The following is a 72,089-nucleotide window of genomic DNA, read 5'->3' as shown; positions in this document are numbered from 1 at the left end:
AGTAGTAAATACATAATATGACAATTATGACAGACATTCATACTGTCTGAGAGCGGCATAGATATGGCTACTTCTCCGCCTTTAAATTTAGTTACTGTTTTGCTAATTTTTAATCATACAGGTCAGGTTTACGCATAAATACATTTTGACCTGAAAGTAACCCACTGGTTTATGGAGTTTGATATTCAACAATCTGGAAGTTATTCAAGAGATGTTTGAATCTTCCATATATCATGTATTTTATTTGCATTGCTCAGGTGGCATTAAAACATGCAGCCCATAAATAGGATCAAGCAAATCATGTAAGTTAGAGTAACAAATGTAGTTGTTCAATAAAGTTTATAACTCCAGTTCCAGTTATTTGTACATATGAAATGATTAATTATTTAGTAGAAATTTCCATACGAAGTAGTCGACAGTATGAGCAAAATTATGACGAAACGACAAAATCAGACATAGAGGATATGGAAAACAACCTCTCGTAAGTAGGTATTAAGTCAAGTAGCCTATAGCGTTCATCTGCTTAAAATAAATTACAGAAGTTATAATTATATTTACAGAAATAAAAAAAATAGAAAATCTATACCACATTTATCAGTCTATAATTAGAGCTCTCAACATGTTTTGGATTTTGATACATGAGTAATATTATTTTTATTTAATAGCCATTAGGCTGCGATTTTAACTGGAACTTGTTGCCATATAACAAAATATTGTTCTTCAATCACTGTAAAATATTGTATAAAAATAGGAATTTTTGTAATATAATCCACAAAATACTACTTCCCACATTTTTTACAATTTAAAGACGTGTTAAATTTAAGAAAGATTTTTTCTGTTATATTTTACAATAGTATTTTACATGCATTAGCAAAGGTAAACCAATACCATAAAGCCATTTATGATAGTAAAAGTAAATTATGCTTCCCTTTTACTCTTATGTACAAAGTCTTAATAGTAAATATAATGTTTATCTTCCGTTTGTATTTCACATATTATTGTACAATCGAACTAATTGTAAGTTGAATACTTGATCTCTAAACCACTACAACCACTCCCTCTCCAGACGCTACATTGCCAGGACACAGTAGCAATTATCGGTAATGGGATTCCGACGTTCTACAGTCTTTGATCTTATTAAAACTTACCTTACCTGTTATGTTTCCTGTATAAGATATATTGTACGTGGTCACTAAAACATTACAACTCCCTCCCCTCTAGCCGCTACATGGTCAGGACACCATAGCAATTATCTTTAATGCGATTCCGACATTCTTTGATGTTATAAATATTTACCTTGCCTGATATGTTTCCTGTATATCATATTTTGTACGTGGTCTCTAAACCAACCCATCCCTCTCTAACCGTTTCATGGCCGGTACACCACCGCAATTATCGCTAATGCGATTCCGATGTTCTACCGTTTTTTATGTAATTAAAAATGACCTTATCCAATATTTTTTCTCCATAGTATTGTGTACCTTGTCCATAGTATTGTGTACCTTGTCTCTAAACCAGTACAACTCCTCCCTCAATAACCGCTTTATGGCAAGGACACCATAGAAATTGTCGGTAATGCGATTCCAGCGTTTTTTGATGTTATAAATATTTACCTTGCCTGATATGTTTCCTGTATATATTATTGTGTACGTGGTCTCTAAACTAATCCATCCCTCTCTAACTGGTTCATGGGCGGGACACCAAAGCAATTGTCATTAATGCGATTCCGAAGTTCTTTGATGTTATACATTTTTACCTTCCCCGTTATATTTCCTGTATACCATATTGTGTACGTGGTCTCTAAACCAACCCATCCCTCTCTAACCGCTTCATAGCCGGAACACCAAATCAATTGTCATTAATGCGATTCCGACGTTCTTTGATGTTATAAATTTTTACCTTCCCCGTTATCGTTCCTGTATATCATATTGTGTACGTGGCCTTTAAACCAACCCATCCCTCTCTAACTGCTTCATGGCCGGGACACCAAAGCTGTTGTTATTAAGACGATTCCGACGTTCTTTGATGTTATAAATATTTACCTTGCATAATATGTTTCCTGTATATCATATTGTGTACGTGGTCTCTAAACCAACCCATCCCTCTCTAACCGCTTCATGGCCGGTACACCACCGCAATTATCGCTACTAATGGAATTCCGATGTTCTATAGTTTTTATTTCATTAAAAATGACCTTATCTAATATTTTTCTGTATACTATTGTGTACGTTGTCTCGAAACCACTACAACTCCTCCCTCTCTAACCGCTTTATGGCAAGGACATCATAGCAATTGTCGCTAATGCGATTCCGATATTCTACAGTTTTTTATCTTATTAAAACTTCATTTATCCGATATATTTCGTATGTAGTTGATATTGTGTACGTGGTCTCTAAACCACTACAACCCCTTCCTCTCTAACCGCTACATGGCCACGACACCATTGCAATATTATCTCTAATGGGATTCCGACGTTCTAGTCTTTGATCTTATTTAAATTTACTTAGCCGATATATTTTATGTATACGATATAAAGTACAGAACAGTCAGTAATATTTCTATAATCTAGTTATGTAAAGCAGTTTTAAATAAACTTATAAAATATTATAGTTAATCCCATTGTGTACACTTCTATAACCGACAGATAGTTTCCAGGCAAGATAATGACGTATAACTAACTTATTCACTTGAAATCATTTTATCGTAATTGAAAACTTACAGATAAATGTTAAAACTGTCAAAGTATGCACTAATTATACTATAGATACTCATCATAATAGTATATGAGAGCCAAAGGATAGGTAATATAAACAATGTAAGTTTTATATCCTATTATGTTGATATTTTCCAAATAATTAATAGATTTATAGAATTTTGCAGACGATATTGTCATAATGCACTGTTGTTATGTTTTTAATTTGCTAAATCTGTCAGAATTATATGCACACTGACAAAAGTCGGGGTTTCTGTAGAGAAATAAGGACTCCTAGAAAATTTCAATTCCATAACCGCTCATTCTCATAATATGGCAGATATAGTACGGACAATGATATTCTTCGAGTGCCTCGAATAATAGGGGTTATTGAAGCTAAGCCAGTAAAGATCTTCCGTAACAAATAAAACTTAAAACTCAGATAAGTTGGTTTCTTTTATTTGTGATATTACATCAGGTATTATTCTTTTGCAATAGCTGCTACGGAGGATTTAAAATAAAGTGTTAAATAGTAGGTATTAAAATCGTTTAATTATTCAATATAATTATATTAATATCATGTACTTATAAACAATTACAAAATATATATATTTGATAAGTTTAAATAATAAAATTGATAATTGCTTTCTTCTCACTTAGAAAACGTATCCCACTATTTCAAAAATTTACGAGAATCGTTTTGTGAATTTATAATTACTTTTCAACAAAATAAATATAACTGTTTAACATAAGAATCTTAAAATTTCAACACAATAACAGTTATTTATGGTAGCAACGTTTTAATTAAAAATAAGAATACAATTTTAATAATATTCCTGAACATTGTATACATTTCATTACATTGTATTGTTGTGTTACTCAATTCTAATGCCAACTCTGTGCTACCCTCCCCGTACACTCTTCTATTCCTCGAAAAATGAAAATAGTTAGTAAATTATTCAATTTATTACTTATATTTAAACTTGCATATAATATTATTTATTCAAACTACTTTAGTGTAGGTTTCAATCATTTTTTCAAAATCAACATAAAATAAATGTGAATATAGTTTTTCATTCTTTTAAATTCTTTGTAACTAATACAGTGATACACTATATTTTATTTTTTCTTATGCGTCAAAAGTGCCTATTGTAATGAAAACAAACACATATTTATAAAAGTTTATTCGTTCATTCATCATTATTCGTTTCTCAGTACTAGAATGTTTCATAACTAAGACTATTACTTCATTAGTATAAAGTGTGAAAGCAAACTTCCTTCTTAAAATACAAACACCGAAAGTCCTGTCACGTTTTCTCAGAATTTAAATTTCTCATATTGATGAAAATTTTGGTTCATTACGGGAGAACTTCTTGGGAAACTGTCGTCTTAACTCAAATGTTTGTATAAGAAAATACGATTCCTAATAAAAGCAAAATAGTTGTTGACAGGTTTTATTATTTTGTTTGTTTAAAATATTTCAAGTCATTCCAATGTTCAAATTATTTACACTCAATAGGTATTAAAAACTAATCTTGGAAAATTTGAATTGTCCAAAAAGTTTATACTTTCGGCTTTCATAAACCGGTGATTGTTACGTTATATCATATTCTAAATAGTAGCTTCTAAAAATTGCTACTTATGATGGAGATTTAGATTATCTGTATTTTGAGAGAATCCTACTTAAATTACTGGCAAAAGACACGAAATTCCATTATCACTCTTACAAAACTACTGCCAGTAGCTTTTATTAATTAACATTTCAACTCACAATATAATTTCACAACAAATAATTCTAAAAATCCATCAATAACAGACAGTTGCTGCATATCATCGTTTAATGAAGCATTGGACAACCACGGTGATACATTGTTGACCTCAAGTTGCAGGGTTTTAATAAGTATATATATGTATATATATATATATATATATATATATATATATATATTTAAACATTATACATGTATATATATATATATATATATATATATGTATAATATTATTATTAAGAATTATTAAGACCGCCTACAAAATATTGGAACAATCTCCAGAAACAAAGGGTATTTTTAACTGACCTCCTAGAATTATTTTAAAAAGACCACCAAATTTGAAAAATCTATTAGTTTATCCAAAATATATTAAATATAAAGACAACAGTCAAAATTTCAAACACAAATGCCATCCATGCAATAAACCACGGTGTGGAATATGCAGTATGATGCAATCTACAAACTGTTACAAAAGCTGTGTTACGCACAAAAAATATTCTATAGCAGAAGAAATCACATGTAACAGTGAAAATGTATTATATAAATTATCCTGTCAACATTGCCCTAAAGACTACATCACTGGGCATCACTGGAGAAACGTCTACGTCACTTAGGCTGAGGATGAACAATCATCGTGCCCGATGTTCGACATCAAAATTTACTTAGACCCGTATCTGCACATGCTGTCCAACACAATAAAACCTTTGAAAATTGTTTCTCTCTAATTGGCATCAAGAAGTTATTACATAAAAATTATGACAATAAAGACTACTCCAATTTATTACTAAGAAGATATGAACAAGCTAACATAATGGCTCTTCAATCAAAATCACCAGTTGGATTAAATTTGAGACACAGTTAATTTAAATTTAAATTTAAATTTATTATTCAAACATTTTATCTATCTCTGTGTTTAGGAAAGGTTACATGTTTTGATATTTACTTGTTTTGATACCATATGTTTTTGTTGTTTGAAATGTTTTTATAACCTTCATTCTTTTGTTTGTTTATATTTTATTATATACATGCTTTTGATAATATTACTGAAAAGTAACGAAATATTAAGCATTTCGATTTGAAGAAACTTGTTTTGTTTTCTTTTATACCTATATATATATATATATATATATATATATATATACATAAAACAATTATTAGACTTCTTGGTATAAATTTCCTTTAATACTTCGGCTTTGCCGTTTTCAAAAAGGTAAAATGTATAATAAAAAAATAAGACAGCAAACAAAATTTACATAAGTAAATAAATAAAATATCCAACATAATCCATTGCACAATTTTTATGTTAAAAATTGTGTTGGATTGACAACAAATCTATTGCACATAAGAATGAATAATCATCGTTGTTCGTCTAAAAAGCAGGATGAAAAATTGGTTTCACAACACGCATTAGGCCACCAACAAAATTTAGAACAATGTTATTCACTGAAAGGTATTTGCAAAGTACCCGAAGATGGAAAGAAAATTTACTTAGAAAATTTAGAACAGGCACATCAGTTAATATTAAAATCAAAAGTACCCTTTGGTCTGAATATGAGATGAAATGATCAATTGTTTTTGTTAATATAATTTTGTCTAAATTTTTTCTCTGCTCCTGATATTTCTCATTGGTGTTAATTACATGTTCCAAAATTCCTGTTTATTTATTTATGCAAATTTTTATTTATTGACTTATGTAAATTTTGTTTGCTGTGTTACTTTTTATGATACATTTTACCTTTTTGAAAACGGCAAAGCCGAAATATTAAAGGAAATACATATACCAAGAAGTCTAATAATTGTTATAATAGAGCAATTTTGCATTTATACTCCCGAAGTGAATATATATATATATATATATATATATATATATATATTCCTTAAATTTGTATAAGTGGCTATAGCCTAATTTAATTTCAATAAATATTGAATCGCAAAAAGGACTTGCTCCGCCGGGACTCGAACCCGGATCTCTCACTTGCCGGGTGAATGTGCTACCATAACACTACAGAGCCCTCACTTTTTACGATTCAATTATTTTGTATTTGGCAGTTTCTTTCACATATGTGTTTAAATAACCAAACTAACATATAATCGGAAGACCAAATACCTGTAAAATGACTTATGTTTACATTCATTAAATTTGTATAAGTGGCAATAGCCTAATTTAATTTCAATAAATATTGAATCGCAAAAAGAACTTGCTCCACCGGGACTCGAACCCGGATCTCTCACTTGCCGGGTGAATGTGCTACAATTACACTACAGAGCCCTCACTATTTACGATTTTACGCCAGTCCATTCTCTGAGGTTCTATGAGCCCTTTAGCATATGATTTCAGTATATGATTTCCATTTATAGTATTTATTTTTTTTTTATGTAATCCTTTTTCAGCCGACCACTCTCCACTTTTTACTGAATTAACTACTTGACAAGTTGTACGTCTCAGGTACGAGACATTCATTCAGTGATACGAAATGTTTTTTCCATCTCATTATATATTTTCCTTTCCAGACAACTGATTCCTCTTATATTAGTCAATTCACTTTATTGAACCCTCTAATTTGCATAGTAGTACCCACAGAACACCATCAATTGTCCTACCATCTTCTTTGTAAATATAAAAGCTGTTATGTTCATTCACAAGAAGACCCTAACAGGATGAAGTATTCCAGTTATTACCATTATTATGATATCCATAGAGTTTCCGATTTTTCCTGAACCAGGTTTTAAGACCAATTACCCCACCTTTCTCATAAAATTCATCCATTACGCACGATTCCTGTATGACTTCTAAATACATATACATACACATACATATACATTTTCCCCCCACTTCGTTATCAATCTGATATTTATTCCTCCAGACTTTATGTCTGTAACAAGTTTGCCTCATAAAGCACATTACTCCGTTGGTATAAAAGGAAGAAAATAGAAAAACACAGGTCTGGGAATGAATTGTAACCAAAAGATTTAACAACGAAAAATGTCTTTGTTATTATAATTTTAAAATTTGATTTATTACTTATTTCAATTGGCAGATTAAATATGAAAATAAAAATAATTTGAAAGATATCAGATATAATAAGTTTGGAAAGTTTATTTTTACAAAGCTGATGATTATATGACGACTCTAGTAGTAGCATGTTAAAATGTACTTTATAATTTTCTTACAAAATACTTCTTTATTATTGACGTTGAAAATGAAATCCATGTGATCATACAAACTTGTTTCTAAAATTTTACTGATTTCCAATTAGTGATAAATTGTGTATAAAAGCACATTCACTTAAATTAAAAAATTGTTTAAGTGACAAGGATTATAACAGTTTTTTCGTTTTGCATCTCTGAAATTCTTGAAGGATTCATAGTATAAAGTTTGTTTAATAGTATAATAGTCAGTAATGAAAATCATTGGCAGTCTTTGGCTGGAGAAATGTATGTATACAGAATTATATATGATAAAATATACCTAAAATATTGCGGTAGTTTTTATTATACATTGTATAGAAGTGTTTTTAATGCTATTTGCATTAATTGCAAAAGTCCTGGCAGTAAAACAGTATTTTTCATTCATACACTTAAATATAAATCTACATCAATTAAGTATAAAAACTATTAATTATTAAATAGATCTCGTTTTAATCACTCAGATTGTTTTTTCGTAATAAACATATTTTATTATTAAATTTTCATAACTTTTTCTTTTGTATTATGGTCAAATTTTAGTAAGCTTTAATTAATTAGTCTGTTAATGTGTAAATGAAATGAATACAAAGTTATGTACACATCTATTCTATAACACACTGTTTGCAAACATCAATACTCAGTCATAGTTTTAATTTGTTTTAAGAATAGTAAAGAGCAGCAAAATCGCCGGAATGGTATCTGGTGGCGTCATATCTAATCTATTATTCAGCAGCTGACCTGGTACATGTACCCGAGCCTCTCCGCTGCTAAAGTAGCAGCTGGCAGCAGTGAGAGTAGCAGTTACAGTTGCCCCTCAAGATAACCTCAGACATAACCTTATACATTATTCAGTATAAGCCACGTCATATGACTCCTATACAGGTGCAAGACAACTTGTCACTAAAGTGTTATATCCTAAATTACATTGGATATTGCTAGCAAGATGAGTATATATTTTGTCTCCAATCTAATTATGTTAATTAGTAATACTTATACTATTTTATTCTTTTTAACTATACATTATTTTTAAAACATTGATTATTCCACTCATCTAAAAATGCAATATTATAAAATTTTACAAAATATTAAAATAATAGGCAACGTATAATAAGAAAACTTAATTACACATACTTAGCACCTAAAGTATAAGAAATATCCTATATTTACGTCAAATTTAACTAAAACTCCCTTACTATAATTGAGTTCATGAAACATAATCTTTAAGTTATATTTTAAAAACTAAACTTGAGTAAATTTAACTATTCTAATCCTTTGTATGAAAGTATCATATTTTATTGTAATGTAATGTATATAATGTTCTAGTATCTTATAAAACAGCTATACGCCTACAAGTATAAATTAATATAGCGTATACGAAGTTTATTTCTACACCATTATTTTATCCAAAAGGCATAAGCCTATATTGATAATCCTTATTGTATTTATATTTTTGTTCAAGTAATATCAAAAAGCAAATATTTCTATGTATTAAGATCTTATGGTAAAATAGATTATAGTACTTGTATATTTATTATTTGTAGTACTTTTCAAGAAAGCCTGCAATCCCGTTACCTTTTAAAACTATCTGTGGTAAACACCAAACTTCCAATTAACGTTATTGAACGTTTTTCCATGATCTAGTCATATAATGCTGAATATGCTCATAGTACTTTCATAAATGACATCAAAGCAATGTTCTAATGATAAAAGTAGACCCGATTACTTCTAAATATATGTTAATAATTTCTTAATGATTATATCATGAAGAATCTTGGAGCATTAGAAAAAGTTTGATTTAATATCACTGGTAAATAAAATACACGTTGTAATATTAAATTTATTATTGAAAAATGTGTATTTATTCAGCAGTTACATTGATTATATCATATTTAATTATTATAAATAAAAGTAAATAATACAATGCTGTATAAATGTACAACCTTGTTGTGTAGCAAGTGCGTGGATCAACAGAGTTGCATATACAGGCTGTTTTCATGGAAAACAAAACTTTCCGGAAAGTTGCCTTGCGACTGTACGAAGGATTCAAATCGTTAAACAACGAAGCAGTACTTAGGAAGTTAGCTTCTTGTAAACACTACTTATTTTCCAATTCAACAAAAAACCGAATAAGGATCTATAGAATTTGTTAATGTATTATGCAGTTTTGATAGTTGTAGCCTAATATGTCTAAAATCAGGTTTTATTACAGTTTTTATTTTAGTCTTTTAGGTAGTCCAAAAATGTTAATACGTAGGCCTACTTAGAACTAAGTACCAAGTACGTACTTAGTACCAGAATTTGTCATATAAATATGCCGGCCTAATTTATAAGCCAACATTTCGTTAAAATGTAGTGAATTTTGAAAATTTAAAATAATAAAAAATTTCGTAATTTATAAACATGGAGAAAACCCAAAACTCTTTTGGAATTCCTTTAAAAATTCCTAAAAAAATTTTTTGCAGCAATTTGGTTGTATCTGTAACGGCTTTTGAGATGTTGAGACGTAAATCCCATGGGAATAAAATAATAATATTTCAGCTATTACAAAATCTATATACTTCTTGCAATACATCCTGAATTTAAAATCAGGTATATGCATTAATATTATTAAATCCTTATTTTCATGGTAGTATGACCAGTAAACGGAAAATTGTGCAAAATGAAACCAAAGACTGTTATACCAATAATAACACTAGATTATTTACATCCATTTTTTTCTGTATTTTCATAAAATAAAATATAAATGTATAATATTTTGATTTATTTAATCATGATATAAAAACTATATTGATGTGGCACATTTATTATTCTTTACAATAATCCGTCACAATTATTTACTTACATTTTGAAATAAATGATTAATAAGGGTTTGTAATTACCGAACTCTTACTGTAGTCTTATATACTCCTTTTAAGGGAAAAATAACTGCATTATGTTAATGTCATGAAATTTTATTCTTATCTAAATACATTTAACCTTTTGTACCCGAATTCTATTAGCATGTATATTTAGTTTGTCGGAAACTTCTCCTCATAAATATATATTTTACTAACAATCTTTATTTTCTATAATTGTGTTACTAAATATGTGACAAATATGATTAATTTACTTTAGTTCGTTCATAACGTGCCGTGCATTAGATGAGTAGAACGTGCAATTCTCTTTTTTGAAGTAGGCATATCTTTCCAAGATGATATATCCGTCTTCGTTTTTAGTTTTATTTTATCACTTTATGTTACATAACTAAATAATTTTACATACAATTTCTGTTTTTTACAGATACATACTATTGTATGTAGCTAGTTATGTAAGTAACATTATTATTTCAAACATTTGTGTTTGCTTCTTAGAATAGCAGATATTATTGTTTTTTGTTATTACAAAACATTACTGTTATTATGAAACATGTATAAAAATATATATTACCCACATTAATAATGTACGAGTTACACTAAAACGATTGTATTCAACTATTTACAAACTAACATGTTACATAAATAATTATTTATACCAGCAATTTTGGAAAAGATTGGAATACATCTAAATCCATCTAGGCCACCGTTATTGAATACTAAACCCTGTTTATCAAAGCCAAAACATTAAAAGCGAGTTGATGTTTTCATCCAGTGCATAATTCAATGAAATCAGTAGTCCCTCTAAAAATAAAGATATGGAATGCAATAGTTCTTACTATGTACGAAATGTGGTAAAACCCAAGAGTACGAAGCAGCCCTACGGTTTATGGCTAACTATCTCAAAGGAACCAAAATGGCCAACTTTTAAGGTGTGGCCTAAAGACCCAAAAAGTTCCCAAAATATAGCAATTCCAAACTCACATTAAGCAAGTGTGTAACACTTCATTCGAATGACTATTACCAAATGTTCGATACGTTCGACCTGCTATTGGAATACGATGAAAGTGCCACATGCATTTATAAACTGCAAATTGCTACTCCAACCCACTTTAGTAATTGTATGAGTTAAATTTTACTTTGCGACTTACAATATCAAAGTCTGGTTGTGAAAACAAAACAGTAAAATTTAATCTGGCGTCAGTGCAGTAAGTCGTAGTGTCTTTCGGTAACATCAAAACACATCCAACTTGCCATCCACTAGGGACGTTTCTTGAAATCTTAATATTCTTAAATATTACCTACGACATCTGGGGTTAAAAATTCTATCTCAGAACGAATTTTCTCGCTCCTCAGCTTACTTTTTATTAGCCTCTTAGCATAACTTGGAAGAAACCCAGATGATATTTTCCTCAACATCATTGATATTGGGTAGTTACAATTTTTGTATCTCATTTACCACAGTTCCTAAGTTTTTCATTCAATCGAAACAACGTGTAACATTCCTAATATAAAAGTAGATTTTCACAGCATCGTAAGTCACCGTCACATACAACGCAACCTCTGTGGAATATCTCATAGTATGCTTCAGAAGATGCATTCCGCTATAATGTGATTTGTCAATAGTAAAATTTATTATCTGCAACGACCAACTTTTATTCAGAAGTGTATCATGGAATTTAAAATACAATTAGTTAAATCTACATATATTTGTCGTTTAATAATTTTAAAATTTCTGCTAACGTCCGTATAGCCGGAATCTGATAATTTATGCGTATATTTTTGATATCAAAAAATCTGGCGTTCTCAGTGAGAGAGGTAGCATTGATAAATACAGTTATTATTTAAAAATATTTGTGACAGAAGCGGCCAAATATAAAATAATTAGGTCGTAATAAGTGAGGTCCCTGTAGTTTAGTGCAAGCAGTTCACGGGTATATAAGAGATTCGACCTGTGGATACCATATTTGTTAAAGTTTAATTAGTTGTACTACATTTATAATTAATAATTAAATACCACAAGGATTATTTTTGGGCTTTCTTCTGTAATACCAACATTATCGCAACATAAAACTATACCTTCAATATATTTTACGTAGTTGCTTTAAGAATACATGAGTATTACAAACTTACATAACCAACACGATGAGGGAAACAGGATTTTTCCGGACATTTGCCATCGTTCAGTGAAACAAGAAAACAGTAACACTACGTTTCGAGATCTGCAATCTGATCTCTTCTTCAGGTAAAGAACTAACCTAATACATAATTACAAACTAAGTTAAAATAAACAAATCTTACTAAAGCGTTGTGGCACGCCTAAGTCAGGAATCACAACCTACATGTTGTTGTCAACTTCACTAACACTAAAGACATGCACTTAATACAAAACTATACAAAACACTAATCATTAAAACTAAACTACGGAATACAGGTCACAATGCGTCTTCACTCGTCTACTGACCACCTACGACTGACCAGAGGGACTAGCCAATGGCAATCGTGACGGCTGGCTAAAACAAGATGGCGGAAATACAAAGGAAGGGGAACAGGAATGGGCCCTTTCGATATTATTGGTTCATGCGAGATGAACTTCTTAAAACCATATTGTGACTCCGCATTGGTTTATTACAAATATCCGATCCGTTTGATACTTTTGGTTTTCTCTTTAGTTCATTTTTTAGAATTGGCAACCAAAGCGGCCTAATCTCGACTGATGGTTGACTGATTGGTTGGTCTGCCAATTTAATGTATGTTGCCTCAATTAATTTCCTTTTGAAGAAATGTGGTTCCCGATGTATTATGTGGGCTTCATCCCAATTCATATGATGGTCTTCGGACCAACAATGGTGTGCAATTTTTGACTTTTCTGTGAAACCCTTTCTCGTGTTTTCTTTGTGTTCTTTTATCCTTACGTTTAGTGGTCTTTTTGTCTCGCCTATGTATTCCCTATTGCAGCTACATTTTATACTGTAAACACAGTTTTTGGAATCCTGTGTGCCATTTTTTGGTTTTGTTTTTACGAGACTTTGTCTAAGAGTGTTGTGTGTTTTAAACGCGGTTCTAATGTTGTACTTTCTACCTACTCTTCTAATTTTCTCCGATAATCCCGGCACATAAGGGATTGACATAAACGCAAATTTATCACAATTCTGTTTTTCTGACTCAGGAATGATTCTTCTGGTTCGTTTGCACTTATTAATTACTATGAAACGTAGTGTTACTGTTTTCTTGTTTCACTGAACGATGGCAAATGTCCGGAAAAATCCTGTTTCCCTCACAATCCTTCCATCGTCAAAAATAACCTTTAAACCAACACGATGTTGTAATCACATCTCAAATTTGAAAACATTAGTTATTGTTACCTTTACAAGTTTAAAAATAAAACCCGTATTTAGTTCATAGATATAGTGTACTAAAATGAATCAATAAGTGCCCAATTACATAGACTATTTGTACATCCATAGCTTGTAAGGTTTTATATATATTATATTGCTTCTCACTTACACATCATATTTAAGAACTTTATATCAAAATGTAAAATTGGAAGTTTGGTAACATATGTCATTAAAGATTAATAATGTACTCCTATTTTGAATGTGTTGAAACTAGACATATTTGTTAACAAAAACCTAATGAATAAGTAAGAAAATATAAATACCATAAAATGTTCTGTGATATTGCAACCGATTAATTTGAGTTTAAAAATTCATGTATGATAAGAAGCAAGTTCTGTTAACTGTAATGCGGTGACTGTTTGTGTTTGAAGGCGGAAACTACAGAGGGAATCAATTAATTCAGTGTTACGTAGTAGTAAGTGTTTGACAAGCCTCTATCATAATTGGTAGCTGTAGGTTCAGTTATATTGATGAATAGTATTACATCATAATGTAAAGATCGTATTAGTCTGTTCTCAATATGCGTATCGCAACGCTTGAGAAATATTGACCTAACATATATTGACCGGGCCGTACCGCGTCGGAAACCATGTAAAGTTAAGCAGAAGCTGGTGTGGTATTCCCATTAATTTCTATGTAAATAAAAATGAGTGGTTGTAGTGAATAAAAATAATGTTAAAAAGGCAGAAGTTTAATTATGAACCAGACTAATACAGTACAGTTTTGCTACCAGTGAATAATTGTTCGCCGTTTATACTTCTGACCACAAATATTCCTAAACCAAAATTAATTTTTTTTCTCCATAATAATCTACTGCATAAAATAGCATAACGCTAGAATACATGCAAGGTTATACAAATGAGGGTTGGTAGATTATATAGCTTTTGAAAAAACAACTAATCCATTAAGGTTTCATCAATATCAAATATGTGTACTCCTGTTGGATGTCAGTAAAATTCTTAATACAAAATAGTCAATTAGTCTGTTATATAGATTGTTAATCTAGACAGAACTTTTTATAAACAAGAAAAGCAAAACCTTGAACTGACAATAAGACTGGTGGTGGAAACTATCTACTTGTGTAATGTAACACCAAAACTAGAAACAACTTTATTTCTCAACGGAAACGTGACTGACCTGCAAAAATGTGGCTTCAAGATCTTATTGCTTTACTACGTGAAATCCTCCTGTTATAGTTAAAAATATACTGGTAATAAAGGTAATAAGAGTGATGAGAGAAGATTGTACTTCGCATAATCTTATAAAGGCATACCACTAAACTTTTCCGTTATACGTATACCACATTTTTATACTACGTTATACTACGTTTTATATACGTTATACAACATGCAATACTATTTTTAAACCAGTTATATGAGACTCCGCAATGTCGAGGATGATTTGTTCTGCTAAACGAACGAATACGAGTCTAATAAAGTACGACTAGCACTGGATTGGGATTTATATAGTAACTAACTGTTTCCCGCGGCTTCGCATGCTTTTGGTAAACTTTGCCCGTGAATTGCTTTGCCTTCAAATAGTGTTTGGCTATTTAATATAAGTAACCGTCTCGTAATTAAAGTTTATAATATGCCGGCGCTTGGATAGCTTGTATATTTTGCTGCGCAGCCTGGTGGTGAGTTACATCAATGGCCATAGCATATAAACCTTCTACGTGGAAAAATACAAATAAATACAAATTTTCATAGTGATCGGTCCAATAGTTTCTGAGTCTATAAAGGACAAACACACAAACATTCATTTATATATATATATATATATATATATATATATATATATATATATATATATATATATATATATATAGATTCACCACACTACTTATACTGTTAATTGTACCGTTAGAAGAAACAGACGGGATTACAGCGCCTCTTTACGTATGCGCAGATGCGTTTATCGGAGTCACAGTATTTATCGCTGGGACAGATAACGACAGACCAAATAATAAAGTTGGGGTACAACAGTTTCTAATTCAATTGCAAATATATTCCCTTTTGATCTTTATATTTTCACATTGGTATATATACTTTACTGGTATAATTACTGGAATGGAAAAGACCCGAATTTCCGTTATGAATTCCAAATTTAATCCTTTTTCTTAAAGTATCGAGCCTTGATCAGAAAATTCAACAATGATGAGAAAGAAAATACTCAGTATACAAGTATAAATTTACAGGCATTGAATTGGTTTCTATCATACTAAATATGGTATGAGATAAATATTTCGAAAATTCTTTTTCATCATATAAAATCGCTGATATAGTAAAAGAATTCCAAGAAAAGGTAATACATTGTAATAATAATCGTTAAGGAAATAATCGATCTGTAAACGTTTATTAAGGAGCTTATGTAGTCAGGTTTTCGCTAAATTTCTAGGCAGTAAAACCTTGATCTTAAGTATGTTCTCTTCGGTAATTTCTTTGTGTTGTAGACGGTAAATAGTACATAACAGATCTAATGGCTGAGGTACAGAGCTTGATTGAATTAGTAATATTACTTGCTTCATGATCTCATTTCAATTTAGTTTGGATGAACGTTAATGAAAAGGAGTTCGTTTATTTTTATATCTAAATCAAATACTGTGATGAGACTTTAGATGTTACAAGTTCTGATAACCTATTTATTATTAGTAGTTAAATTTATTTATTTAAACAGTGATGGAATCTGCAATACCAGACTATTCAACGATATTTCCGACTGTTCTTTGCGTGTACAAGTCCAATATTATTTAAAACTAAAGGTAAGGGTTTTGTGCCTTGCTCTCTGTCACCAATAATAAATTTTCGTTGGATCCGTAGGTTTACCTTCAATTTGGCTCCGTTTAGGTTTACGACACTACATACACAATTTAATTGTTATTTAGCTTCATTAAATGATGCAATAAGGCAGCTGATTTATGCCATACAGCAGGCAGATGTTATTGCAAGTAGTAGGATGTGTGGTAACATTGTCAAACTTCACCTTCTGGTTATCTAATTGAAGGATTTTTGGTTGCGATATACATAAATACAGCTAAGCAAACTGAGTAGTAGTAAAAGTAACCAGAGAAGATAATTGTTTTAAGTAAATTCGAACTAAATTACAATATTTTGTGGATTATAAGCAACAGACCTTGATACGGTACTACTATTTGTAAAGATATAATATATATCTATGTGTATATACAGGTATAATCTCTGTCAAACCAAGCACGCCATAAGTTATCTGTGTAACATTTGTATGCTATGATAAAAAATATTAAAATATTAAGATTATTTTAAATATATATATATATATATATATATGTGCATAACTGTTATTTTAAAAACAACTGATACAACAATAAAGCCTAAAAAATAACATAAGTTACAAATTTGCTTGTACTCTTCGGACTTGTTATACAACCCGTGTAATGGATCTTATAAATATTTAGCTTTTATTTCGTCTAGCTAGTTGTATAGAAATTTGGGACAGAAGTAGCAGTGAATGGCAAAGTCCATTCAAAGCTACAGTTAATTTATAAATATTAAATATATTATTAAATATTATATTTAAATATTATTAAATAAATGTATAATATCTTAAAAAACTAAGTTAGAAATATTTATTATTTAGGATCATTCTGATGAAAATATAAGTTAAACATAACAATACTAAACTTTTTACTACACATAAATTGAAAAGTAAATTGGAAATGTTAGAATATTTTGTTTTTTTAAGTTAACTGAAACAATACTATGACAAAATATTCCTTTGAGTATATTTTTGTTACTCGTACATAACAGTGGTACACGTCTACTTAAAATGTAATTTATGCTATGGTAAATATTTTATATGTAATGCATACAATAGCTAGTGTTATAGAATATTACTATTGTTAAGAGAATGTTCCAGATATACAGGTCAACCTCTGATACTAGGGAATGTGACCGAAGATTTAAGATCCCTGACTTATTGAAAAGTAATAATAGATTAATAGCGTCGTTGGAGAGAGATCGCTCCGTAGGTTGGGTCAGTTTATTTTTCTGGCCCGTACGCCTCTCAGTACATGAGCGGTGGGTAGGTACTGTGACTCTTCATGACTTTTCTATTAAGTTCGCATATTCGGGTTATCAAGTCATTCATATAGTTATTCCTATCGTTGTTATTGTTAATCTATATATACATATCTATATCTATATTATATATATATATATATATATATATATATATATATATATATATATATAGATTTATAATGTTTGTTTTTCTTGTTTGAGTTCTTACCTAATGTTTTGTCACAATTTATGTAAATATTTATACATGTATATTTATCTGAAGAAGTGTACCTAGATACACGAAAATTTATAAATGTTTCAAACCAATATACCGTGGTTTATTTGTTAGCAAGAGAATAACCTGTTTCTATAAATAAATATATATATATATATATATATATATATATATATATATATATATATATATAATTATATATATAATATATATAATTATATATATATTTTATATTTATGTATATATAATTATATATGTAATATATATATTATATATATATAATTATATATATATATGTAAATGAATGTTTGTGTGTTTGTCCTTTATGGAATCGTACACTATATGACCGATCACTATGAAAATTTGAATGTATATGTTCTTTTCGACGGAGAAGTTTTATATGCTATATTCATTTATAAAACTCACCACGAGGAGGCGCTGCAAAATATAAAAGTCAACTGCACATTATAAACTGCAATTACGAGACAGTTACGTATATTAATTTGCCAAGGACTATTTGAAGGCGCTAAGTTAGAATATATGTTTGTCTTTATGATAAATATGTGGTTGAACTTGACAGTTAGACCGCTTTATAATAAAATAGATGTACGTGTATAATGGCTATATAATAAGCATACACAGATTTTCTTGATCGTGACAACAAGGCAAACTCTACATCGGTGTTAGAAATATAATGCACTAGAACCAGAAGTGCAAATACATGGCCAAGGCTTACGTAAAGCGAGCGAAGCCGCGGGAAACAGCTAGTATTACAAAAAATACCCATTATGGTGGAAAAAAATATCATTGCAAGTCTGGCCGTATGGGCAGCTACCGCACTCCACTTACCCCCTCAATATGCGGCGTTGCCACATTGTCATATCAGCTGATTATCGTTATGAGGCTCGCTTTTTCCAATTGTACGTTCGCTTTTTTCTTCGGTGTTCGATTATTCTGAATCATTTATTTTTGTATATTTTTAGCTTGTAGTGTAGTGTAAACACGCGATAATTAAAATTGTGAATTTAAAGTATTCAGGAAGATAGAAGAAGGGCAAATTAGAGCAGTATCGATTACTAGATTGTTGCATTTAATCTATTATCCCACCTCTACTTATTCTTCCATTACAGCTGACAACACCCCCTCCCCCCGTTATAGATTACATTTGCAATGATATGTCTCGAACTATAGCCATTTAATGTATGGTACAATTGCAAAAATAAAGGCACCACTCTGTTATCTCTGCATGTGCAGCAAAATAATCATGTAAAACTTCTCATTACTCAGTGTTAACCCCTAACTTCAATACCTACAGGATGTATACATATTACAGGGGGCAGGTAATGGAGCCTCATAGCAGAGCATCAGCTATATGTGTGCTGCAAAGTAACCATGTGAGAAGCCTCTTAGAACTTATTTCTAATCACTAATGAAAAACCGAGAGACAACGTTTTGAGATATACAGGGGATAGGTAATGGTCCATCAGAACAGAGTAGGAGGCCGCTAGCTCTAGGTGTTCAACAAATAAATCACGTGAGAAGCTTCTCAGTGTATAGCGTCAATCACTGTTAACACAACCGACAGAACATGTGTTGAGATATACAGAGGGCAGGTAATGGTGCACCAGGACAGAGTAGCAGGCTGCCTACCCTCCGTGTGTAGCACAGTAATCATGTGCGAAGCCTCTCAGTACTCAGTGTCAATACCTGCTGACGAAACCGACAGGAAATGAAATTTTCACTTTGTACATCCTACAGTTACAAACGGTTTTGCCACAGTTTTGATATCCGTTGTTGATGCAGCTGTAGACATCTTACGTGCAAAATAAAAACTATAATTTTTGTATTACACTAAAAATCTGTTTTAATTAATAACACGTTTCTATTATATATTGATTAAAAAAGTTTCTTAAGGTTGCGTTACAATATTATTATTTACTTCTTAATTTAATCAGTGAGTTGGTTATATAGCTAATCCTAAATTTATATTTTTAGCCAAGATACACTGCTATAAATATGCAATTTATGTTCATTTCCCAACACGAAACCTGTCAGAGTTGTTATACAATTAATATTATAATATTCTCTATTTTTAAATTGTCTATAGATTTCAAAGTGATATGATATTCTTTTATTAACCACTAAGATGCCATAAATGTAAAGGATGTGTACTAATCATTGATGATTGAAGAATGTTTCATGTTTACTCCTTCAAATTACTTCTCAACGTCACCCATCAGGCTTGTTTAGGACTTAATATTACGCCACTGAATCAAAACGTTGTAGTTATCCACAAAAGAAGTTTAAGCATTTTCTGCCGAACAGTTTAATACACTTCAATCACTACGTATATATACATCCCATCCTAAAGCTATTTTTGGCCATAAATCTTTGTTAAATACAGTTTGACCATTTGTGAAATCTATTCTTTACTCCATTTAATGACTATGCTCTACTTAGAAAATAGACATAACAATCTGTCTCATAAATCAAGAAAAACTCATTAGATAGTATTTAAAATAAAATAAATATTTGTAACTAATTTTAATTATCATTAAAATCAATTAATTAATACTAAAAGACGACGATTACCTGGGTATTTTATTGCATGGCCGTCAAAAATATAAGTTGTATAAAATAGTGTAATTATTTAAAAATATTTACTATTTAGGAGAGTAAATGGTTCGGATATTTTTTAGGATAATTTATTAAATTTTTGTCGATTAGATTGTGCCTTTGGGAACCGATTTACAACTAAGGTTAGTTATCTTTTTTATTGGGATCGATAATGCTAAGTGAGAGTTATTAACTATCCATACTCCTTGGCGTAATAATACGTTTTCTATTTTAAGAAATGTAATACAGGACTCTATCATAGAGGATTGATATCAGTATAGTCAAATAACACTTTTCATCCCAATTTAGGACATTACTCAAATTATTGCAAACCTAATCATACTATTTCCCTGGCACGATTAATCTGAAATAGATGCAGAATCAGACAGAAGAATATCTCAACCTACGTACGACGATATACATGCTGATGACATGAATTAATTTTATTATGAATGAGCTAAAATATTATGTAAGCAATATTCTTAAAAATAAAGCTATACATTGTTTGGACCTTAGAACTATACATCAAACTTTAATTCCTGCATTTAAACATCGACTAAATCACTTCGTTTAGACATTTGTCAATGGTGCTGTATTTGTTCAACAAATATTAAAAACGCAGATCCGACTGGTCTCTGTATTAAACTGTTTTAATTAATTAACCCTACATTAATTTCCATCTTACCATGATGCATTATTTAACTTGATAAAAATTAAGTTAAGGTTACAACTAAAAAATTGATATAAATATCTTTTTCTTATTATCAAATGTTATTTTATTTTTTTTTACATTTTTTTACTGCGATCTGATATTTACTTAGTTGCAGTAATTTGTTATATTAAAATTCCATTATGTAGAATTAGAAAAGAACCAGTTTTTATAAAATATATACCTTTATTATTTTGTCATGAAGTATTGTATTTGGTAAACACTTTTCTTATTTCATCCTTAAAGAACATGTTAAAAGTATATGTACTAACCTTAACCAACATTGACCAGACGATGATCTCAATAATTGATTATGGATGTAGCATGTGTGTATTCGCACGTAAAACTTATTTTTCGAAATATTTCATCTTTGACAAACATTCTAATCACCGCTTGGTTTTGCAATTCACTGCATTTCTTCCATTGTGGTTTAAATACTATTATTATAAAGTAAATACGTCTAATATAAGAAAAGTTTTGTTATGACATTTATACAATATGATTCGTATTTTTAGGACTATTAAAATCATGCAAATGATATAACGGAACATTATTTCAGCTTTTACGCATATTAAAATAGGATTGCTTTTTACGATTAACGATTTAAAAGGTTAGTATAATTGCTTAAGATTATCACCCTAATGTTACAGAAACATATGGTGGTTCACACATAGGACGTAATGCTCGAATTCCTTTGTTCAATCCCCGCAACACAGTGTTATATATTTTTGTAACGATAGTTAATACACACTATACTGCTATCCATTCATTCAAATAAGTTTATATTTAATTCTCCGTTAAGAATGGACAGTAAAATACATGTTGCAGGTCTCTAAAAGATCCGGTTAAGTTCTTAATCTGATTGTTATTTACAGGAGCATACGTATGTTACTCGAAGTGGACGATTATTATGTCCCGTCTTATAAATATTTTCTGCTCCTAATATTTTGATTAATGTCGAGACACTCATAAAAGTCGTATGGTTCGGACTGTGGTTTTTTCTCGGGCTCACATTCAATTTACAGCACCTTCTGAAACTATCATGGCTCTCCTGAACGATTTGTATGAGTATCAAATCTAAAGCTCAATTAAGGAACTTAAAATCAATCCTTTCATCCTTGTACGTATACATTGATAGACAATTGTTTACGATGATTTGCAATAAGAAATTTGTCAAAATTTAGGAATAGGAGGGAAACATAGTTTTGAGGCTAATAAATATTTCCGTATATAAGCAGTTGTTGTATCGAGTATTGGTACGCAGTTACCACATATATTTATATAATATATATAAGGTGGAAAAATTTATTTTTCTTCTTATTGTGTTAGTTGGTAAAATATATCAATTGAGAATATATTGATTGTGGTAAAAACCTAGAAAGTACTGGTTGTTTTATTTATTTCTTTTTTTGTACCTTATGGTTACATTATAGACGCGTAAGTTCGAGATGCTCGCAGCCAAAAGAAGTCAGTACTCTTATTTCTATTGCTAATAGTGAAAGAACTTCATCGTCGTATCTTTTATATTAAGTACCCAATTGTGGAAAATTCAAATCCATATGACATGTTGCTCTATACTAACAATGAGTAAACACTGTATTTGATACGTACATGCATATTAACAGGACATACTATTAATTTAAACAAACTCTCCAATAATGTAAAGTTTTTATTTTTGTGTAAAAACAATACAACAAAAACAAAAATAAAAACTTTATATTATTGGAGAGTTTGTTAAAATTAATAGATAATTTCCAATAAGACACGAGCTTCAAGAATGTAGGACATACTATGTGAATGTATACATCTCAGAATCCTCCAAACGAATCCTCTGCCTCATATCCCGTATATTCCACATGTAAAGATTAATGTAAACAATCACTGAAGAGCACAAATAACACTATGTAATGATTCATATATGACATTATTTCTTTAAACTAATCGAAAGTATAAAAATATTACTCACAGGGGTTGGCAAATATTGACTAAACATTTTCATACTATATGCAATCTAATTATCGATGAAAAACTTAGGACAAGTGAAAGTCATATAATTTCATCTGTATATTAGTATTCAATAATTTAAGCTTTTAAAAAATATAAATATGGAATTGATAGCTTGAACACGAAAGTCTCATATTTGATCCGTACATTTTAAAATCAAGCAACATGAATGAAATCGTGGAAACAAAAAGTGTGGCCTGTGTACTCAGATCACGTTTGCATTGTAATGTACAGCAGATGGCCTACGGCTGATATTGAGAATATCTCTTCATTCAGTTCATCTCGTTGTAAGCGGATATTACAACTTTTCGTACGTACTAGGGTCCTAATGTTTAAATGTAATATGTGCAGTTAATAATATTGTGTGTGTGAGTTTGTGTTAAAATGTAGTACATATATATTACAATCTTAGTGGAGAATAAAAGTTATATCCTATAAGGTATCTTTGTGGACAGATAACCTCTAACTCCAATTTTACTACTTCTTTTAACTCTTAAAAGTAACTTTGTAACAACATAGTCTATTCAATATATAAACATTTATAAAACACAATTAAGAAAATGTGTAATAATCCTTTAATGTACGAAATTTCATCAATGTATTTTCACTGGGTTCTTATCAGACAAATGTCATAACAACATATGACCTGCCTATTAAGTTCTTCACCTTGTTTTCTTAAATGTATTCAGAAAAGTCATAACTGACTAGGCTCTAGTGGTATAGTTGTAGTCATAGTTAAAATAGTTAAACTTTACGTGTAATTAATACCAAATATAATTATTTTAATACATTCAAATTTAATTTTTAATCTTACTTTACATAAATACTAAATAATTAATATAGCTTATGTTTATAAAATAAACTCGATGTGTACTCTTACATTCATTTTACACGATAAACACAGTCCAAACTTGATGGAAAATATAAACGTTTTATTTTTTTGTACAAAAATTATGTTTTGTTAAGTTAAGATGTGTTATTAAGCTACAAATAACCTTTTGCATTTAATACTCCATTGTTCTTTTGGCACATATTAAATGCTTTTTAAAGTCTAAATTTAATAGTAGGTTGTACTTGTTAAATACATAGGTAGCTTGCAATTTTATTTCATGCAATTAGATGTATACTATTTCAGATTTTACTAATTAAATTATTAATATTAAAAGATATGTTATAAAACATATATTGGTATAAAATGAAACCCTTAAATTTACGAAGTCTAAGAAATAATTTTTACAATAACGGGGCAAATGCGTTGATTTTGTTAAATCTAAGTGAGGATATAACTGGATATAGTTAAAGTGAATTAATTATATACTACATAGTAAGTATTGCCAGCTTTATATCATCTATCTGTTACAAAAGAGAGTCATTCAGATGATACATCCCGTTTCACTTATACGGAGTTCACGTTAACATAATTTAGGTTTTTTTGGATTTTGTATGAAGAGGATCAACGTTCCATTATTTTTACAAGTTTATATTGGAGTAATTTATCTTATTATAATGAAGTTGAAATAGCCAAGAAACCAAGGCTAATTAGTATTTTATAATCAAGGTATCAGGTTATCCTTTATATTCTAGAAACATGTATCCTAAAAAAGTATTTGATCTTTAACCACGCTGGTTTAGGTGAAGGTCAAAATGTGAAGATAGGAAAAGGGTTACACATATGAAATGCTCCTTTTTTCTTAGGTTAGGTTTTTTTCTTTTTTTGACATGCTTAAAACTATTCATAAGACACCTAAATAACAGTTTAATCTGGTAATCTTATACTACACTTAAGTAGCGAGTTATTGTTTCTTTTTGTATTTTTCTGACGATAGTATAACTTTACTTATGTGCCTGACTGTCAAGCATATTAAAATAGGTATAATATAATCTGGGAAAAAGATTTCGTTTCAGATTTTAAACTTTTTGGTGCCCTCCGAACTATACAAAAACTAAAATTGCGAACGATAAACATTTTTCTTAAGAACAAATTTTTCCTCTCCTGATTTCAAGAACAACCAGATTATAAGTTACATACTAAAAATTTACTTTTGTTATAAAACTTGTTGTCATTGACAAAAATACAAACAAATAAATAGCTAAACTGTTTACTATAATATACCTTTGCCGGGGACAAGGAAGGACATATATGCATATATTTTTCTAAATATATGCATAAAGCAGACTGACACAGATTAATGAAAATAAAAATGTGAAACTACATTATTATTCAAAATAAAATTATGAAAACAGAGCCTTGAAAGGGACGTAGTTTTTATTTAAATAAGCCTTTAAAAGTTAAAACCTCACCAAATATTGAATTACATATTATACTTATGTATCAACCTAAAGGTCATACAATACTTTTATGGTAATTTTGTTTTAGTTGCAACATTTTTATATATATATATATATATATATATATATATATATAAATTACAGTACAGTCTGATTATATAAACAGTAATACTTTCGGAAGACTTACCATTGTTTCAATGGAACATGTTTTTAATAAAAGAAAAAATAAATAACTTGAAATAAATGTATTTCCTAGCGAAAATGCACAAGATAATAAATGTAAATGTAAATGAACAAGGTAATATCGGATAAATATAACAATAGTAAAAATTAATTAGGTCATGTCAAGTCGCATTTAAGTGAATATACGTCATACGTATCTTCAATGCAGAGCGACATATTTGTACGAAATCCATTGAAGCAATAAAGGCTGCTATTAACTTGCAGAGAAATACTTGATAAAACCTAATTTTTATGTTGATTTTAAAAATTTTGAATACTTGAACAACGTAGTGCTTTTTTGCCTAATTTGCTTAAAATTTCATGAAAATAAATATTGTTTTTAACATTACACTCTATTTTTCGCGAGAGATTTGACATTAGTACACTGAGCGTGTGAAAATAGTCCTGTTAGTTGTCATATAAATGGCATATATGTAGCAAAGCTATAATGTTTTCTTATGCATATTGCTTGTATAGCATTTATAACCTTTGGAAAGACAGTAAACATTTTTGTTTTTTTTTTTTTTGCTGCATATGCTGCTGTTTTTGTAAAGTCGGTGTCATATCGATTTCAATATGATTTGGTATTTTTTTAAATTTTAATATACCATGCCTAATCTAATTTAGTATTCTTTTATTCTTTTTATGATGCAATAAGTCCGTTTCGTTAAAAAAATAATGAGCATAAAACAATAACTTATTTACACTATTGTTTTTTTTTTTTAGTTTTTTGTAGCTGGCTCATATGTGAATATATATGTTACGATTAAACTTATGTCTAAGTATATCGATACAGTTGATACATATTTTATTTACAGTAATTGTACTGATACAATCATTATACTGTACTAAAAATTAATAGTTAAGTACTATAAATGTCATATTGATCTAAAATCTGCAATAAAATTACCTAATACTGCAGCACGTTTGCGCTTCCAATTAGTTAGTGTTATCGAAATTCGATGCTTGTTAGTTCAGCAGCTAGTGTATCTGTTGTAAAACATTTTGCTTTGCCTTATGGTATAGTTTGAAAGTGCTCTACATGAGATTTCAGACAAATCCAACGTTACTTTAATTACAAAAAATGTTGTAGGTAATTTTTTATAAATGGATCACAATAATTTTTTTACTTACAAAAACTATAAAAATTTAGATATTTTAATAATTTTGAGTAGAACACTATATAAATATATTTAAAAAGTAAAACTAATTATTATTCTATATCTTGTGCTAAGATAAGCTTGATATAGTTACAAGAAAAAATAGGTTTAGCTAGTGCCCTTTTCCTAAAAGTATGTAGAAACATAAAAGTATATTATTCCTGTAAAATAAAACTTTGAAATAACTAGTGAATTGTGTGTTTCTTTTACAACAATATGTCGTTTTTTATGAAGCTATCTTTAAATAAAAGCATACGTTAAAGATAAAGTGTAATTTTTACAATGTGTTATTGCTTAAAACTCTAAATAAAAAGTTCTATAAATCTAGTAACATGAGCAAAACCGTGTTGTTGATACAAAGTAGCGGAAACACACAATGTCCAGAAAAATCCTGTTTCCTTCACAAAGTAGCGGTTAAAACTAATTCCCCCTAAAAGGCGATTTTTCCATTATCTCTTTCAAATGTATGCTTACTACTAAAACCATGTATGCTTTAGTTCGCCACCTCTCTATACTAGTTTGTTGCCGACTTTCCTACATTGTTCTAATCACTCCGTTCTGATTTAACCTCATCTTCCTTTCTTCGTAGGTAGCTTCTCTTCCTCGTCAGGCGCTCTTACTAATGACCAAAGTAGACTCTCAATTACTGGAGCTTGCTTTCGAGAAGCAGATAATCTATTATAGTCCCCGGTTTTTTTACTAACCTTCATTTCTCAAGGCGCTTTACTTGGACTTCCTTCTACTAAGCCTTCCGTCACCATCTCATGGCCTTGACTCGTAGGTCGAACTACTTATTTCGACCTTGGACATCACTTATGTCTCTTTGATCAATCTCGCCTAGTGGTATTGCGGGAAATATGCCCATGATAATTCATCCATTTCACGAAAATATTTACTTAGTACTCTCCCTGAAACGGCAATACTTAATGACAATGGCCCTGCTGGAGCCATTTTCACTTCAGCAATAACCGCCAAGCCAAAGTCCAGATTTCGTAATCAAGGTGATCCAGTTAGGCAGTCCCCCCATCAGTGTGCAGGAGGTTGTTGAGTAGGATAACAGTAAAACTAGCGGAGGAGTATTTTATTTCAGAAACGATCTGGCCCTCCTTGTAAAAATATTATCCGTTACATTAATAAGTAGGGTAAATTTAAGCATATTTCTAAAGTGAAGAAATCCAACTATAATTCCTTAGGAATTCGACTGATAAAATCTACACCATTTTAATTAGATTCATTAAATTTTATAAGGTATTTGTAAAACTTCAGTTATGCAAACACTCGAGTGTGGTAGCAAACTCAAAAATTTAAGCATAACACATCTTAAGTTACAATTGCTTCGAAGATTTTGAAATTCATACAACTAGATAAACTATAATTTGTAACATATAGCTGGGTATGCCACTTGCTGGGCGGTCTAAGAGCCGCACTTTGGATATGAGTTAAAAATAGCACAGGTTTCATATCTGTCAGATTACATGTTCTATCAGTAACATCCACCTTGTACTGTACCGACTCTCCCTCTTATTCTGTTTGATAAGATTCTCGCACAGGCTAGTAGCCCATGAGGAATCAGTATAAGGCTTAAAAGGGGATCAGAAACTCTTTAAAAATATAAAACAACCCATTAAGGGTTGACATGTGTAGAAGCTAACATCTCTGGTTCAAATATATAACATTGCAGATGTAGTACAGATTATATACCCCAATGCTCCGATCAAGGAAATGTGTACACATAGTTATCGTGGAATCCTACCTCGGTTAAATACTTGTTGTATTTTACAATTTTACTTACGGATGTTGTAATTTACTTCTGGTCTTAAAATTTTTTTAGTGCCAGAAGTAAAGATTTTTTTGTTGTCACGGGTGTACATACGTATAGCGAAGAAATACGACTACGCCTTTTAATTACTAACAAATGTTTAAAAAGTATATATTTCGACCGTTAAAATTCGTTTCTAATATAATGCATTTACGCTACAGGTGAATGTACCGTGTAAAACTAATATAGAAAATAAGTAAAATGTTGGTTTTAAAAATCTACATCAGTTAAAAATATGATTTTTTCCGGCTCTTATAATTTATTTGTGGCCTAAGACATATGCAGTGCCATAATATGAGTGTGTCTTAGTGTCCTGGCTAAGGAAATATCAATACAGATGATATTAAAATGATAAACCCTACGTCTTGTCTATTTCTATCGTTTAAATTCAGTCAGAGATATTAATTTGAGCATGCCCTTTCATAATGATAGAGAATATATTATATATACTCGTTCATGTAATAAAAAATTAACTAAAACCCTTTTAAAATCTTTCAATTAACATGCAGGTGTTTCAGTTTTTAACCATAATCAGTGTACATTAATCTCTAAATAAATAAATAATAAACAATTAAATATACACATGTGGACCTTTTAAACACATGTTAAATTTAAATGACTCAGTTGTAATTTTTGATTAGTAATCTGTACATATATATATATATATATATATATATATATATATATATATATATATATATATATATAACATTTATTTAATATAATATATATAAATAACCCTATAAGTGGGGTTAATAACATAATAATATATATATATATATATATATATATATATATATATACTTCTATATAAGTATATATACTTACGGTCTATTAAGAAGTTGCTGGGGTCATAAAGTGTCTATTCCAACCGTTTAAAACACATCCTGTCTAATGTATTTACGATTAAACAGTTGAGCTTGTTTTTTTGCCCCGAACAAGAACATATATAACTATTAAGTGTAAAATAACTACTTTGGTTTAGATATTATATAATTCCGTAGCTTGTATTCTGCTTCAGGTAAATTAATTACTTATTACTGCAAAAACACTTCCCCAAATCCCAGCTATTATATAAAAGGAATAATATATGTGAAAGAAGAATATAACCACCTGTTCCCAACATTAGCGGAAATTCGATGCATCGCAATTAGCAAAAAATTATTTCAACTAAATTTTCCACTGAATGTATTAATCTTTTTCTCTTTCGATAATTCGCCTTTTAACTAAGCACTACAAGCAAGAGCAAACTGTTTAACGTTGAAACTGGCTTGAAGTTAAATAAGGCCCGGACAAAGGCAACTTATAATGAACAGCTTAGCTACTTATTTCGGTCTTTGTTAAAATGTTGTTGTAATGAAGTTACTGTAACACAGTTCAAAGTGGAAATGATAACAAGCTAATTAATAATGAGATTTGCCTTTGTCGTTGTTTAGAGATGAATCTAACAAGACCTGAAACGTATTGTTTTTAAGGTTTTTTGCTGGAATAAAACGTATAAAAGGTTTGCATCACGAAACAATAAGTGTGTGATAATTATAATAAAATAATAACACACCAGGAATAAACGTTAAGTGATTGCTACAATTTAAATAATTTTGATTATGGTATAATTTAATTAAGAATTAAGAAACATTGCGTGTGGTATAAAACTAAGAACTAAAGAAGAAGAAAAGCATAGTCGTACTTGTATGTAAATATAATTTATTGCTGTAACGGTATAATCTATGAAACAATTTAACAAGTTTTTGAGCTAAGGGGAACAATCAAATATTTGTTAAGTGAACCATAACCAGTGTACCGTAATAAAAGCATTATTTTGAAAACAAAGATCGTAATTCTTACAAGTGTGCGAGTTTTATTATATTTATTTCTAAACTATCGAATCGCACAATGTGTGGAGGGAAGGATTGATTAAATTTAATGTTGACTTTAACTGCAGTTCACCTTACCCTTAGTGCAGCGTCTAGTATCTGATGCTTGGAATTTGGAATCCGTCTACAGAAATAATAAAATATCGGTGACGAAGAAGCTCACAGCGATCTTTAGACAGTTTTTTCATCGTAGACACATTGGCTACAGAATATAGTGTAATCTAGGTAAAGAGAATAATTTTATTATCTAGTCAGTTGTACAATTAAATGTACTGCGATATTTTGCATTCGATCTCCAATCACGGTGGAGCAACCGAGTTTTCTACGTATAGATTAGCTATGTTGGAAAGGGTTAATTAAGTGTGAATGTTGAGTTTAGTTCCAGTTCGCCTTCTTATTGATCTGCGAGAACGAGCTAAACTATACGAGATAAATTGTCAAGAGCGGGTATCACTTCCTGATGGTTTATACTCGTACCTTCCAATATGTGTGACTTATAATTAAGCAATTCTATGGATTTTCAGGAGTCGTCCATTACTGTAACCATAAATGCCGATTAATTGGAATGGAAGGATGAACAATAGGTATATATTTCTCCGGAGAATGACTTGATCGGACTTCTGTTTCAGTGATTAGTGGTCTTCAGTTAGTGGTCCTAAAGGCTGTTGCTAGCCTGGACAAGACGGGATGCTCCCAGCTGAACGCCTTGAATGGAGAGGATGAACCAGAGCCAGAATTTCCTTCTTGCGTGATGACGTAATTCTGATGTACTCTTCTTCACGAGTTTTCAGCGAAAGGTGGCTTAGCAGCCAACCTTATCCATCCGAAATATCCTGTCAGTCTGGAATCAAACGTAAAGGTTTTTTAAGACTAGTTGTTGCTTATTTTTATAACTTTATTCTCCCTCCGTTAATTGGGAGAGTAAAGATTTTATACAAATTAAAAATACGTGTCTTGAAAAATAAACATTTAAGTAAAACTCTTCCTGAATCATTTCCAGGATGTTGTTATGGGATTTACTAAAAAAAACAACCTCTAGTTATCCACTCTAGGTGCGTAGGAAATTGTCCTTACACAATGAGTCCCACTATTCTATACAGAATACTTGAATACTTTCATGCTGATGGCACATTTTTATAACTTGAATGAAGATCAGACATGGGTCAGACATGGGTTGTGATGGCACGAATAGCACAGAATATCCGAGAGCGCACATTTACAAAAACTAAAGTCATTACCGTTAATTCTCATTCGCCCTTGTACCGTTTTACTGGCACATGAGGGGTTAGCTTTGAAATGTAAATTTATGTGAAGGTTCAAAAAAAGGAAAAGAAACTCTTCTGAAATAAATAAAGTTCAAACTAAAATAAAACTTCTTCTTGAAAATAATTACTGGATTTAAAATTAAAATTAAAACTTATTGATGACTTTTAAATTCAAACTTGTAATATACGTCACTCAAAAATGTACAAAGTTCTTATAGCTTGTCTTTTATTCAATTTTCAAAATTCAAAACTTTCACACTCTACTCTGATCTGGCAATTCTTCACTTTAATTTATCTTAAAAATTCAATTTTATTTTGTTACTAATTTTCTTTAAATATTACTTCTTTTCAGTGTTAGAAGTTATAAGAATTCTTCTGTGTTAGAGAATTAAATTGCTGAAAGCATCCGCAGGTTCGATGACGATTAGCAAGAATAACTCTAAGCACTTTGAAAGACTTTACTCGTTGCTACTAATACTGATCAACTGAGACGGGAGGTACGGCACATATACCTCACCCCTCCTCTCAATTTCATTACCAAACACTCCCATCTGCGTTGCGCGCCTCGCTGATAGAAGCCTCTTTTGTACTGTCCAGTCCTTATCATTCTTCTGGGCCTACTCCTTCCACCGGTAATCCGGTTAACCCAGAATTATTATTCAATACAATCCGTACACCCTAGTAACTTAATTTTTGAAAAAAAAAATATCTCACTCATGTTTACATAGTTTAGACACCAAAGGTTTGCGTCTTTTATTAGATTTACTCTACGGGTGTAACAGAAGTAAGAGAAATCAAACTCAACTGAAAAAGTTACGCGCGAGTTGATCTATGTAATATGAGGTATACTACATTCTTATATTTCTTTTAGTAAATTTGTTTATTAAATAGATAGATGCTTATTATTTTTAAACAAAACTCTAATACTTTAAAATTAGCACGAATGACAACTTTTGTATTCATGGTTTAATTCATAATACATTTAGTTTCAAACAAGAGCAATAAAATATTTAGTGTTTTTCCTAATTTATCAGTTCTATTTTCATAATTTAAGGTAAATATTAGGTACAAAATATGAATAAAAGATAAATATATGTATATTTTTTTTAATATAAACAAAATCAAATAATTTTAGGATGAGGAAAACACATCGTAGAATTTTGATAGGAATTAAATGTTGCTAACAATAAGTTGTTCATTTTAGATCGGGTTGTTAGAAGATTGCCATATGTACGCGTTTGAGAAGGTAATATTTTATATATTTGTAATACAATAAATATATATATCGAAGAATCATATCTAAAAAATATTAATAAATCTTGATATCTGTAGAAAAACCTGTAAGCTCAAAATCAGTGCACATAAGAACGGCAATATTTTATCATGTGCTATGTTTTAAAAGTAATTTATAATTAAAATTCACGCTACATTTATTAAAGCTGTAAGATATTTGTCAATAGAAATGTACCTGTGTTTGTGAAATAGACAACTGTTTCCCTATCCCAAAACTTATCTTACACTTAGGCTGAAACCATGAGGTTTTTTTTATTCAAATTGTACTGGTAAAGATATATTATCAAAAAGTGGTGACAGTATCGCCAGTAGTCCACTCAGAGTGTTAGTATGTGCTTCAAGAGACAAAGACAGATGCTTCACATAGACAAAGGTCCTGCTCCAGGAAATGTCACACTATATATGTCCTGTTTATTGCTTCGCAGCCCCTTACTTGGTTCTTCTCTAGAATTAATGTTGTACTGCAAATAGCTATTCAGATTCTCTCACTCCATTTAAACACGGAAATTTGAAGATAAAACGTGTGTTAAATTGAGCAATTTTCCTAAAAAAACTCTTAATATCAACTAAGTTCTGATTTATATATAGAATGCTGTTTATCCTCTGTTACGTAATGCTATTTAACCTCCTGAACTTTGCGCACTCCACAAAAAAATTCATTTAACTATTATTTTTCTTCAAAGTATTAGTAATACATAAAATCTAGAACATAAAGGTAGATTAATTTACCTTCTCAAACAATAGGTCTTTATACAAGGCTCATTAAAGGATTCATAGTCATTAACAGAAATGCATGTGCATAGTTCTCAATATGAGGGAAACCGTAGGTTCGGGCACACCGTTCACGCACTCTGTTAAACGGCCGTGGGAGCGAAGACATTAGTCCTGAACGACCAGGTATGTCCATGTCGCTAGCCCGGCCATATCAGAATTCCATTAAAAAAATTATACCATGATGTTTGTACTCATGTTTTACTAATTTATAGAACAGTATCAGAATTCATACTAAACACAATGAAAAGTATTAACAAAAACATTAGTGGCCGGGCCAGCAACATGCCCTCTAAACCAAACCATGTTGGAATTTCATGCTTTTGGTGAAGTTTCCTCAAAAAACATTTACGCCACGATTTAGTACTAATTTTTACAGAAGTTTCAGAATTCGTGGGAAGAGAAATTAAAATCTACTCACAAAAACGTAGTGACTGGACCTTGCCGCTGACTGGAGGTTCAGTCATGTTGGAATTGTACGAAAATAATTATTAGGGTATTTAGAACTCATTTTGTCATAATTTGCACAACAGTACAGGGTATACAGTTTTTACCCAACACAGTAAATAGTTATTAAATAATACAACAGTGGCCGAGACAGTGACATGCCAATCCGGCCGTGTATTCATTTATTTTGTAATATGCTATATATTAGCTCATACTACGTTCTAATTCATGATTTGATTATTATTATTTTTAGCTAATATACTATAGGGGTCAAGAAATATGTAGAACGGCCCTGAGGAATTGTTACACGAATTATTATGTATTTAAAGGTATGTGCCAATCTAGATTATAGCACTCGTTTTGGATTCATATAAACACATAACTACACTAATTTTCGTATTCATGAATCATCCATTCCATTAGTGTGTTGTTAATTTTGCTAAAAATTTTGAAACATTTGCGATTTAAAAAAATAGTCATCATTCGCGTAACACGACTCTAATAACCACTAAGAAATGTTAACTGTTTAGTTTGATGGACAATTTTTTTCTACTTACGCAAAGCCAATTTCGTTTCTTATAAAAATAATTGTAATAAGTAGCAATAATAATCTAATAACAATTGAATTATTTTTATTGCATATTTTACAATTTAGTATAAATGTTAGTACTTATATTGTAGAAATTCCAGAAAAAATCTGATCTTGTTGCCTATAATTATATATTAAGTAAGACATATAAGGCTATTAATATGACCAATAGACTTAAATATCTTATTAAAAGACGCCTTTAAAATAAGACAAATAAAATTAACCTTACAATGAAATTTAGTAATTATGGATAAACAGCTGATCAGATTATTAACATTACGAAATCTATCATGTAAATATTTCTGTTGCTAATCCAGGATACTGAAAAGCTTGTTTTGTTTAATTGTGTCTTTATTTCATATATCCTGATAATTTATTTTTAATCTCTTAATGCTGCAGATTAGTATTCAGCATGTGTGTTTTACTCTTGTTTAATGTTATCGATAATTTGTCTAAAACTACCTGAAACGCTTTGTCAAATTAAGAAATAATTGAATGTTTTGCGTAATTTTTACCCTTTTATCTTTATTGGTCCTGTAATTTGACTCTGCATATTATTTGAATGTTGTAGATGTCTGTTTAGGAAAATAATTTCCTTATCCAGTCTTAAGTATACAGGTTTATGTTTCGTCGTTAAAATACGACTAGATATTCTAATACGCAACTTACCATCTTGCGTAAAATTTAACTTTTTATAATCTTTATGTTTAGAATGATAAATTATTTTAAAGAAGTAATATAGTTAAATCGCGCAATTAACGGATATGTCCATGGCATTTGTGTTCCTTAATAATTATTACTATTGTAATAAAATCGGCATTAGGGTTCTAATGAGTAACACGTATACTTTATTTTATGAATCACAATGGAATCGCCTTATTGCTGAAACATGAAATATGAAAATATAATTTTAATGTATGTAAATATCTTAACTAAATATGTGAGGCCTAAGTTGTTTATAGAATGAATCAGTTATGGGAATTGACGATTGATTGCAATATTTACTAAAATTACTTGTTTACTAAGTACAGGAACTCATTTTTCACTTTTTAACATCATAAACTACATTTTTTATCTTGAGAAAAGTTAATACTTTCAAATGGTAACTGAATTTATCGGTTTCTAGTAATTTTAATTTCGCTATAAACCATATTAAAGAGGCTTTATCGTGAACATACAATTTTAAATTAGTACCTACATAATTAAGAAATAACACGTTTATTATTGTTATAAAAAACATAATATAAGTTAACGCGTTGAACGCGGTAGACGCACAAATACAGAAGCGTCTTTTGACACGTGTCAAGACCATTTGGTGTAGAGCGGGAGTGAAGGTATTAACTACATGACACGTAGTTAATACCTTATTTAATTACATTGTATTATAGTCATATATGGTGCAATAGTGTAAAACTATACACTTTTAAAAATATATATATATTTAACAGATAATTAGCTGAGCGTTAACAAGCCTATTCTTCAATAGGCTGGGAAGTGTTTCATTTATGTGTACCTGCCCGCACGATATCTTTAAAAATATATAACACTTAGAATTGCATTTGTGTGAACGTTACCTATTATTATTATATTGGTATTATTAGTAACCACAATGGACATGACCAGAATAAATAAGTTTGTATTCAAATTAAGTACAATCATATTAGATGTTTTACGTGGGACATTGTTATTAATAAGGTTAATTAATTAATTAAGGGGAAAGTAAACTTTTTAAGGAGGTATTAAAATTCGATTTCAGCACACTATCGTGTTACAATATCCTCCTTAGCTTACCAGAACTTTTGTTATTTTAACAGGTATGTTTATCATATGATAACTAACTTTATGAAGAAATATGTTAATGCGTCATGTAGCTAAATATCTCACGAAAGATTTTATCCGTATACTTTTGCATGAAACAAATTACATATGAACTTAGTTTCTACACCGAGAAGATTTAGTACGAGATAGTGATAATGCATGTTGAACCATGAAATTTGGCTGAGTGTCATTGAAACCTATCACTCTGAAGTCTGACACATGTCTGTCAGGAGAATGCAAAATTGTCTGCTGTGTGATTGTCTGTCTCTATATCTGTCCGTAGAACATCTCTAGAATTAAATAAGTTACAGGTTTGAAATTTACATGCAACTTCAGCGACACGTGATGTGGCGTACTCTTCCCTTAATACATTTTTTATTTGAGTTAATATGTATGTTTTTGTGTTTTAAAGGGAACTTGCTTTGATAGTTCAACTATAATTAAATGTTAATATATTTTTAATGAAATAATAGTTGCTAAAATGTTTTAAAATTCAAGATTTGTTTCTCGCAATGTCTGTCATAACTTTTAACCTATTGAAATACAGACAAAAAGGTTTAACTATTAAATTTGGGATATTAAGAACAAAATTTACCACGATGTACAAATTGTATTTTAACAATTATATTCTAATTAATATTACTTTTACTTAAGGCGTCAAGTAACGGGTAACCCAAAGTCATTATTACGATTTTTCATGTATTCCGTTTTTTGTTGAATGTATTTATTCTATGTTATTATTATTATTTATTCACTTAGACAACAGTACAAATATTACTCAGTAATAAAGACTTATACTAAAACAATATTGTTCGTGTTAAAATGTTTAGTAACAGTATCACATTAAAGGACACTGATTGTAGAAACTCGTAATAGTGAAACAATGGACTTCCAAGTATGGTCATTACCAGGCTTACCCTTATTAAATATTTTACTCGAACAGTGGATATGTTTTATGACATGCATTACGGTTCAGTAAGCTTGTTTTAGTGCGCCAAAACTATTGTCGCTGGTTTGTTCGGCGAGGGACTCTTGTTTAAACATATTTCAGTACTTGGAAGTTCCGCATAAGCGTCTATTGTCTTTTGAAATATTTTCATTCATATTCACCTTTTTGGGGAAGACTAACGTTAGGCGGGCGATAGAGTAAATACATGTGTTGAATATTTTAAAATAACGTTTTATTTACCAGTACTTAAAACAATTGAATTGGATTTTCGTTTACGGCAATGTTGACGTATAGGATGTATTTTACATTTCACTTTGCAGGCCACACCTTTTTTTGGTTATAATTCAATAATTTAACAACTCAAAATTATTTTAAACAATATTAAATGGTAAACATATTTATATTTAGTTTAATCGCACTGAGTGTGTTAAGAATTTACCTGGCTGTAAATTCTGTAGGGGACTTTATGTTCTAAAGATTCAAATATACAAATTTACAAATTCAAGAAAAAAATACACCTAGTTTTCAAAACACATAAAATATGAATAGGTGTAAGAATATATACACTTATTGTCTTCGTGGACCTTTTATTTGCATAAATAATTTAAATACCATGTTCGATTGATGACCGTAAATAGTAACACATCATTAAGCTTACACAATATAAATATAATACATGTCGTAAAAAAAGATACGCGTTAGTAGTGACAAATATATACGGTAAGTCCAGTGACAGTTGGAAAGCTTACATAAGCTGTTGTCTCCCATATCTTATTATATTATTGGGAGTCACGTCCTATAATTTGTCCTTTCTTTCTTGCTGTCTAATTCTTTTCTACTGTTTCTACATTATTTACGAGCTACTGACGTTATAAAATCTCATATAGCACAATATGGTAATGACCAAATTATGACTACATCCTTAACTTTTTCAACTTGTACAAGGATAATAGTATGGTTTAAGTACTTATTGAAAATAAATTTGTAAAAATATAGTGTCGTAATAATCGCTGTTATATATCTGTAACCTTTGATGTCACAATTACGTTGAGTGATCTTACGTGTAATGGCATTGTACAGCCATATAACCTGACAAAATGATTAAACATTCTTTTGTAATTCCATAGATAAATAAATCTTTCATGCTATTGAATCACGTTTTACTTTATAATAATTCATGTATACTACCTAATTTTTATATTTTGACCGTTTCTATTCCCTTAAAAGTTCTATGGTTTTATTTAACTATAATTTATTTAACTATTTTGTATTGCACTGTTACTATTATTTGAATAATTACCCATTTATTCACTACTGTTATTGGTATTGGCATTAAATTTTCTTTAAATACATAATTTACGGAATACATAAACCATAATTTTTTATTATATTTTTTATCTATTCCGATATCATTCGATAATTTTGGCGCCAAGTATAAACTACTCAAGTGATTTTGTTAGTTGCCAGCATAATTGCTAGTGATACACTGTCGATCCGGTCAACAGTCAATCACCTTGTAAATTCATGTATCAGAAATGCTATAAATGTGAATTAAACAGGAAGGTTTTACTATCCAGCACTAGGAAAATGGATCCTGTGGGAAGTAAAAAAGTTCGTTGACCATTTCAAAAGAATCGGCTCCAATTACGTTACGGCATCGAGTATTGAGACAAGTAAGTGCGAAATTTTTTATCTAAATGCTTATGTACATATGATTAAGACTTTAGTTTCAGTTAAACATATCTTGATTGAAGATTGCTCTTTACGAAGAGACTGAAATATTTCAATAATTTGTTAGTGTAAATTATCTTGACGATGTGTGATTCGTAAAACTAGACATACAGATTTATTTGACAAGGGAACGTACCCGAGCGATGGCTAAGCGATAACCCTGACGAATCGATTTCCTGAATGTACAAATAGACTCGTAGAAACCAGCACAGATAACAATTGACTAACCAGTGACATCCTAAATCTACAACTCTGGATCTATAAGTTCAGTTACCTCTTAGTCCCATCTTTCCTGCAAAATTAGCAAAGCATTACTGAAGGTACACGCCTTCCATATTACAATAATATAGGTCTAGTACATTATATCAGGTCATCTCAATAAATCCGAATTGATATTTTAGTCAATACATATACACCTAAACCAGGAGGGTTAAAGTAACTTTCACTAAAGTTAAGAAGAAAAACATATTCGACTAAAGTATTAGTATCAAATTTTCATAACCTGCATGTTTTAATACTTAGAGAAAGTTAGTATCTTATATTGCATTAGTTATACAGAATATTACTCATTCAAACGGAGGTATCCTGCGGCCCAGAAGATTTTAAAGTTAATTCTGAGTTATGGCGTTAAAGCTGTCTTGAAACTTTGGTTGCTGCCATTCAAATGTTTTCTACCTGATCTCTCCTTACAGGGCCCTCATATTTAGTGTTCTATAGCATTGAGTTATCTCTTGTACGTAATACAACGCTTTGGTAGAGTAAAAATAGTAAATTTTATTAAAAATGACATTTATGTAATCCAATATGAATGTTTACTGGGAGAGAAGACTCACATAAGTATTCCGCTTTATATTACGCTAATTTAATACAAACTATTTAACGTAAATAAACCATGATATTCACCTTCATGGTTATAACAAGAAGATCTAAAATATTTCATACAGTGTAATCATAACAGCACTGAGAAGTGAACGAACAGGGCAGCATTTTTATTAGATGTGTATTTAAAATAATATCAACTAAAAAATAATAATCAGAGAGAAATAAACGCAATAACTGTGATTAATATAACAGGTTAACTCAAGGAAGAGATACTGCTGCCGTTGGTGTGTAGCCTAGTTGTAGAAAACTAATTAACCGAAATATTGCTAATCTCCTTTTACTATGAATAACATTTGGAAGTCATGGTGGGACGTCTTATGGAGATGTAGTATAGAATGGGTTTGACTGCACAAGTAAATAGAGCTCGAGCATAGCACTAATAAAATGAAAATAGTTCCTAAACAAAATTAAATAAAAATTAGTACAATCGATTTAAATGTATGTAAAACATTGTAGATACCCAGGGCTCCGCAAGCAATTTAGTGGTTTTAGACATGTATAAGCATTTCTGGTTCGAGTGAATTATATTTCTGACGAAAATGTTGAGTTTGCCTTCTTCTCACGTTCAAGAAAATATGTTAAAAGTTGTATATTTTTGGTCATTTTAACCTTAGTGACTTAGATTGACTTTGGTCTTAGTGTTATTTGTCATAAAAGTGATTTTGCCTAAAAATATATAAATACACAGCTCTGAGAAGCCCACTTTTGTCAAAAGACTACCTAGATAGATCTCAAGACTTTCAGTAAAGTCTTTAAATGTATAGCTAAAGTTAGATGGATTTCCTGTCAGTCTTTAAGTTTAGAGGAAACATTCTTAATATTTTTGAAGGTACAAAGCTGGAATTAGTACAAAGCTTCCGAATACCACCCCAGCGAAGTTTTATTTAGTATATATCTTGTCGACTGCTTCAAAGGGAATCGTCGGAGTCAAATTCTAACAATCGCTTTAAGACATTTTGTAAATTTATTTATAACCTACTTATTCGCCAAAGTCTTAATCGGCGTGAAATATCATGGTTACTATTTAGACAATTTATTGACTACAAATGTAAACTAATTTTAAAATAATAATAAACTTTTACTTAGAACAGTTTATTACATTTTACAGGCTCATTCAATTATCAGTTAATATTACAGAACATTAGAGAACAAGTTGGGAATTTTTTCCGCTACTTCAGGGATCAGTGGGCATAGCCCGGAAGGATTTTCAAAATAAGAATAGGCCAATGTTCATCCCAGGAAGAATGCCATGTAAAGTTTCAGTACATTCGATTGAAGAGTACGTTACTCGTAAAAACCAAATAAAAACAGAGGTGCGTTCGTATATATAATATTATTAGTATTTTAAAATAAAATTAATAAATAAGATAATTTTCAATGAAAAAATTTAATCATGTTGTATTGAAGATACATGTTTAATAAGTTACTATGAAAGCCTCTTCACCAAGGATAATAAGCTGGTTGTAAATAATAAGGTAAAACCAAAAATACAAAATGAGCATACTCCCTTAACATCTACAATATAATGTATAATATTACATTACGGCAACAACAGAAGATACTGAAGAACGTTCAAAGACTAAAAAGTTTAGTTATTAAGGTAACAATTACACCATCCTGACAGCAAGCATGTAAGTCCTATTGGATTCGACACATTAACCAGCTAAATTGGTTTTTAACTGGAAGAGATGGAGCTCAAAATATTTTTACGAACCTCTCTTGAACATGTTTAGTGACAATTTTAAATAAGAACAACAACTCTGTGATGGATATGACACCTCATTCGTTTATGAAACTGAAAAAATTAATGTAAGGCAAAGATCAAAACTATCACTCATCTTCAGACCAGCAGGTGTTGACTGGAAGATTTAAAGAAACCCGAAGGAACAAAGCGAAAGAGTAACTTGAGCGAACAAAGCGAACAACTACATGAGCTACGTGGGAACTATGACCGATAATGACCTGAGCATGTTATATGTAATCAACTAAATAAAATACCTTTTACTAAACATACCATAATGTGTACTATTCTGTCGTTCGACCCAATTTGCTATAAATATTTAAAAATAATCATAATACAGAACAAAAATAAATACATTTATGTACATAAAAAATTAATTTTGTACCGTGTTTATCTTCTTATGATAAAATACATTACTACCTTACAGTGCAAACATTACAGCTATTTTATAATATTATACTATAAAAGAAAAGGAAAAAACATGGTTCTCTTTAATGGTGTAGACTAGTGGTGTACTTTGTGAAATATTATAACATGGCAGATCCATTTCACCGCCATTATTATTTCAGGTATTATGAAATGATACATTAAAGTTATACACTGATCAAGATTTATTATTTTTAGAATAAATTTACTTAATTAGTAAACATTTGTCCTAATCCACGGTATTTTATGTATTTTTACTTTACATAATAATAACACGTTTTAATATTTATAGATTGAAAATACAATCTAACAGTTTAAACCATTAATACAAAAGTTTAAACAATTTATATACGAGAGACATCATATACATCGTCAATTAGTTATATACTGCAGAGTCTAAATACACAAACAATGTTAATATCTAATAATAGGGACATAGAGTATTTGTAAGTAATTATGTAAAAAATTAACAATTCAAAACGCCAGAGCCGGAAACATCAATTGAGATCACATTAAAAATGAGACTCTCAACTGGACCTGGAGCAATAAGTTCTTTAGTACAGTGTTCTTTAAAAAGAGCTCTAGAGTATGTTCTAAGCTGACCTTCAGATGTAAAGCCAGAGCGAGAAACAGCAAACTAGGACACGGGTCAATTGAGAATTATCTAGACCTGGAGTTATAGGTTCTTTAATACTCTCCTCTCTAGTAGGTGCTCTGGAGTATGCTCTAATCTGACTTTCAAGCGTAGAGCCAGGGCAAGAAATAGCAAACCAGGACACTTGTCAATTGAGACTTATTTAGACTTGGAGTTATACGTTCTTTAGTACTCTCCTCTCTAGTAGGTGCTCTGGAATTTACTCTATCCTGACCATCAAGTGTAAGTTTATTTATCGTGTTCAATATCACAGGCTTATAAGCTATTTGTTCATAAGTGAATAAAACTTCAAAACTAGAAATAGTGTCTTGATTTAATCTTAACAGTGTTATTAGGTTTAGTAGCAATCATGCAAATTACTCTATTCTAAAATTAGTTGGAGGTTAACAATACGAACATTAATTACATAACTGCAAGTAGCCTCAATCTTTTAAATTGTTTACTCAATATTACTATCAGGCATATTAAAAGCACGCTAGATTAATATTTAATGATAGCTTTAGTAAGAATTATATATTGCTAAAAGCACGCTAGATTAATATTTAATGATAGCTTTAGTAAGAATTATATATTGCTACTGTAATTATAGTTTTAAATAGTATGTCTGTACCTTTTTCATTGTATACGGCAACCATATTCACGAGATGATGAAACAGGTATGATGTATAACTTTTATTAAAAACACACCGAGGATTTAGAAAAAAACCTCTTAATATGTTATTAATAGCTAAAATATTCCCATTTAGCATTAAAACAGCCGCAGTCTTAAAATCTTATTTTTCTCCACCCCATTATACCTGGAAATAAGGTACCTGAATCTGGTAACTATGCCGTAGGCCTGACAAGGGAGGTTCTATTCCACAGGTTTTGTTTAAAATTTTTATTGGTTAAACAGTAAATTGTATAAAAACCGTTATGTGTGATCAGATTTCTTATCTGTTTGAAAAACTACAATTAAGCTCTATTTAATTATTTTGGGCATTATTCATATCAAATCTAACCATCGTTATTATCAAAATTAGGCTGGCTGGAAATACTTTTCATTGACTTGACGAATAGTACTGTGTTTTGGACTTGAGAAGTAATTGCCATGCACCATAATATATCGAGGTAATCTCATGTCTCATATTACCTCTAACGACACATTGTGGTGTTCAGATGAAATAGAATAGAACTTTAGTCGAACTAAGCAACTATTTTTATGATAAATTCCTGGCATTAACATCTGTTGATATAATCTATTGATTATAAGATCATCTATCTTAATGTGTAGTATATTAGTAGGTACTGATTGAAATTATTCATATGTAACAATTATTTATAAAAATTACTAAGTTTTATGATAAAGTTTAGATTAAATAGGACTCATTGTTAACAACACATCTTTATAGCATTTTTCTTTTTACGAACTAAAATAAGTATAATAAAACCAGTCTAAATGCTATATTGCTTCACGTATCTACGTTATTCATAAATATACATTTTTAATCAATGCTTGATATAATTTTTATAAAAAGCAAATATTTTAGGCTAAATGATAAAACAATCCAAGATTAGCTATGAATTATATTTACGTTTAACACTGGGATTTGTTGATTTCATTATGTAAATTATAAATAGAAATGATAGTTGCTTCTTAAGTTTTGGAAAGCCAAACAGTTTTTATGAATATTAGTAGGGAATGACTAAAATAAGACAAGGTGATGTATATACCTCTAGCTATACAGACGTTGCATAAAGCCAGACAGTCATCTGCACTTAATACACACTGTCAATAACGGCAATGGGTCCCGCCTCCACGTCGCGTCAAGGCATATCAAATGACACATTTCCCCAGTATCAAACAACAAGCTGACAGGCACAGAGATGAATAATTTCGTGCTTCAACCTACATTACTGTTATAAGTGTCACGATGAAGATAAATTATTCAAAACTTTAAAATAAGAGAGTAGCTAATATGATGTTTATATATATATATATATATATATATATATATATATATATATATGTGTGTGTGTGTGTGTTTGCCTTTTATTTTTACTAATCATATAAAAAATTTTAAATACGGTATTGCCTAAAATGAAATTAGTGATATTAGTTTTAAACACTCGTTCTTTTTTCTTCTATTCTTCGTGGAAGAAGAAGCAGTCTATCGGATACATAATCATCCCCTTTCTGGATTCAGATCCAGAGACACATATTTTATTAACCGGTTTCTTCAGTTCTCACACGACGAGCACTATATATGGCCATCACATCTAACATTCACAAAAAGAAAGACCTCGTATTTTGGATTCCTTTAAAAACATATTGTATTATTGTTGGTGTGGTTAGGGGGGTTGTTATATTTCAAATTTTTGCTTACTACTTTGCAACGGTTATGATTTTTTTCTTTGAAAGAAGTGTATAATTAAAAGATCTCCTCTTCTACGTATGCAATTCCAATGTCTGTCAATCACAGGATTTGTAATGAACCATGGAAAGAGTACAACTATATTATATATTGGCTTTTATATCTTTCATAATTCAAGCAGAGTTGGCCTACAATTAAAGCCATGAGAGGCACGGCTTTATTATCTTCTATATGGTAAAAAACATAACATTCGACTCCATAATATTTCTGCTTTTTTAAGACCTAGAGTGTTGTTAGCACAGAGTATATGTTACACAAGTTATATTCAATCCCTAACAATGTCATTTGGGTAATTAAACTAATCCGTTTATGAAATAAATGAGGAAAAATATAAAATAAGCATTGTTATACCTTATCCGTCACTTCTTAAATACGTTTAAAATTTTGTTTTGTCTCTAGGAGAAACCTGAAATTTGAATAAAGATACTAGATAATGGATTTGTTATATATTACTAAAAAATGTTAGTTTTCATAATTACTATATTTGGATTTCAGTTAATCTGGAAAAGAATTAGATATTCCAAGCAATTATTGCATAACAGTTATCTCGTACCTAACACAGCTTACAAATTCGAGGTGACAGTTATTTAGCCAATGATGCTGCTTCAAGCACAATCTATTGCTGGCGTGATCAAACACCTTGATATTCATGTCGTCCAATATTGGAACATGCGTATATTCACCTAACATAGTGTAACATGGTGTTAATACAAATTGTACTATCTCTATCCGATGGTTCTTTAATAAAACAACGCAAAATTTCTACCATAATACTATTTACCCACTTAAAATAGTTTCAGAATTTGATTTATGCTTTATCTTAAAATAATATTACAAAATAAAATGTAACTATTATTTAAATGTTCTGATTCTCGTGAGTTCCGTTTGAATAAGTATTATTTTTAAACGTCCACTCATACTTCATAGAAAATAAATTATACATAGATCTGAAATGGCGATTCTTTTTGGTTGGCCAGTGAGTGTAGACCTATTGTGAACTTTAATATGTAGTCCACTTGTAATTTTTTTTTTTGCGAGATTGTTTAAAAAGTCTCTATTTCCTACACAGGACACAGGGCATTGCATTTGGGTTTTATGACTTATGTGTGTCACAAATCTTTGGTATATTTTGCCCGGTTTAGCCTAGATTGTAGTCATGCAATAGTTGATTTACCTGAAGAAGAGATCAGGTTGTCTTAATCTCGAAACATAGTGCTATTGATTATATTGTATCACTGAACAATAGCGAATGTCCAGAAATCCAGTTTCCATAAGAAACAAACCATCCTCAAAACACACATAAGCAAAGAATCCTGAATTGAGAATTGATTGAAATAATATTAAAAATGATTAACAAACATTCTCATAAACAACATATTTTCTAAACCAGATAGCACAATAAATGACAAACAAACTTAATATTCTTAAAACTTGATTGTTTTTCAGCAAGAGTTGTACTCTCTGAATTCTAACAATTTCCTCATTCCTGGTATCCTCTGGTATAAAAATGAAGCGTATTTTAAATTATTTGTTTTTGACGATGGAAGGATTGTGAAGGGATCCGGATTTTTTCCGGATATTGTTTTATCGTTCAGTGATAAAAGAAATAAGTATCTCTACGTTTCAAGATCTACCATCTGGTCTTGGAACGTGTTACTTGTTTTGCTAATTGACTGTGTTGTGTTCAATAACATCCAATATTAGAACTCTGATTCAATTTCGAGTTAAGATTACATAAGACACCAGAATATTCAGTCATCATTTTATTAGTGAATATCTGATCTAATCTCAAATTAGCTGTCATTTCAAATTTTTAGTTTTTTTTAGTCAAAACTGTTTCCTTTTATTGTTCAAATTATTCTAATTTTAATAAAATCCAGGACTAAGCTCAATTTTATTATTAGCCATCAGTTTGAAAGTTTGGATTTCTAATGAGTTTCTAAATATTACGACAAAAATAACTAATAACGCTTCACTCTTATGAACAAGAAGCTTTCTCCATTCTCATTATAATTGCGCAATTTAAACGCCACTGGTTTATATTCACCACCCTTCTTTGTTTATGTATTAAACATGCCCTGAGAATCCTAACACGTTGTAGTATGAACGTTTTTTGATAGTTCGGAATAAGAAGCACGAGAGCTATAATTATTATGCGCCTTATATGTTTTAAAGTATTCTTCCTCTACTTACTCCAAATATACTGCTCAATATTTTTCAAGTTCATAGTACGGTACTGAGATCTATGCTACTTAGAGATGAGTTTAGAAATGTAACTCCCTATTACTTCTTTGTTTGAAGGTTATTTTTGACGATGGAAGGATTGTGAAGGAAACAGGATTTTTCCGGACATTTGCCATCGTTCAGTGAAACAAGAAAACAGTAACACTACGTTTCGAGATCTGCAATCTGATCTCTTCTTCAGGTAAAGAACTAACCTAATACATAATTACAAACTAGGTTAAAATAAACAAATCTTACTAAAGCGTATACTAAAGCCATATGTATGGCCTTCCCAAAATCCACAAACCTACCATCCCTCTCCGGCCCATCATTAGTTCTCGTGATTCACCTTGCAGGGAATTGTCTAAAGTCCTCTTGGAAATCTTAACACCATTGGTAGGAAAAACTGACTCTTTCATCAAAAATTCCAGGGATTTCGTAGAGAAGTCAAAATCCCTAAAGTTGACTGAAACTGACAAACTGGTAAGTTTTGATGTCGAAAGTCTATTTACAAATGTACTAGTTCCAGAAACTCTCGGAATTATTAAATCACGTCTCAAAGAAGACCAAACATTAAAGGATAGAACTAAACTTCCCGTGCCAGTAATTATGGAACTGTTAGAACTATGTACTCAATGCTATTATTTTGAGTTAGAGGGTAAAATTTACCGTCAAGATTGAGGGGATGGCAGAGATAAGAGTATGATAGAGTAGCCTACGCACGTGCTTCGTTTGTGCTACGCTTAAATATTAAATTTTAGTGGTAAAAAAGTTATTAGACTTTGTTGGACTTTTGACTAAGTGGTTGTGTCGACCTTTGGGTGTGTAAGGGTAAGACAATATTGTGAACTTACTTATCAATTGATATTAATTACTTGATAAAATCAAAAATGTCAGTTAACCATTCGCCTGTCAAGACGCGTAATGGCAGTGGAGCAGGGTCCAAGGTCAAGCCATTTGCCCAGCGAGCTGTGTCCAACCCGGCCTTATCAGATAGCCCTGATAGCAGGCAGGCCGCCACAATAGCTGCCGTCTGGGTTGCCTTATCAGACGACAGCGTTATTGCGCGCATTGTCCAGCTCGTGGCGACTCAGGTCTCTGAGACAGTGTCTGCCACTCTCAACGCCACCGTCCAAAATGCGCTCGCAGAAATAGAATTATTAAAGGCAGAGGTGGCGGGACTTAGGCAACAGCTGTCACTTGTAAATCGGGGTTGGGCTTAGAGGGCTGATGAGCTCGAACAATATCAGCGGCGCGACAACTTGAGGGTGTTCGGTGTGAAGGAGGAACAGGGAGAGGACACAGATGAGATGATGGTAAAATTATTTAAAGAGAGGTTGGGAGTCAGTGTTAGCCTGGCCGACATAGATCGCTCCCACCGCGTCGGAGCTGCTCGCCGACCTGATGACCGCGGCGAAACCACGGCCCATCATCGTCAGGTTTGTCAGCTACCGTGTACGGAGGTAGGTCTTCAATAACAAGAAGAAGTTGAAGGGGACTCCAGTGACCGTTAGGGAGGACTTGACGCTACATCGGCGAGAGCAGCTCCAGCAGGCGATCGCCAAGCATGGGGCGCGAAATGTCTGGACCATAGACGGTCGCATTAACTGGGTAACCTCTGAGAAGAAAAAGGGCTCGGCTACATGGTCATTGGACAATTAGTGTGTTATCCCTCTCCTCATCTCCATAACGACATAAATTCTAAATGTAATGATTTAGGATAGTAGATTAATGTCTTATGTCTAATGTCTTAAAAATAAGTAAATATTTTTCTTAAATTGTATGTGTGGGTGTAGAGCTGTGTGTGTGTGTATTTGTATGTTTGGGTTCAAGATTATATTTAGCAGGCATTGGATATATATTGCGGGCATACAGGTATCATGTTCTTGCGAGGTTGTATGCAGTATTAAGTTTAGTAATTTAGTAGTGAGTGTGTGTATAATTAAGTTTTAGGACAACTATATAATATTATTTGTAGGAATTTTTAGTGTTATCTATGTTGTATACAGTATACGTAATAATTGATTTATTCATATTTAACAAGTATTATTTTGTTTACAACTTTTTTAAAAGTTTATTATTTCAATTTGTTTTATTTACATACCATTTTCACACTTAATACTATTTCAATTTTATCAGGTATCAATTATTTAGGTGTTCATTTTATTTACTCTCTCTCCTATTTTATTTTAGTACCATTTTAGTACCACTGTATATATTTATTGGTATTATCTATGGAGTGCAAGGCTGTGTGTATTTTGTTCTCTTCGTATCTAACATGGAATATTTGTTTATTTTTTTCATAGTGATGTATTGTGTTGAAATGAAAGGATTGTATGAATGTGTGTGTATGTGTGTCTGTAGCAGCGTGGTCTGGTGGCGGGGCGGCGCGCTGCGGTCGCGGCTCAGCTGTGGGGATGTCGGCGGCTGACAGTGACTCCGACCCGGCTTCTCCTTCACCTCCCCCATCCACTCCTCCGCCTGATACCGCTCAGGTCCTGCTACATGAACTGTCCCCTTATCCCAAACAACTAAAAGCTGCCCATATTAATGCTCAGTCATTGAGGGGGCACGTGGACGATATTAGTGGTATATTTCGGCAGCAAACCTTTGACATTATTTTAATATCAGAGTCATGACTAAAGCCGAGTATTCCCAGTAGTGAGGTATCAATAAGTAGATACGTCCTCCACAGAAACGACAGAATCAATAAAGGGGGTGGAGGTGTTGCGGTATACACCAGACAAACTTTAAGGGTTAAATAACTGGATGCTTCACCTCAGGAGTACTCGGCTAGACCAGAATATCTGTTCTTAGAAATTGGATTGTCTGGTTCGGATGCCCTACTTCTGGGAGTTTGTTACCGTCCTCCTAAGATTGGACATCTGACTGACTTTGAGGATGTTCTCTTGCGCCTGATGCCGTGCTACAGTCGTATCCTAATCATGGGTGACATGAACACTGATTTACTCATGAAAACACAGAACAATGATTACAAACAACTGACTACTATGTTTAACTGTTGCAGCACGACTATTGTACCACTGGACGCTACACACCACACTGCTGAATCCCACACCCTCTTAGACATTATAGCAGTTAGCGATCTTAATGATATTGTTCACAAATCCCTGCAGTTTCAAAACACGATCTTATTTTCTGTGTGCTTTCCTATAAAACGCTTAAGCCTTTTGAAAGATTCTTAAAATATAGGAATTTTAGGCGTTTGAATGAGGATGTCTTCCTAGAAGATGTACTTCAAGCACCATGGCACTCTGTAGAAACTCAGTCGACCGTTAATGAAATGGTTGCCACATTAAACTCATTGATTCTGTCACTCTTCAACAAGCATGCTCCAATTGTTAAAAAACGAGTGAATAAAAGGCGCCCAGTGCCTTGGCTCACTCAAGAAATTTTAAATTTAATGGCTCAACGAGACGCAGTCTACCGGAAAGCCAGGAGGACTGGTGATGCGGTGGCCATGGATCAGTATCGCCGACTCCGAAAAAGGGTTAAGCAGAGCCTTCGAAATTCTAGATTGAGATACATCAACACGTTATTTGCTAATAAGAAACAGACTTCTACGATCATGTGGCGTAATGTGAAAAAGTTGGGCTTTAGCAAGCAGCCCTCTTCAGTCCCAGTCCAAGTTCCCTTGAATGATTTAAATGATTACTTTCTCTTAATTTCTCAACCAAATAATAATGTTGCTCTGCAAAATTACATCAACCAACTACAAAGTCTGCCCCCCACGGAGCATGCATATCCTCTATTCCAATTTAAGCCAGTGATGCAGTTGGATGTCCTGCATGTAATCAACAGAATCAGTACCGATGCAACTGGTGCTGATGACATATCAATTCGACTGGTGAAACGTGTCTTGTTCGCTATACTTCCATCTCTTACTTTAATTTTTAATGACTCTTTGCGAACTGGTATTTTTCCTGATATATGGAAGATTGCCCAAATCCGTCCACTAAACAAGATCCCATCACCTGCTTTTCCGCAAGACTACAGGCCTATCAGCATCTTGCCTGCTTTATCTAAAGGTTTTGAACGAATAGTGCATTGCCAAATTACTCAATTTCTACAATCGCAAAATATTCTTAACATTTATCAGTCTGGATTTCGACAGTATCACAGTACTGAAACTGCGTTATTGAGAATTACAGATGACATCCGGTTTGCCATGGATCAAAGGCAGTGCACTGTATTAGTACAGTTTGACTATTCTAAAGCTTTCGATACTGTTAATCACACTTTATTAGTAGAAAAATTGAGACATATAGGATTTTCCACCGAGGTTCTTACATGGATAGGGATCTTATCTAGGTGGAAGACAGCAGTGTGTTATGATTGATGACATTAGATCTGACTGGAAGCCTGTTACGTGTGGTGTTCCACAAGGATCCATTCTTGGCCCTTTACTTTTTTCACTATATGTTAACGATATAAGTAAGGTACTGATACATAAGAAGTTTCACTCTTATGCTGATGACTTACAGATATATGCTCACAGCAGTATTAGTAACATTAACCAAACTATTGAAAACATTAACTTGGACATTCAACAGATTGTACTTTGGACCGAAAAGCACGGACTGAAACTCAACTCGGACAAAACTAAACCCATAATAATTGGGCATTTTAGACTTTTGAATACAGTTGACTTTAACAATGTAAGTGAAATATTGGTAAACAGAGAGGCTGTGGCATACTGTAGTAGTGTCAGAAGTTTGGGATTGACAATTACGAAAACGCTGGACTGGACTGACTACGTTGTAGGTACCTGTAAAAAGGTATTTGAAGCAGTTCATACGCTGAAAAGAATGCAACGATTTCTACCACACCAGATAAAGCTTTTACTGATTAAATCACTCGTATTTCCCCAATTCCTCTACTGTTGTGCCGTGGTTAATGACATGACTGTGGTTTTGAATAATATATTGCAGAAAATCCAAAATTATTGTTTACGATTTTTGTTTAATTTAAAGCGAGATGAGCATATCTCACCTTATTATGTACTAATGTCAACGTTAAAATTGCAAGATCTAAGAGCTTTCCGAATCCTAATTTTACTTTTTTCTATCCTTAAAACCGGGTTTCCAAAATACTTTACAAACGATTTTGAGTTCATTGCTATTGGAGAAGGCGTAAGGAACACCCGCACTGGCTTGTCGACGTTGCGAATCCCCCACCACAGAACGACTGTCTTTAATAAATCATTTGTAGTGTCTGCTTGCCGTTTGTGGAATTCTCTTCCAGATCCTTTAAAATCTTTGGAGAGCCGGGATCGGTTTGCTTAGGCTGTTAAGTTGTATTTTTTGCAGCGGATGTCCGCGGCCGTGGTGCCCGAGGATCGCTAGTCATGGTTTGTTGCAGACAGAATGAATGAATGTGTGAGTGTAAGTAAATAATTTTTATAAAAATAGAATTTTTTAATTGTAATGTTGTATATTTTGACTAAGTTTTTGTTTGAAATGTATCATTAATATTATTTTATAATCAAACTAGCTGACCCGACAGACTTCGTCCTGTCAAAAAGATTTGTAATGTGGCAGTTTTTTTGCCTACGTATTTAAAAAAATTCTCCTGAACAGAACCGTCACCCTGGTGATAGGGCGTTGTGAATAAAAAATAATTAAATTAAAACATATATAAGGATTAAAAGTAAGTAATCGCTTTATTATTAATCATGTGAATCATAATTATTATTATTATCATTGTAGTGCTTTGTGGTATACGATGTTTTTTTTGTTTGATTACCTGGCGCATAGATAAACCAAATCTGATGGTTTTCCAACACGGGAACAGGCAACATACAATTGACCATGTGAGAAACATGGGTTTTCTAGATTAATACCACAAACACTTAATGATTGCCCCTGGGACTTGTTTATAGTCATAGCAAAAGCATGCCGCACTGGAAACAGACTGTAGTCGTTTTAAACTCATATGGCACATCAGTCGCAATCATTGGGATGCGCGGTATGAGAACATTCCTCTCCTTTATACTTTCCTTTGAGTATAGTTGCTTCTATCACATTGTTTAGTAAATTTTTTATCGCTAACCGTGTACCGTTGCAAAGACGCGGTTGGTTGATATTTCGCAACATTATAACCACCGATCCAACCTTTAATTGAAGATTGTGAGGTGGCAATCCTGGCAAATCCAGCGAGTTTTAAAAATTCCGGTGGATAGTTGACTACATCATCTTGATTAGTAGCCGAATCAACTGATTTATATATCCTCAATTCGCCTGTAATTTGTTCTTGAATTTTGAAATTTAATTCATTTACATCTATGTTTTTTGCAGCCAGTATAGCTCGTTCGCTCAAACCAATCATGGTTTCTGTAATTATTGAGAAACATCTGGAAACACCTTCTGAAAAAGTTCATCTTTTGATCGAGTTAACTGACAAAAACTTTGAGGAAAGTTAATGAATGCAGCCAGTCAACATGTCTATAGGAAATTTGCCATTACCAATGTCAAGGAGTTGTTTAGAGAATATGTTTCCAGATTGGTCATTTTGCAACTCGACACGCATATTCTTGCTTTAAATGAAGTACTTTGACAGTTTTCCACAAATTGGAGGACTTTAGACATGCATTGAGTTCATCAGCTGGCGTTGATCGTGGAATCACTGGCAATGTTTGACGAAAAATCTCCTGCTATATAAAATCATTGCACCACCAAATCGGTTATTATTGCTCCGTAGATCTTTTAAGGTTCTGTCTAAAGCTCAAAGATTTTTTATGTGCCATCGTGCATTCATCCCAAACAATCAATTTACATTGCTGCAAAACCTTTGCCATTGCAGAGTTCTTCGAAACGTTGCATGTTGGAGTTTCATTGCTTTGCATATTTAATGGCAATTTTAGTGCTGAATGGGCTGTTCGACCACCTTCAAGCAAAGTTGCTGCGATTCCCGACGAAGCGAGAGTGCAAGTGCAATTTTATTTTGTGAGCGAATTGTTGCTAATATTAATGAAATCAAAAAAAGTTTTTTCCTGTACCACCAGGTGCATCTAAGAAGTAAATCCCTCCAGTTTCATCATTTGTTACTTTCATATGAGTGTTTCAAAATACATACTTCTGTTGTTCATTTTAACAGTGGAAGATTTGTTTTGAATTAATTCTTTCAAGCAAAGCGTTGAAATTAACAGTTTTTCTCGATGCAACTCTTGGGTTAAAAAACCGTCATGCATTGGACGATTGGGCGCGGTCCCGGTCAGGCCTAATTGAATTAATAGTTTGTTTGACATTTATCAAGCACATGTCCTCAATTGAAATCAATGCTTCATTGTAAATTTCTTCACTGATTTGTATATTTGGATTTCCCATTCTATTCCGTATTTGATACAAAATATCATCACACATATAATCTTTTGTACTTGATCCACAAATCAATTGGTTTGATGGGAAAGCATGTAGATATGATTATAGGAAAACAATGTTCGTATTTGATGAGCGTGTGATATTACAGCATCATTTGAGAGTTTGATCCCAATGAGCGTCATTTTCAAGCAATTGCAAACGTTGACAGGCTTCTCTGTAGGATCCACACAATTCACCATCAAACAGTTCGTAACTGTTGGAATGATGTTGGGCCACGTACATTGACTAATAGCAGTCGTAAATAAAAACATTCATCATTGCTTGGATGTACTGAATAAATCCGGGCCAATCGCATCGGTGGAATATACATCTGTATATCCTGGGAACTGGTTTTCCTTGTCTCCGTCGTATAAATCTCCTTGAGGATTGATTCCAGGTATAATATTTTGGCATTTCAGAATATAGCAATGTTTGTGCGAAAATCATCGTTTTGGCATGTCTCAAAAAAAAACTGGTTAATGTAGTAGATGGTGGCTGAGCAGCTCTTTGTACTGCGTTCTGTGCTGTAAAATACACTCTTTGTCCATTTTCTAAATGCACAGCTAAGTGAACAACAGAAGGGTGTCTCTCATGAATAGGAAAAGAAAATATTCGCCAAACTGCTTCATTACTACTGACATAGCGGCCCATTTGGTATTGGGTAACTTCATCATTGGAATTCTCTGCAACCAATTCCAATCACAGCCATATCACTCCCTTTGGTTTACATATTTGCAAATGTATTTAATAGATTTCACTGAATGGCAAGATTCAACGTTGATGTTGTGCTTTGAATGTCTTTGATAAAATGGGTGAATATGGAACAATCCAACGATTATCTATTTTCAATATCTTGTTGATTTAATTTGACAATTGTTTGATTTTCCATTGTCTGCTGTCGATCTGCGACGATACAATGGATAAACCGTCATTATCAGTAATTGTTTCCGATATTAATGTCCGTGGATATCGTTTTGAACATTTACCATCCATCATACACGGTGAATTTTGATTAAGAGTTCCACAGGGACCATGTATCATGTTTTTGATAACTACCTCATGCAATCCATGATCTACTTGTACATTAGAGATTTCAGCTGATTATCACTGCATCAACTTCATTTGGCCTTATCTTTTCAACCAACCAAATCAAAATGTGTGCATTTGGCAATCCTCGTTTCTGCCACTCCACAGAATACATCCAGCAGCGTGTCTCACCAAACACATTATGTTTTACGATGAAATCCATTAAAGATTTCAATTTTTGTCTAAAGACTCTGGCTGTAATATCATGACGATCAATGGGGTGATTGCCCAGGGAATAACTCCTGCTTGATTTCTATCCATTGCGGATTGCATGTAAATGTGATAAACAAATCTGCTGTACCATAATGACGAACATACGACATGGCATCTTGAGCATATTCGTGCATATGCCGAGGGCTTCCGATGTATGTTGCTGGGAAGAATAGTCATCCGACCGACATTCTGTGCATTTCCATCAGTATTAATCGCATCTCGAAGGTGAATATACTCTTCAGATCGGAGTTTGGTTTGATTCAACCTGATGAATGTTAATCTCTCCGTTTCAATTTTAACATACATGTCAAACAACATATTTGTGATATAATCGCCGACATTTCAATATGTGATTTTCTTCATTTTCCCGAATCATTAGGCGGTATGAATAATAGTTCATTGAACTGACTTTTTTGTTGGTTTCAGAACCTGTAAATATATTTTGTTTTAATAACATTCAAATATAAAATTAAAATATATAATATAATGACTGAGATATTATCGCCATAGCTAAACTAATATTTTAGTTACCTGTAATGGGATTTATCATTTTTATTGAGAAATCGTAGCCATCTTCACCTTGCCAAAATATAATGGGATATTGCAGTGCATCATATGAGCAGTGTGTTTCCTTTATAACGTTGTAATTGATCATTCCGACGATGTAAAACAATATCACGGGATTCCAAGTTTTCTCCAACTACAAACGATAGCAACTTCATCAATAGTTGGTGCATTAAAACGTCTTGTATGTTGACCTGCAGGTGTTTTATCAGCTCTGATTACAATTTTGTGATTATCGGATGGCATCAGATCCAGGGCAGTTTTAAACAATATAATCAATTGATTGTGTTGATGAAATAAAGTTTGTAATTGTTCTACAATAGACCTCTTTACTTAAATTGTTATGTGCACAACGCAGATCAATTTCTTGTGGTGAATTGCCCATAAAATAAATTTGCAGGAATTTGTTTGTCGCTATCTGACACTGGTAACAGTGAACCTGCTCTGTGATATATTTGCCCTTGTATCTGTAAATAAAAAAAAAATATTATGGTGTGGTATAAATTAATGGATTGTCAGTGATCAAACTTAAATTAATATTTTATCTTAAAAAAGTATATATTTAGTTTTAACTAATATCTATCAAATATAAAATATAATAAAAGTGTCACTGAAACTGAATCACCATATAATATGATGACTAAGTGATATATATAAGTGATTAAGAAATTAAAGATTAGTGACACATCTTAACTTTGGTGGACAGAAAATTTTGTTCGCTAAAATAATTATGAGTAACTGCTATAATACATACCTTGAAAGTTGGCGTTAAAATTTTCCCGAACTACATTTGTTGTTCCAAATGAAGTCATTTGAAAGCAATTGTTATATTGTTGGATATGTGTCAAAAAGTGTATAGAATCTGTTCCTATTCCTGAAACCAATGAGTACAATGGTTCTGGTGGTGGATCCAATGGTATCAATTTTACTTTACCATTTGCGCAACACAATCCATTGGCTTCGTTTTTGTATTTTAATGCCTTACAGTGTGAGCAAACCGAGATCATAGAACCAATAACAACACATTGGTAGTTACTGTAGTCAATTGACACATCGTAACTGAAAGCAGCTCGATTCAAACTTGCGCGATTATTAGTTGAATGTTCGCGCTCGCGATTCACGCGTTTGGTAATATCCGAATTATTTCACGTTCATTTCCGTCGTCACGTTCTTGTGCAGTACGATTAGATCGGTAATTAGCTTGGTTTGTAGCATTTCTGGTTCTTCTACCTAAATTGCTTCGTCTTATAGGAGGCATATCAAATATAAATTATGTTTTCACTAATCACGAACTAAACAAACACTAACTAAGTAAAACACTCTGCACAAAAACACGATATACGAATTTGTTTCGTGTATCAGTTGACAAAAGCAAACTCAATAGATTAGGTCACAGATATATTAATGTTTTATTTACTATCTGCATTACACGATCACGCCACTGTTTATTTATTATTGGTAACATTTAAATGTAAGCAGATGTTTCAGAAAGTTTGTCGAACTATAGCTGTCAACAGCTGTTTAGTGCCAGTTTAATTTTAATTATGAAACGTGCAAACTACAATTTTTCCTGAATTCCAAAATATTCCAGATATATTTTCTTAACTTTTTCTTCATAAAACCTTCCTCGGATTTCAATGAACATTTTACAAAAAGAATTAACCGAATCCGTCTACCCGTTATCGAGTTTAGCGCTTACCAAACACATTTCGACATTCATTTTTATTTATAAGATATTAGTTTTATACACAGTATAAATTTAAGAGTGCAATCTTGTTTTTTTTTTTTTTGTTAAGTGATTTGTTGTTAGTTTTAGAATGCACAGCAAATATTCATTTTATTTTTAAACGCTGTTGATTTAATTTTTATTTTGAAGATTACACATGGCTTGTACTTACATATACTAATAATCAGGTTAAGTGTAAGAAAGGACTATGTAGTCCTAACTTCGCCTGAAAAAATAAAGAAAGTTTTCATTTCATTTCATGGCAATGGGTTCTCCGCTCTCTCCTATTTTTACCAATATCTTTATGGAGAAATTCGAGCGAAAAGCTTTGACTTCAGCTCAGTTCAAACCGAAGATTTGGTGGAGGTATGTGAATGATACCTTTGTTATTTTTTCTCATGGAGACATTGAATTAAATAATTTGTTGAATCACATTAATAGTATTTCTCCTTCCATCCGCCTCACAATGGAAGTGGAAGTCCAAAACAAGCTTCCCTTTTTGGATGTGTGTGTATTAAGAGATATAGGGATGTCCTTAAGACAACTGTTTTTCGAAAGATAACACACACAGGAAAATATTTAAATTATCAATCCAACCATCAAAAATCTGTCAAAGAAGGAGTAGCCTACTAGTTGTTTGATAGAGCAAAGAGCTTGTGCTCAGATAAAGATGGACTAAAAGAAGAATTTAAGAAAATTGAATCGGATCTCAGAAGCAATGGATACCCTCAATTAGTAATTAATAAGTGCAAACGAACCAGAAGAATCATTCCTGAGTCAGAAAAACAGAATTGTGATAAATTTGCGTTTATGTCAATCCCTTGTATGCCGGAATTATCGGAGAAAATTATAAGAGTAGGTAGAAAGTACAACATTAGAACCGCGTTTAAAACACACAACACTCTTAGACAAAGTCTCGTAAAAACAAAACCAAAAAATGGCACCCAGGATTCCAAAAACTGTGTTTATAGTATAAAATGTAGCTGCAATAGGGAATACATAGGCGAGACAAAAAGACCACTAAACGTAAGGATAAAAGAACACAAAGAAAACACGAGAAAGGGTCTCACAGAAAAGTTAAAAATTGCACACCATTGTTGGTCCGAAGACCATCATATGAATTGGGATGAAGCCCACATAATACATCGGGAACCACATTTCTTCAAAAGGAAATTAATTGAGGCAACATACATTAAATTGGCAGACCAACCAATCAGTCAACCATCAGTCGAGATTAGGCCGCTTTGGTTGCCAATTCTAAAAAATGATCTAAAGAGAAAACCAAAAGGATCAAACGGATCGGATATTTGTAATAAACCAATGCGGAGTCACAATATGGTTTTAAGAAGTTCATATGGCATGAACCAATAATAACGAAAGGGCCATTCCTGTCCCGATTCCCTTGTATTTCCGCCATCTTGTTTTAGCCAGCCGTCACGATTACCATTGGCTAGTCCCTCTGGTCAGTCGTAGGTGGTTAGTAGACGAGTGAAGACGTATTGTGACCTGTATTCCGTGGTTTAGTTTTAATGATTAGTGTTTTGTATAGTTTTGTATTAAGTACATGTCTATAGAGTTAGTGAAGTTGACAAACAACATGTAGGTTGTGATTCCTGACTTAGGCGTGCCACAACGCTTTAGTAAGATTTGTTTATTTTAACCTAGTTTGTAATTATGTATTAGGTTAGTTCTTTACCTGAAGAAGAGATCAGATTGCAGATCTCGAAACGTAGTGTTACTGTTTTCTTGTTTCACTGAACGATGGCAAATGTCCGGAAAAATCCTGTTCCCTATTACTATTGCATAGTGGTGGATTGAAATTATACTTGGTCCTCTTGTACTATTGATTACTAATATTCTACTTTAAAATAATTTTAATAATTACTTGTTACATATTTCAAATAAATTTAATTTTATTAAAAGGAAATATTGGCTTTTTGGGTTTTTAACTGACATATGTTTTTTTAGTTATTTATTTCATTTCAAACCTAAGTATTCGTAATGTTCTTTACAGTTTAATACCCAATATCGTCTACAGGTTTTAAAAGCAGTTCAAGTTTTATTCTACACAATATTCAATGTGTTCAATCCTACCAACTGCTAGTCCAAACGGTTCGTTTGAATGTATAACTGCAATATGGCAAACAAAATGTTTTAAGTATCGGATTGCAAATTTGGGTGATAAAATGATTTACCATTTCAATTATCAATTACAATCCTTGGTATCAATTGCCAAATCCTTTTGGCAAACCCTTTCTACAGTCAAAGTGAGTTTCTTGCCTTATCTCAGAGTGACTTTAACCATTACTTCTAATGCATGGAGTGCTCACTTTTAGTATTTATTAATCCTGCATGGTTTGTACATAGCCTTTGGTTTTTAGTTTTAGCCATGATTGTTCTTTTAGCCTCTACTGACTAAACCTATTACATGTATGCTACTTGTTAAACGGTTAATAAAGTTGTCTATTGTCTATTGTCAATAAACGCCTATTTCCTAGTACGCATTATTAATGCTTATCCATGTCACCCACTGGAAAACTTATGTGTTATTTATATATTTTCTATGTGTTATTTAACTGTATGTGATTTATTATTACACTTCCTTATACCTATTCTTTTCCCATTAAAACGCAGTATCCAAATATATTTTCTCATTAAACTGTCAATTATTTTACAATTTTTTATATTAAATTATAACGTAAACTATCAAGTACAAGTACATTTAAAGTTTTATTACTGTATTAGCTCTATCGAATGTTATATTTATCTTATTATTTATGTATTCTTTATGTTCTTTGCTGAGTTAGTAAACTTTAAACTTTGACGACTCAATATGGATAATCGCCGCTGGCACCGACATCAGAAGATGCAGAATTTGACTTATTAAGAGTCGAACATATAGCAGTGTATGACTACAGTTTGAACTGTTTGACGAAGACATGTAGTTATTAATACTAGTCAATCGGAGTTAAGGACTATATTATATGGAAAATAATAACTCCTTAACTAGTATGCTAAAATTTTTATACCAGCTGACAATAAAATCGTGTTGAAACAACGATGATGATGTTCAATAAAAAGTAAATGAAAAATAATACTAAGTGAAAAGAAATAGTTTGACCCTTGGAAACATTCCAAAAAGGTTATTTAAAGAGAATAAATTACGCAAGTCTTCAGGTAGTGAGTAAAATGACTGCATTAACTATATAAAATAATTTAAAACCAGTTCCACACAGATGCTGCCAGCAAAACAGGTAAGTAAATTAAATCACTATAATGCCGAGACATTATAACACTGGGCAAGTTATTAATATAATTTAAAAAAGAAGGTTTCCCGAACTGAAATCTGAGATACACCTATTGCAAGGGTAAAACTCAGATACATATGTCTTATATTATTTGTATTATGAACATATTGTAACAATCATTTCGAATAAGATTCGAAAAACTCAGAACGCAATCTCGAACACCATGCCTCTCTAGTTTGTTTAGGAGAATGTTGTATTTATAAACCATTATTAACTCAGTGCCTGGCAGTCAAACATTTCTAAACATGAAATAATTGCATTTATTTTTACAAAATATCAGTATAAATATAGTGATCAATATGGAAATGCAAGGAAAGAAACAATTTATAACCATAACAATGTCGAATCGCAGTATCATAAAATTGTTCTTTAAAAAATAAAGTTCTACATCAGCATTTAGTTAATTAACTAACAATGGTGAAGGTCGAGGGACGAACAAGGCTGGATTGGCTCGCGAAGCACAATGTTACATCCCACAGTAAATGTGGTGTTCTGCAAATACATCTTGAAACTGGAATGTAATATGATATTATGTGGAATGCTTGATTGAACTCAAACACATTGCTAAACACACAGGTTCCACACGGCTGTGGTATGGTGGTAATCAACTGGCTAATGTAACACAACCAAGACATTGTTGATCTATGTAGGTGTCATTGCTCCATTCACGCCAAACATAGTATAAATGTGTGTGTATACCTGTAAATCGTATTTATTCTCTTAATTATTAAATAGTTGTAATACTGTAATTTTTGTCCCTTCGTATCCTAGAGAATTTGTATGAGTTAAAAATTTTATATTACAAACAAAACACTTATTATAATCCATCATTTCAACAAATCCAAATATAAAAGATTTAGAGTTATAAGAATACAATTGTAAAATTTAAATTTTAACTTTTATTCTTAAACGGGTGGCTGAAAAATTAGGCTCTGGCCAAGTAATTGAGCTGTTAAAGCCAAGTTTTAAAGACCACTATTTAAAACTTGGAACCATCGCGACAGATGTCTGTCTGCGCGTTATGTCCAAACTAATAGACTGCCGGCTACGTTGTTCCATGATCGTGTGCGGCTCGTTTCGCCCTTTTGATGACAGAAACAAACCAAAACAACTAATGTGCAATAACGTTAAAGCATTTTCCTACCATGCGTACAGCTAGTTATTATATCTAGCTGACTTTTAGTCTTTAAAAATATATTTTATTCTTATGGTCGAAGGTCCTGATTTTGCTACATATTGTATGTCGTGAAGCAGTTATATTTCGGTGGTTGACTCTAACAAGGTAATTTTTTTGTTGAGTTCTTTAGAATAAAAATCCAGTTGGGTTCTATCACATGGTTCAAAAATGCGCCAAATAATGAACAAATTTTTTAGAAAAATTAATATTAGAAGAGTATTTCATGCTTAGGTAGAAATCGTAAATATTTCTTATAACTATAATTCATCCCCTAATTAATCAAGATTGAGTTCGTCCAGCTTGAATGCCTCAAATAGCGTTTCCTCCACTGTTAGTATACGTCCTTTAGTTATTCATTCATGGGAGCTCCGCATCTCTTCTATGTTGCTATAGACTTTCATAAGAAATCCAAAATGTTATTGCAAACTGGTATCAAATGTCATTACACCTAATATGTAAATTACTATTTTAAAATAAGTAGAATACTAATAATCATTGCAACTTTACCTTCTGACAAGTGAGGAGTTTTGGCGTATTGGATGATGAAAAATACGAACAGTGCAGACATAAACGGAATCTAAAGATATGGCGTTTTTTTTAACAATAGTTCCAACTCCGGTCATGAAGTATTATGTAAATAAGGTATAAATCTCCGCCGTTCACGCACTACGCCTGGCGAGGTTATCGTAAACTAGTTTCTTGTCCAGATAATACTGAAAAACTTCCACATAATGGATTTAATATTGAAGTAGACAATAGTTCACGTTGCTATGGCAATTACCTTTATTGTTAATGCTTTGTTGTCATTTAAAGAAATAAAACAATCATATTTTTACTTAGCTTCTGTGGAACCTCTAGGAATAAATACCAATTCCAGAATACATATACAGAGATTATTCAGATTGATGCGTTACCAAAATATATTTAATGTAAGAATTTTAACAACTTCAAAGCAAGCAATACATTTATATACCTCTCGTTGGAACATCACAATCATTTTGAAAAAAGATTATAGGATATGGTAAAATATATTAAACAAACAATATTTAACCTATAACGGCACGATCGAAGCAACATCGTTCTCGGCAGTTTGGCGATTTCCGCGTTCCACCCACGATGAATGAATAAAATCTTGTTATAGTGATTTACAAAACCATACGCCCGAGATAAGGCTGCACAACGTCACCAAAGATGATTTCTTAAATAGCTCGGTAAAAAATAAAAGTGAAAATGTTCTTAGTTATGAAAGTTCACAGTTAGATTTGGTCGAAAAGCTAGTAATTTATTTTGTTATTAGTGACTTGAATATATTTTTTATAAATAATTTGCCTTAAGAATTTGATTGCATAAATATAAAAATACATTGTAATTTAACTTCCAAAACTTCTAGCTTCATTAATTAGTTTATTGTTAAAGTTCAAAATGAGGTATCTACATTTTTCCATCCAGGAGCATGCATTTTGGTGTTCTTATGAAAACCAAAGTGCCATCTATATAATTGTCCTATTGAGAATCACAAAAAAATGGAAAAAGTGATTGATAATGTAAAACCTCTGAGTATTGATAACCAATAACAGTGACAGCAGTCCGGTCTGGTGCTGACACTGTACTGTCACACATGCCGCAGATATCGTGTGACATCTGTAGCATGTCTCAATAGTGAAAACTACCGTAGTGATTGTGGAAACAACTGTAAAACATCTTTAAATCTTTAAAAAAATGCAGAAAATTTGTGATGTTTAATTACTTGAAAATTTCTTCAGGAATTATTATATTCAAACATTGAGGTATTTTCTTCTAAACTGAACACAAAAATGCGCTCGTGTGTTCATGGATAAAACTTTGAGTGACGTAAAGAATATTAAATATTAAATTATAAACTATAATTATATTTTGAGTATGGGGAAATTATCTAACTCCATAGTGTTCACATACAATGAAACCCAATATAGTGGCCCGTGCTTTTTAATCCAAAAAGGCTCAAATTCTTTTTACTGTAGAACTTTTCATTATATTATAAATTATTCTACAGCTATTTTCGAAATTTACTACTTCAGAAGACATTTATTTAGTTGTCTGTTAAACAGTTTTTCGTTTATGTAGAAAAATAAGTACTGTGTATAGTATTTTTCATTAAGAAGGCACTTTAGATTAATTCTGGAGTCTACAGGCATGATCATAAGAGGCCTTCACGCGGATTAATACTCTTATTGTTTAAACCAAATTCATCCTATTGAACCTTTGTCATTTAATAAATGATAAAGAGTTATTTATAACTAAATATGAGGAACTTATACATAACATACAGTTAGCTTACAGCGTAAAAATTAAATAATGATGGTAATATGAGAGTTCTATCGTGAATTTGCAAAGTGTCTATTTCTTAGATGCAAAAGCTCATTTACCTGTGTTAACTATAAAATAACCTCAATTTGTTTTCACTTAGTATAATAGTTTTTAATTCCAAACCAGTTCCAAGTCATTACATAAAGATAATTTGGTATTCAACACAGTGAATGAATTCTTCAAGGACATTTATAACTCTGATTTTATCATTTGTAAAACCATGTCAAAATCACGTTTTTATAGCCAGGTGTCTGTTTAGCCAAGCGTATCTAACCATGATTTTATAATAAAGTTTTACTTTAGTTGTGTGGTAGTTCATCACACACACAGCTTAAGGTGTATAAATATGCAATATAACATTTTCAGCAAATGAATATTAAACTAGTGACGTATCTCAAGAGCAGTTGGGTAATTATACTTTTTGGTTTTACTATTAATTATCTATAGTATCAATTTTAAAATATATGTTAATACAATCATATTTACAACATAATATCTTTTACAGGTATAGTTAAATAAAAAAGTAAAATATCTCACGTTTAAAACAGAAAGATAATATCATGGAATTGAACATGTTCACCTGCCCTGGAGGGATGAAACCCAGGTGATTCAAGGGCGTCATGAACACGGAGCTGCGAGTCGTAAAAGTCGGTGACGATTGTACCAAAGCAACTATAACAAATTTAAACCAAATTAAAACTATTTTTAATGCAAATCTGAACTGAATTGAAAATTAAGGAAAATATTTTAATTTATATTGTTTATTGTTTAATTCTGCGTTTTTTTGTATGTTATAGAAAAAACTATTTATATTTCTCTGTAGTGTAACACATAAATATACCTCTTTTAAGATTTACGTCTTTCATTGTTTTTTCTTCCTTTGGTAGAACGATTTTCAGAAGAGTGGACGAGTACCAGCCTGAGAATTCAAGAACGTGAAATCCAACACTGGTAATTGCTCGACTATATTTGATTTGAGGTAAAAGTCGTTAAATATATTACAAACTAGCTTCGGATCACTATTTTTGTATTCCATTTCAGTCATTGTGAGTTTCAAAGACATCGGGTGATATTTCATGCTTAATTCTCATTTAGTATTACACACATAATTTTGCAATATTTGAAGAACTATGAATAACATTTAATACTTACTATGGTATGGAAGTCGTTTAAATTTATTTTGTACTGGCTGTAAGATTTATTATTTTAGCTTGACAAAATGTCCAGAGTGTTAAATAATAATTATATAAAATTAGCGTTGTCTTTATTTAAGTATCTTGTATTTATTTTCGACCCTATATCATACTATATTCCTTATTTATATTATATGTAAATGATTATAATATGATGTGTGAAATCCTACCCCGTGAAATTATGCCAATATAAACAACACAATGCATTGTGCGTATTGATTCACAACGAAATAATGAGAGATTGACTGAATGTACCCGTTCTCGGTCCCAATTAGCAGAAAATACATCATTCAGGTTCCAGTTGCTGCATTACCATCACAAAAACGGTAGATCATGCATTAGAACTTCTCTAAAGAACATCATAAAACCTACAGCATGATATATATTCAAATACAGGTTAGTATTCGGATATTGCCATTTATATAAATTTAATTAATATATATATATCTTCAATAAGAATAGAAAAAAAAGAACATAAAAATTCTCTATATTTCGTCTTAAAGACATTTTCAAGAGATATACAGTAGGTAAATAAGTAAATATATCAACAAAAAATAATAAACAAAAGAAACATCATATGTTAATAAAACTAATTTTGAATTACGTACAAAGAGTAAATAATTTTGCTTAATACACGGAATATAAAGTTATCAATTAAATTTGTAGGTAAATGTGTAATGTTATAAATTAAAAATTGTAAAGTGTAATTAATATATACTGCTATCCATATCTTAAATTTTAGACCATCCGGATGTTTAGTTTGTAGCACCCTCTGATGAGCTATTTCTAAATAATTTATTTTAAGTTAATGGGGGTTCTGAATTTTGTTAATACTTTTTAGAGAAAAGCATTCATCGAATTTGTTGTTATACTCCCATTACACGGGCCGAAATAGGATTTGATTTAATTTTAAGATTTGTATCGCTGCGATTTTTGTTCATTCTAATGTGCAATGGAGTTAGATTTTTTAACGTAACCACGATGGCAGCTTGAGTAATGTAAATATTGCATTGGATTTGTATCTTTGACATGGATTTTCGTTTTTAGGTGTCCCTGGTCTAAAAACACATCGACATCTAAAAACGTAACAAGATTTTTGAAATATTGAAAGTGAATTTTAAAACTGAAAATGAATTTAATCGTTGAATAAAATGTGTTAAACTATCCATGCTGTGTTGAAAAATAATAAAAATATCGTCAATAAATCGGAACCAAACTTACGGTTTTAAATTTTGAGATGTTTAAAAAATTTTTTCCAGAAGTCCCCAAAAATAAATTTGCTTATGAAAGGTGCCATTCCGGTTCCCATTGCGGTTTCTTCCATTTGTAAAGTATTTTTGTTTTTTAATCTAAAATTGTTCATGGTAAGTATAAAGGTTACTAGGGCAGATAAAAAGAGAAGTATAAGGTTTTGAATTCCTAGGTCTTAAATTTTAAAAAATGTTCCACAGTTCTTATTCCATCGTCATGAGGAATATTTGTGTACAAATGAATGATTCTACGTCAACTGTAGCCAAAATTAGTTCACCGTCCAGGGGCTGGGGTATTTCAGAAAGTCTGTCAATGAAGTGATTGGTGTCCTTTTATGTGTGACTGTAAGGATTTTGGCCAAAGGTTGCATATGAGCGTCAACGAAGCTTGAAATTCTTTCTGTTGGTGAATCGTAGCTGGAAAACAATGGGTCGTCCAGGCGGAGGGCGAATCGGTTTATGTATTTTAGGTAGCGTGTAAAAAACTGGAGTTCTAGGTGAGTCTGGTGTTAGTAGATTGATTTCTTGGTCGGACAAAATTTGAGTTGGGCCTTTCATTTTCAAAAATTCAGAAATTTCAGTGTTAAATTGTTCAGTTGGATCTTTTGACAATACTTTGTTTGTAGTAGAATCACTGAGTTGTCTTTCAGCCTCTAACGTATAGTCAGTGATATTTGGAATAAAAAATCGAGTTGTTTTTGTCTGCAGGTAAAATTACTACGTTTTTTATTATGTTTTAATGAAGTGATTGCTTTTCTTTCATTATAACTCAGGTTTTGTTTTTTTGGAAGTGAATCATCAAATGTGGGATTTGCTATATTTGATATTATGGTGTTAATATACTGTTACACAGGATGATCAGGCGGTAGGTTAGGAGGTTCCCACTCAGAATTTGTCTTGAACTTCATAATCGATCATGTATATGAGACTGAAGTGGAATTTGGTTTTGCGAGAAGTAAAACTTGACACGGACATGTCTTGCGAAAGCAAGAGCATCAGCTACTAAGTCAATATGATTGAATGTAGGAGTAGGTGAAAAGGTCAATCCTTTAGAAAGCACAGGACATTCAGCTTTATTAGGTATGTAGCTGGGTAAATTTACAATCGATTTGCAGATATCTGAGATATTTTCAGCTTTTTTACAACTTTCACTAACATTTGTTGCATTTTGATGATCATTTCTTTCCATGACTGGTTTGGCTGTATTACTGGTTGATGGATTGTTCATTATTAAACGATTTTTTGAATTTGGATTAAAACATATCCTTAAATATTGTTAGTAAAGAATGACCAAATTTTATATTCTCAAGGCACAATTTTGAAAGTTTTTTTTAGTACTGATTGGGCTTTTTCGGACATAATGTTGTTAGCTTCATTAATTATTTTTCATTAAATTGATTATAGATATCTGGAAATTGTATAAAAGCTTCGTGTTTAATTTTTTCACTATTTCGTTTGTGTTCTTTAAACAATCCCTTATAAAAGTTTGTAGAACTAGATTTTTAAGCTCAAATCTAGTTCGTGTAACAAATACTTTAATGTAGTTGTGCACACTTGAAGGAAGAGCAGAAATGGGAAATTTTGGACGTAGTCCATGCGGAGTAATACCAAAGTTCAAACATACACTTAAGAATAAAATATGACAGTGTAATACGGCCATCTTTTTTAAGTGATATCGGTATTGTTTTACAAAATATGACTTGCTTGAGTTCATTATGTTTTTTGTATATGAAGGAAAGTTGAAAAAAGATAAGGAATAAGAGTAAAGTTTAAGAAGTAGGAAGTATAGTGTATAAGAAGGTAATATTTACAAATGGCTTTAACGTTGAATGCTTGATGAAAATCCCAAGTAGGTTATGTATGTTCAATAAGAATAGAAAAAAAGAACATAAAAATTCTCTATATTTCGTCTTAAGACATTTTCAAGAGATATTATAGTAGGTAAATAAGTAAATATATCAACAAAAAAAATAATAAACAAAAGAAACATCTTATGTTAATAAAACTAATTTTGAATTACGTACAAAGAGTAAATAATTTTGCTTAATACACGGAATATAAAGTTATCAATTAAATTTGTAGGTAAATGTGTAATGTTATAAATTAAAATTGTAAAGTGTAATTAATATATACTGCTATCCATATCTTAAATTTAGACCATCCGGATGTTTAGTTTGTAGCACCCTCTGATTAGCTATTTCTAAATAATTTATTTTAAGGTTTGTGGAGGTTCTGAATTTTGTTAATACTTTTTAGAGAAAAGCACTCATCGAATTTTTTTGTTATACTCCATTGCATGGGCCGAAATAGGATTTGATTTAATTTTAAGATTTGTATCGCTGCGATTTTTGTTCATTCTAATGTGCAATGGGAGTTATGGTGTGACCAATGTAGTCCTTCGGACAGTCTTTACATGAGAATTGGTAAATACATTGCTGGATTCACAAGTCATTTTACCAATTATCGGATAATTTCTTTTCGTTGTGCTGCTACAGAAATTTTTTGAATTTATTATTAAATTACATGTTTTGCAGCGAGGCTTTAAAAACAGGGTTCACAGCCAAAATGTTTGTTTTAAATTTTGAGTTAGCTCATCAGAGGGTAGTTTTTGGTCTTACAAATATGTCTTTCAAATTTTGAGGCCTTTTAAAAATTACTTTAGGTGGATTAGTAAATAATTTTTTTGTCACAGGTGAAGCTTGTAGAATATTGTGTGCAGTTTTTATCATACCATTAATTTGGTATAGCCCTGGATAATAGGTGGTAATAAAGTTTCCTTGGTTTTTATAGTTCCTAGGAGTAGAGTTTTTTTATTTTTGCATGTTATCATTTACAATTTTGTTAATTTTATTGTTGTTTTTAATGAGTACATACATATTTTCATGAAGACACAATCACGAAGAAGAAGGAAGATGGAGTACATCCTACTGATTCTATTTACTGTTCAAGTGTAAGTGAGAGAACAAGTCAAAATAAAATAATGCTTACGCAATGGTAATAATTTAGGCTTTCAGCCACTTAGAAAATTATACTTGTAATGGTATAATATTTATTTTATCCTCCAGTGTTATTATAACAGCCTTCGCCAATGTTACATGCCAAATTTCAAATCCATAAGTCACATAATTCTTGTAAAATAAACAATTACTAAATAATAATAGTTATAATAATAAATTTAACTTTATTTATGACATTTAAAATGTATATATTTACAGTCTTCACTATCACTCTTTTTCGTAGTTGCTGCAAGGCCGTCTGCTGGGTTGGCAATAAAATGTACTTTACATTTTATGTATTAAAATTTTTATTTGGAATTTAAAATATTCATATATAATTTTGTTAATACAGAAAGTGAGATTTACTTTACAAATTAAAATGAAAATTCAATATGTTATAAAATAGAAAAATATGAAATTTAAAATGCACTTAAAACTGTCATTACATAAATTTCATATCACATTATTTTTCACAAAACATGTTGTGAAAAATAAGGCATTAATTCCGTCAACCTGAATCATCAATTCCTGGATCAAATTAACAAAAGAATTATCATTTACCTTATTTTCAAACCAAATATATTATAACTAAGGATATCTAGAAGTCCATAACTGACACTTTGAGCAGTTTTTGGGAATATGCATGAAAACCTCAATATTCTATGGCAGTCTGTTATAATGTTGGTCTTGACTCCTGGTCTCTTGCCACTGTCAGATGTGACGACCCCCCTGTCACAGTCGTAGTTGTGCTGGCAGGTCTGTCGTGTCCCAGTACCACGATGCTA

This window comes from Homalodisca vitripennis, chromosome 4, assembly GCF_021130785.1.
Source record: "Homalodisca vitripennis isolate AUS2020 chromosome 4, UT_GWSS_2.1, whole genome shotgun sequence".
In the NCBI taxonomy this organism is placed as follows: Eukaryota; Metazoa; Arthropoda; class Insecta; order Hemiptera; family Cicadellidae; genus Homalodisca; species Homalodisca vitripennis.
This window is presented reverse-complemented; position numbering follows the sequence as displayed.